The sequence below is a fragment of the Rhineura floridana genome, chromosome 2 (assembly GCF_030035675.1).
Source record: "Rhineura floridana isolate rRhiFlo1 chromosome 2, rRhiFlo1.hap2, whole genome shotgun sequence".
NCBI classification, from domain to species: Eukaryota; Metazoa; Chordata; class Lepidosauria; order Squamata; family Rhineuridae; genus Rhineura; species Rhineura floridana.
The window spans coordinates 99,649,501-99,719,993 of NC_084481.1; the positions used below are offsets into that span (position 1 = coordinate 99,649,501).

Here is a 70,493-nt window from a genome sequence, read left to right on the forward strand (position 1 = left end):
ATGTGAGGTTGCCAACCCCAGTAGTAATCCTGCTCAGACAAGGGCAGTGAAAACAGAGCCCAAGGCTTTAGAAGCAGCGAAAAAGGTTCAGTTTTGCCAGATAAACTGGACAGAAGTAACAGACCTTGATTCAAGTCTGAGAGAGGAAGTGAGTGTACAAGGGGCAACTTATTGGGCATTGCTTGACACTGGTGCCGCTCAGATGTTACTGAGGCCAGATTTAATAAAATCTGAAGAAATATTACCTCAGGAAACAGTGACTATCCAAGGAGTGAGGGGTCAACCAGAGAGTTTGCCTGTGGTCCTAGTGAAAATGGAATGGAGAGGCCGAAAGGGCCAATATAAAGTTGGTATTAATGCCCAGCAACAAGAACCAGTAATACTGGGAAGAGATATTATGGGGGCACAGGGGAAAATATATGTAGTGACCAGACAGCAAATTGGCAGAGAAAAAGAAGCCATATTAAGGGGGGCTGAAACAAACAGGGTGGAATCTGTTAACCAGCCTCAGGTCACCATAGCAACCACTAGCAGGCCTGCTGAAGAAGACAAACTGTATCAAGTGGTCTCTGGGGAAGAAGCAGATCAATTCAGGGAAGAGCTGCATAAAGATATAAGTCTGAAGCAGATAAAGGAACAAGCGCTGACCCAACAGATTCCTTTCACTGACAAACTGAGGAATCAAGTTGTGTGTGAGAATGGGATTTTATATAGACTGTGGATGCCTGCTGAGAGAAAGGATGAATGTGAACCAGTGAAGCAATTGATAGTACCTAGCAAATACAGAACCAGATTGCTAGAGGTAGCCCACGACGTCCCATGTGCAGGACATCTGGGAATAAAAAAGACCAAGAGGAGATTGGCTGCACATTATTATTGGCCAAATATCTCCAAGGATGTAAAACAACATTGTCTATCTTGTGGAATATGCCAAAAGGTGGGAAAGAGTGGAGTAAAGACCAAGGCACCCTTAAAGCCCCTTCCTATAATTGGACAACCCTTTTATAGAGTGGGAATAGATTTGGTGGGCCCTTTTTCCAAACCCACAAGGCATGGCAAGAAATATCTAGTGGTGGTGGTGGATTTTGCCACCAGGTACCCAGACGCAGAAGCACTGAGATCTGTAGAAGCCCCTGTAGTGGCAGAGGCTTTATTAAAAATCTTTATGAGGCTGGGTTTCCCTCATGAAGTGCTGACGGATCAAGGCAGTGTATTCATGGGAGAAGTGATGCAATGTATGTGGAAATGTTGCGGTCTAAAACATCTAAAGACCACTACTTACCATCCCGCCACTAATGGGCTAACTGAGAGATTCAATGGAGTTTTGAAGGGCATGATAAGAAGCTATGTTCAAGATCACCCACAAGACTGGGATGAACGTTTGGGATGCTTCTTATTTGCATACAGAGAAGTCCCTCAGGAGTCAACAGGCTTCTCACCCTTTGAACTAATGTTTACTAGAAAAGTGAGGGGACCTTTGGAACTGCTAAAAAATTCATGGGAAGGAACTCTGGGAGAGTACAAAACTTCTGTAGTAGATTTTGTATTGGAATTCCGCAATAAATTAACATCAATGATGGAAGTAGTGAAAGAGAATTTGAGTCATGCACAGGAGAAGCAAAGTTACTGGTATGACAGAACAGCCAGAGAATGTGTGTATGATGTGGGAGATATGGTTATGGCGTTCATATCCAGGAAACATGACAAATTACAGGCTAACTGGGAAGGACCATATACCATCAGAGAAAGGCTTGACACAGCGACGTATGTAATTACCACAGACCAATTAAACAAAAGCAAAGTGGTTCATGTAAATATGTTGAAGCCTTACCATACCAGGGATGCACAGGTGTTGCAAGTTACCTTATTCCCTGAGGGAAGTGGGCCTGAACTTCCAGATTTGGTACAGGAAAGCAAAGACAAAGGAGGGGTAGATCAAGTGGAATGGTCAGAGGAGGTAGAGGAGGAAGTAAAAGAAGAGATTCTGAGAGTTTTGAAAACCTATAGGAATCTCTTTAGCAACAAACCTGGCCGAACCAGTATAGCCAGACATTCCATTGATACTGGAGATCATGCCCCAATCAGATCTGTTCCGTACCGTGCGAATGGGAAAGTTTTGAATGAGATCAAAAAGGAGGTGGAAGATATGCTGGAATTAGGAGTGATCAGGGAATCCATCAGTCCCTGGGCCTCAAGTATTGTCCTGGTTCCGAAAAAAGATGGAACGACAAGGTTTTGCATTGATTATCGGCTAATCAATAAAATTACTGTCCCAGATGCGTATCCTATGCCTAGGGTAGACACTATGTTAGAGTTATTGGGGGCAGCAACCATTATCTCTACACTAGATCTCTGTAAAGGATTTTGGCAAATGGAACTAGACGAGCAATCCAGAGCCAAAACTGCCTTCAGTACACCAGATGGGTTATATGAGATTGTGACCTTACCCATGGGACTAAGGAACTCACCAAGTTCATTTCAGAGGCTAATCAATACTGTGTTGCGAGGCATGTCAGATTTTGCAGTGGCCTATATCGATGACGTGGCCATTTTTAGCAAGTCGGTGCCTGAGCATGTCCAACACCTGACAACAGTATTGGAGGCCTTAAGAAAAGTAGGCCTCACAATAAAAGCTAAGAAATGCCAGTTTGGACTAAAGGAAGTAATCTATTTAGGACATAAGGTGGGGAGTGGGAAAATCACCCCCTTATGGAGCAAGGTGGAGGCAATACAAGCGTGGCCGATCCCCTTAACCAAAAAACAAGTAAGGGCATTTCTGGGTGTGGCTGGTTTTTATAGGAAGTTTGTGAGAAATTTTGGGGAAATAGCAACCCCCTTGCATGAATTGACCAAGAAGAAGTGTTCTGAGCGGGTGGTATGGACGGATGAATGTCAGAAGGCTTTTGATCTGCTGAAGCAAGCCTTGTGCCAAGGACCCATATTAATAGCACCAGACTATAAGCAACCATTCATCGTGGCTACAGATGCGTCAGACCTCGCGCTGGGAGTCGTCTTGCTGCAGGAGAGAGAAGGCACCAGACATCCAGTGGCGTATCTGAGTCGCAAGCTGACGCCGAGGGAGAAAAACTATTTGTCGGTCCAGAAGGAGTGCCTAGCGGTCGTGTGGGGACTGAACAAGTTGCGCCCATACGTGTGGGGACGAAGATTCACAGTGACTACGGATCATCGGGCCTTGTTATGGTTGCAGACTATGAAAAACCATAACACTATGCTGCAGAGGTGGTCCTGGGCCCTACAGGACTATCAAGTGGACTTCCAGTTCATCAAAGGCAAGGACAATGTACTGGCCGATGGACTTTCCAGGCAAGTGGCTGGGACTGCAGTGACGTGACCAGACAGAGGAACAAAGAAAGACATTTTCCCCATAGAGACTTTTATTTGTTAACGTGACGTATAAATCCTGGAACAGGAATAATACTCTGCAGTTGTTTAAGGGGGGGGAAATGTGATGTTCCTATATATTAGTGTATATATGGTAAGTGCTGGTTGTTTAGAGTATACATGGTAAGTAGTGAAAGAGGAGGGGGAGTGAATGGGCAATAGAATGCTTGATGATTGGCTGAATGTTTAAAATGGCTGACAGTATAAATGAAAGGATGACAGGTAAATCTGGGGGAATGTGAGGTGGTGAATTGTGGAATCTGGGGGGAGAAGAGAAAGAGTGGATTGCTTGGTGGGGTTTAGAGAGTTGTTTACCAGGAGGGAGGTGGAGTTCGGATTAGTATTGAGTAAAACCATATGCTTATGTGCCTTAAGAAGAAATCTTGTTAATCTTGTTAGCTTTGTTATCTGTAATAAATACTTAATTTGGTTTACCAAAGGCCTGATCCTTGGCTGGGGTTTCACAGACCAGAAGGGAGGGTAAGGTAATGACCAAGGCTGAAGGGGAACTGTAACAAATGGTGGCAGCGGTGAAGAGAATAACAATACCAGTATTCAGAGTCTCTGGGAATACTAGTATTGGGACGTTACTGGTGGTGGCCTAGCAGGGGGATCTGTTGAGATCTGTGCTAGAGCGGGGAGAGAAATCATAAGAGAGAGCGGTCCGGACTGGTGGAGTCCCAGGTGGTGCCTAGAGACAGGCAGTAACCACGAGCAGGTAGGAACCTGACAGGGAGAGCCAGGGAAGGATGCCTCACAGGGACCTTTGGAACTGTTAAAAAATTCATGGGAAGGAACCCTGGGAGAGTACAAAACATCTTTAGTAGATTTTGTATTGGAATTCCGCAATAAATTAACATCAATGATGGAAGTAGTGAAAGAGAATTTGAGTCAAGCACAGGAGAAGCAAAGTTACTGGTATGACAGAACAGCCAGGGAACGTGTGTATGAGGTGGGAGATATGGTTATGGCATTCATACCCAGGAAACATGACAAATTACAGGCTAACTGGGAAGGACCATATACCATCAGAGAAAGGCTTGACACAGTGACGTATGTAATCACCACAGACCAATTAAACAAAAGCAAAGTGGTTCATGTAAATATGTTAAAGCCTTACCATACCAGGGATGCAAAGGTGTTGCAAGTTACCTTATTCCCTGAGGGAAGTGGGCCTGAACTTCCGGATTTGGTACAGGAAAGCAAAGACAAAGGAGGGTAGATCAATTGGAATGGTCAGAGGAGGTGAAGGAGGAAGTAAAAGAAGAGATTCTGAGAGTTTTGAAAAACTATGGGAATCTCTTTAGCAATAAACCTGGCCGAACCAGTATAGCCAGACATTCCATTGATACTGGAGATCATGCCCCAATCAGATCTATGCTGTACCGTGTGAATGGGAACGTTTTGAGTGAGATCAAAAAGGAGGTCGAAGATATGCTGGAACTAGGAGTGATCAGGGAATCTATCAGTCCCTGGGCCTCAAGTATTGTCCTGGTTCCGAAAAAAGATGGAACGACAAGATTTTGCATTGATTATCGGCTAATCAATAAAATTACGGTCCCAGATGCGTATCCTATGCCCAGGGTAGACGCAATGTTAGAGTTATTGGGGGCAGCAACCATTATCTCTACGTTAGACCTCTGTAAAGGATTTTGGCAAATGGAACTAGACGAGCAATCCAGAGCCAAAACTGCCTTCAGTACACCAGATGGGTTATATGAGTTTGTGACCTTACCCATGGGACTAAGGAACTCACCAAGTTCGTTTCAGAGGCTAATCAATACTGTGTTGCGAGGCATGTCAGATTTTGCAGTGGCCTATATCGATGACGTGGCCATTTTTAGCAAGTCGGTGCCTGAGCATGTCCAACACCTGACCACAGTATTAGAGGCATTAAGAAAAGCAGGCCTCACAATAAAAGCTAAGAAATGCCAGTTTGGGCTAAAGGAAGTAATCTATTTAGGACATAAGGTGGGGAGTGGGAAAATCACCCCCTTATGGAGCAAGGTGGAGGCAATACAAGCATGGCCTATCCCCTTAACCAAAAAGCAAGTTAGGGCATTTCTAGGTGTGGCTGGTTTTTATAGGAAGTTTGTGAAAAATTTTGGGGAAATCGCAACCCCCTTGCATGAATTGACCAAGAAAAAGTGTTCTGAGCATGTGGTATGGACGGATGAATGTCAGAAGGCTTTTGATGTGCTGAAGCAAGCCTTGTGCCAAGGACCCATATTAATAGCACCAGACTATGAGCAACCATTCATCGTGGCTACAGATGCGTCAGACCTCGCGCTGGGAGTCGTCTTGCTGCAGGAGAGAGAAGGCACCAGACATCCAGTGGCGTATCTGAGTCGCAAGCTGACGCCGAGGGAGAAAAACTATTCGTCGGTCCAAAAGGAGTGCCTAGTGGTCGTGTGGGGACTGAATAAGTTGCGCCCATACGTGTGGGGACGAAGATTCACGGTAACAACGGATCATCGGGCCTTGTTATGGTTATAGACTATGAAAAACCATAATACTATGCTGCAGAGGTGGTCCTGGGCCCTACAAGACTATCAAGTGGACTTCCAGTTCATCAAAGGCAAGGACAATGTACTGGCCGATGGACTTTCCAGGCAAGTGGCTGGGACTGCAGTGACGTGACCAGACAGAGGAACAAAGAAAGATATTTTCCCCATAGAGACTTTTATTTGTTAACGCGACGTATAAATCCTGGAACAGGAATAATACTCTGCAGTTGTTTAAGGGGGGGGGAATGTGATGTTCCTATATATTAGTGTATATATGGTAAGTGCTGGTTGTTTAGAGTATACATGGTAAGTAGTGAAAGAGGAGGGGGAGTGAATGGGCAATAGAATGCTGGATGATTGGCTGAGTGTTTAGAATGGCTGAGAGTATAAATGGAAGGATGACAGTTGCATCTGGGTGGACGGTGATCGTGAGTGGGTTGTTTTGGTGGGTTTTTGAGAGGAGATTGTGTGGAGAGTTGGTGGATGTGAGGAGAGTGTGGAGTTCGGATTAATACTAAGACCAGTACCTCAGGAATAGATGAAACCATATGCTTAAGTGCCTTTATAAAGAAATCTTGTTATCTCTGTTATTTAATAAATATATTTGGTTTACCAAAGGCCTGATCCTTGGCTGGGGTTTCACAGACCAGAAGGGAGGGTAAGGTAAATACCAAGGCTGAAGGGAAACAAATGGTGGCAGCGGTGAAGGGGAGAATATAACACCACAAGAATTCAGAGCAAACCAGAATTATCTGCATTGATACAAAGGGAATGGGACAGCTTAAGCACTCAGTCACAGAGGTAACCTGATAGAGAGACTCAGGCAGAGTCTCTGGGAATACTGGTTGCAGGACGTGACTGGTGGTGCTGCCTAGCAGGGGGATCTGTTGAGATCTGTGCTACGGGGAGAGAAACCATAAAAAAGGACAGTCCGGACTGGTGGAGTCCCTGGTGGTGCCTAGTGACAGGCAGTAACCACGAGCAGGTAGGAACCTGACAGGGAGAGCCAGGGAATGGCGTCACAAGGACCTCTCCTCTTATTCCATGACTGCTAAGCTTCCTCAGAAGTCTTTGGTGAGATACCTTGTCAAACGCTTTTTGAAAGTCTAAGTACACTATGTCCACTGGATCACCTCTATCTATATGCTTGTTGACACTCTCAAAGAATTCTAATAGGTTACTGAGACAGGACTTTCCCTTGCAGAAGCCATGCTGGCTCTGCTTCAGCAAGGCTTGTTCTTCTATGTGCTTAGTTAATCTAGATTTAATAATACTTTCTACCAGTTTCCCAGGGACAGAAGTTAAGCTAACTGGCCTGTAATTTCCGGGATCCCCCCTGGATCCCTTTTTGAATATTGGCGTTACATTTGCCACTTTCCAGTCCTCAGGCACAGAGGAGGACCTGAGGGACAAGTTACATATTTTAGTTAGCAGATCAGCAATTTCACATTTGAGTTCTTTGATGCCGGTGGATGCCATCCATGCCTGGTGATTTGTCAGTTTTTATATTGTCCATTAAGCTTAGAACTTCCTCTCTCGTTACCACTATTTGTCTCAGTTCCTCAGAATCCCTTCCTGCAAATGTTAGTTCAGGTTCAGGGATCTGCCCTATATCTTCCACTGTGAAGACAGATGCAAAGAATTCATTTAGCTTCTCTGCAATCTCCTTATCGTTCTTTAGTACACCTTTGACTCCCTTATCATCCAAGGGTCCAATCGCCTCCCTAGATGGTCTCCTGCTTTGAATGTATTTATAGAATTTTTTGTTGTTGGTTTTTATGTTCTTAGCAATGTGCTCCTCAAATTCTTTTTTAGCATCCCTTATTGTCTTCTTGCATTTCTTTTGCCAGAGTTTGTGTTCCTTTTTTATTTTCTTCATTCGGACAAGACTTCCATTTTCTGAAGGAAGACTTTTTGCCTCTAAGAGCTTCCTTGACTTTGCTCGTTAACCATGCTGGTATCTTCTTGGCCCTGGCAGTACCTTTTCTGATCTGCGGTATGCACTCCAGTTGAGCTTCTAATATAGTGTTTTTAAACAACTTCCAAGCATTTTCGAGTGATGTGACCCTCTGGACTTTGTTTTTCAGCTTTCTTTTTACCAATCCCCTCATTTTTGTGAAGTTTCCTCTCTTGAAGTCAAAAGTGACCGTGTTGGATTTTCTTGGCAATTGGCCATTTACATGTATTTTAATTTAATAGCACTATGGTCACTGCTCCCAATCGGTTCAACAACACTTACATCTCGCACCAGGTCCCTGTCCCCACTGAGGATTAAGTCCAGGGTTGCCGTCCCTCTGGTCAGTTCCATGACCAACTGGTCTAGGGAATAGTCATTTAGGATATCTAGAAATTTTGCTTCTTTGTCATGACTGGAACACATATGCAGCCAATCTATGTCCGGGTAGTTGAAGTCACCCATTACTACCACATTTCCTAGTTTGGATGCTTCCTCAATTTCATATCTCATTCAAGGTCTCCCTGAGCATTTTGATCAGGGGGACGATAGATCGTTCCCAGAATTAAATCCCTCCTGGGGCATGGTATCACCACCCACAACGATTCTGTGGAGGAGTCTGCCTCTTTGGGGGTTTCCAGCTTGCTGGATTCAATGCCTTCTTTCACGTATAGAGCGACTCCGCCACCAATACGTCCTTCCCTGTCCTTCCGATACAGTTTATATCCAGGGATAACCGTATCCCACTGGTTTCCTCCATTCCACCAGGTCTCCGTTATGCTCACTATATCAATGCTCTCCTCTAAGACCAAGCACTCCAGTTCTCCCATCTTGGTTCGGAGGCTCCTAGCATTGGCGTACAGGCACTTGTAAGCAGTGTCTCTCTTCAAGTGTCTTTGGCACTTGTGGTTTGGCCTGTGGTAATTTTGCCCTTCTGAATTTATATCCTGTGCCCCTGCTCTCACAATACCTACTTCTAGGCCTACCCCTTTCATCATTTCTTTGGTCTTTATCCCAGGGGGGAGGTTTATTCTGAACCGGACCTTCCTCAGCTCCTGTCAGGTTTCCCCCCTCAGTCAGTTTAAAAGCTGCTCTGCCACCTTTTTAATTTTAAGTGCCAGCAGTCTGGTTCCATTCTGGTTCAAGTGGAGCCCGTCCCTTTTGTACAGGCCCGGCTTGTCCCAAAATGTTCCCCAGTGCCTAACAAATCCAAACCCTTCCACCCGACACCACCCGACACCAAGCACCTTCACTGTACTTTTTTTTGACACCTGCTAAAAACATTTTTGTTTAGGCAAGCCTACCCAGGCATGTAGAAGCTACTATGTTTTTATCTGTTGTTAACTGATTGCTGGTTTAATTATTCTGAATGTTTTTAAATGCCTATCTTTAATTGTTTTTGCCAATAATTTTATTGTTTTAATTCATTCCATAAACCGCTTTGAGGGTTTTTAAAAAATAAAGTGGTCATTTCATTCATTCATTCATTGGTGATCACTCGTGGCTGAGTAAGATTGTCTTCCGAGATAAGGTCTTTAACAGTGGGTCCGTAAGTGACTGTGGAGGCCAATTCTGAATCCACATAGCCTCCCACAGTGAGGATATAGGTTTCCAGATGGAAGATGGTTGTGATGAGGATTTGTTTGATGTGTCTTCCACTTAGCTCATTTGTCCCGTTCGCCCTGTATTCGTGCTTCTTCAAAGAGGTATATAAATGTTATAAATAAAATACATAAATCAATTTCAGAGTCACTCTGGCCTGTGTGTCTCTTTCCTTTTAGGAACAAAGGAATCTGCCTTCTACCAAGTCAGGCCATTTGATACCATCTAGCTCAGTACTGATGATATGGACTAGCATTGGCTCTCCAGGATTCCAGACAATAGTCTTTTCCAGAGATAGGATTTTTGACTTCCACTTTTTAAAAGGTATCATTTAACATTGTTCCTTTCAATTCACTGATGGAAACACAGCATACCTAGGGCAGATCACACCATTCATTTAAAGCACATTCAACACACATTTGAAACATATGAATCCCACCATAGAATCATGGGAACTGTAGCGTGTTAAGGGTAGTGGGAACTATAACTGTGAGGAGAAAACTACACTTCCCACAATTCTTTAGGGGAAGTCATGCACTTTAAATGCAAGTTGGATGTGCTTTATCCATTATGTGGATCTGCATTCCTTCATAAACTTTGCCTGCATATAAATCATTCTAATTAATTTTTAAAATTGAAATCAGGTACAAAGTTTCCTGGTTGGCCACGGGCTGCTCACCATCTCTCAGCCTAATCTGCCCCTCAGAGTGAAAACAACAGAGGGGGATCATGACCACCCCAAGGAAGAAGGGCACACTTAAAATGTAGAGGAAATAATCATGTACAACTGTAGTTTGAACTCAGAAACTTATTGGAACATGGTATGAAGAACTATTAATATAAGCATGACTGTGAAAGATGTTTATTATTTACACAACCTGTAAAGATTTATAGTACAATCCTATACATGTTTACTCAGAAGAAAGTCACAATGTAAGCTGTTTTGCAACTTTGTAGTTGTTTTATGGTTATTGGATTTTAAATGGCTTTATTTCTTGTTGTGAGCTGCCTTGGTTTCCAACTCTACCTCACAGGGTTGTTGGAAAGATTCCACATACACACACACTGGAGATGTAAAAATACATACACCCCATATCATGGTTTCCTATCAAAACCGGTTGGTCATTGCAGAACATTTAAATATAAATAAATAAAATGAGTATTAGTTTCCTACAAATTAAAAGCAATGACTCTATCTAATCTTATTTGCTTATGTATCCATATTTTATTGATTCACTGATTTTGATTGGCATTGCTATGGATATATACATGAGTCTCAAGTATTATTCAACAGTTATATTGGTAGTTGTATTCTCAGGTTATAAAGAAATGCACCTCAGTCAAGACACATGCACCCCATATCATGGTTTCCTATCAAAATTGGTTGGTCATTGCAGAACATTTAAATATTGTTGTTGTTATGTGCCTCCAAGTCGACTACGACTTATGGCGACCCTATGAATCAGTGATATCCAAAAGCATCTGTCATGAACCACCCTGCTCAGATCTTGTAAGTTCAGGTCCCTGGCTTCCTTTATGGAATCGATCCATCTCTTGTTTGGCCTTCCGCTTTTTCTACTCCCTTCTGTTTTCCCAGCATTATTACCTTTTCTAATGAATCATGTCTTCTCATAATGTCTCCAAAGTATGACAACCTCACTTTCATCATTTTAGCTTCTAGTGATAGTTCTGCTTTAATTTGTTCTAACACCCAATTATTTGTCTTTTTTGCAGTCCATGGTATCTGCAAAGCTCTTCTCCAACACCACATTTCAAATGAGTTGATTCTTCTCTTATCCACTTTTTTCACTGTCCAACTTCCACATCCATACATAGAAATTGGAAATACCATGGTCTGAATGATCCTGACTTTAGTGTTCAGTGATACATCTTTACATTTGAGGACTTTTTCTAGTTCTCTCCCAGCCCTCCCCAGTCCTAGCCTTCTTCTGATTGCTTGAGTATTGTCTCCATTTTGGTTAATGACTGTGCCAAAGTATTGACAATCCTTGACAAGTTCAATGTCCTCATTGTCAACTGTAAAGTTACATAAATCTTCTGTTGTCATTACTTTAGTCTTCTTGAAGTTCAACTGTAGTCCTGCTTTTGTGCTTTTCTCTTGAACTTTCATCAACATTCGTTTCAAATCATTACTGGTTTCTGCTAGTAGTATGGTGTTGTGTGCATATCTTAAATTATTGATATTTCTCCCTCCAATTTTCACACCTCCTTCATCTTGGTCCAATCCCGCTTTCTGTATGATATGTTCTGCGTACAGATTAAATAAATAGGGTGATAGAATACACCCCTGTCTCACACCCTTTCTGATGGGGAACCAATCAGTTTCTCCATATTCTGTCCTTACAGTAGCCTCTTGTGCAGAGTATAGGTTGCGCATCAGGACAATCAGATGCTGTGGCACCCCCATTTCTTTTAAAACATTCCATAGTATTTCATGATCTACACAGTCAAAGGCTTTGCTGTAATCTATAAAGCACAGGTTGATTTTCTTCTGAAATTCCTTGGTCCATTCCATTATCCAACGTATGTTTGCGATATGATCTCTGGTACCTCTTCCCTTTCTAAATCCAGTGTGGACGTCTGGCATTTCTCACTCCATATATGGTAAGAGCCTTTATTTATTTATTTATTTATTTATTTATTTATTATTTCAATTTCTATACCGCCCATAGCAAGCTCTCTGGGTGGTGAACAACTGATAGAAATATAACATTACATATCAATTATTAAACTCCTAATCCTTAAAACAGCAGTTAAACCAACAAACAAAACATATAACTAACATAAGTAACATTCAATACAAAAAATGAGAATATTAAAATTTTTAAAATTTTTAAATGTTAAGATGTTAAAATGTTAAAATGCCTGGGCAAAGAGGAAGGTTTTCACCTGGTGCCGAAAAGTTAGTAAAGTAGACGCCAGGCGTACCTCATCAGGAAGGGTGTTCCATAGTTTGGGGGCCACCACCGAGAAGGCCCTCTTTCTTGTAGTCACCCTCCGGGCGTCTTTCTGAATAGGCACCCGGAGGAGGGCCTTTGATGTTGAGCGTAGTGCCCGGGTAGGTTCATATCAGGAGAGACGTGTTGGCATGTGTGCGTTGTTGTGTGAAACAGCATACATTACGTTGGAGTTAAGTTGAGCAAGAAACGTCTTCAGAGCATTTAAATCATGTAAGAGTCTTTATTAAGACATTAAGGCTTTTCAGCAGTTTCCCCCCCCCCAGCTCTACAGCACATCTCTCTCCGAAAGCAAAAGTTAAGACAGCCTCTCAGCTCAGAGGCATGATGCAGAAGACACAACTTACAGACTCTGTGAGAACTTTCCCAGTTGCTATCTCATGTTACCATGACAACCGCTGGCCTTGAATGTCTGCTCACTCTCAGGCCAAGAGATAACAGTTACTTCTCCAAACTTGCAGGCTTTATGGAAAACAACTAGAGACAGTAATGCCCATGGGTCACAGCCCAACATACCCCCCTTTTTATCCATTAAGACTGCAAATACTTTCCATTGCATCTATAACTTTTCCATTTCAGCAATACAAAGGTAATACATTTCAATACATTGCATCATACAGATCCATATTACATCTCAGTACATTACAGTACATTTCAGAACATCTCTGTACATTTTTACTAGAACTTTATTCAATCAAACTTTGGCTCATTCCAAGCCTTGTCACCAGTTTGCCAAATTTCTCCTCACACAAAGGCTTGGTCATTATGTCAGCCACCATGTTATTAGTGTCACAAAATGTTAGGTTAACAAACCCCTGCTGCACACAATCCCTTACGTGAAAGTATCTGACACTAATATGTTTTGTTCTTTTGGTATGAGCTTCTGATGTGGCTATCTTGATGCAGGTCTGATTGTCTTCATATACAGTAATTGGAAATTGCATATCAATGCCTATCTCCTGCATGAGCATTGCGAACCATTGTAGCTCATTACAGGCCTGTGATAGAGCCACATACTCTGCTTCTGCACTTGAGGTTGCCACCACATTTTGTTTCTTGCTACTCCAGTCAATGCATGACCCGTGCCACATCACAACTATGCCAGAGGCTGTCTTACTTTTGCCTTTGGAGAGAGATGTGCTGTAGAGCTAGAGGGGGGGGGGAACTGCTGAAAAGCCTTAATGTTTTAATAAAGACTCTTACATGATTTAAATGCTCTGAAGAAGTTTCTTGCTCAACTTAACTCCAACATAATGTATGCTGTTTCACGCAACAACGCACACACGCCAACAAGATGCTCCACCAGGTATTGTGGGCCCATGCCGTGTAAGGCTTTATAGGTCAAAGCCAGCACCTTGAATTGGGCCCGGAAACGTATAGGCAGCCAGTGCAAGCCGGCCAGAATTGGTGTCATATGTTCTGACCGTTTGGTCCCAGTTATTAATCTGGCCGCTGCATTCTGCACCAGCTGCAGTTTCCGAACCGTCTTCAAGGGCAGCCCCACGTAAAGTGCATTGCAGTAGTCCAGTCTTGAGGTTACCAGAGCGTGGACAACTGAAGTAAGATGTTCCCTGTCCAGATATGGGCAGATACGGATATTCTTTGGTATAGAATCTTGAGCAGTAGTTTACTTGCATGGGATAAGGCAATAATTTGATAATTACTGCATTCCCAGGGATCCCCTTTCTTTAGATTTGGGATGTTTATTGAATGCTTCCAGTCTATGGGCCATTGTTTAGTTTTCCATATTTCTTGACAGATTTTTGTCAAAGTTTGGACAGATTCAGTCTCAGTAGCTTATAGCAACTCTATTGGTATGCCATCTATTCCTGGTGATTTGTTTCTTCCAAGTATTTTAAGAGCAGCTTTCACCTCGCATTCTAAAATTTCTGGTTCTTCATCATACGGTTCCTCCGTGAATGAATCTGTCATCCTGGCATCTCTTTTATAGAGTTCTTCAGTGTATTGCTTCCATCTTCCTTTTATTTCATCTTGGTCAGTCAGTGTGTTCCCCTGTTGATTATTCAACATCCCTACTCTTGGTTTAAATTTCCCTTTCATTTCTCTCATCTTTTGGAATAGGGCTCTTGTTCTTCCCTTTTTGTTGTCCTCTTCTATTTCTATACAGTAACTATTGTAATCGTTCTCTTTGTCCCTACGTACTAGTTGCTGTATTGTTGCATTTAGTTTTCTGACTGTGTTTCTATCTCCTTTTGTTTTTGCTTCCCTTCTCTCTTTAACCATTTGATTTTCTTCAGTCATCCATTGAGGTCTTTCTCTCTTTTTAACAAGAGGTATTGTCTTTTTGTATTCTTCCCTGATAAAGTCTCTGACTTCATTCCATAGTTCTTCTGGTTCTCTGTCAACTAAGTTTAAAGCCTCAAACCTGTTCCTTATTTGATCTTTATATGTTTCTGGGATGTTATTTAAATTGTATTTTGGCATTATGATTGCTTTGTTGGTCTTCTTTAGCTTTACTCTGATTTTTGATACGGCCAGTTCATGATCTGTACTGCAGTCTCCTCCTGGTCTTGTTTTCGCAGAAGGTATGGAACTTCTCCATCTTCTGCTACCAATTATATAATCAGTTTGATTCCTGTATTGAACATTTGGTGATGTCCATGTGTACAGTCGTCTTTTCGGTTGTTCAAAAAATGTGTTTGCAAGAAACAAATGATTGGCTTCACAGAATTCAATAAGTCTTTCTCCTGCTTTATTTCTGACTCCTAGGCCCCATTTCCCCATAATTCCTAATTCTTCTCTGTTCTCTAGTTTTGCATTCCAATCCCCCATGATTATCAGCACATCTTGTTTTGGTTTGTGATCAATTTCTTCCTGTATTTCTGCGTAAAATCTCTCCAATTCCTCTTCTTCTGTGTTTGCCATTGGAGCATAGACTTGGGGCTCATCCAAACTCACCTGGATAATCCACATTTTGCCTATTCGTGTTGTGCTTGGATAGTCCCCACTTCTGTTTTTTTTTTCGCTTATTCGCCTGTTTTTTTACTTTTTAATGTCCAGAAAACCGCTGTTTTTTCGGCCACACATCAAACATTCTTTCCGGATTTTCCCAAAGTCCAACCTCTAACTCCGCCCCTATGAGCCAATTGGTCCACAGAATATGACGTGTGCTCCCTTCACCGAAGCACACGCAGGCACTTGGAAGCAAGAGCGGGAAATTTGAATTTAAGTTGCTGTAATGGAGGACGAGCGAGGGAGCTAGCGGAGGGCGAGTGAGCAAGCGGGCGCAAGCCCAGAAATCCCCAGCCAGGCAGTGTGGTAGTTGTAACGGAAGCAACATGCCATCCACAGCCCCCGCGTTTACCCGCGATGGGAGAGGAGGGGGCAGAAAAAAGCCTGCTTTGGAGTTACGACGCTGAACGTTCCCAGTTCCTTATTTGCTTGAAAGTCCAAAACACTAAAAAAGCACTTCAAGCTAACTTAACATGTCTCTGAACCCCAAACTATATGTTGTGGTACCCTGTCTGTTATATCACTGTGATCAGGCGACTCTCCCCTTCAAGAATAGCAATACATTTATGCAATCGAAATCATCAGGCTTCTGATATTACCGTAAATACATAATGATGTCATAAAATCACAACAAATAAGTAGCTGGGGGTGCCCACCCCAAAATCTGTTCTGGGCCAGGACTGCACTGGCATCTCAGTGGACACCCTCCCCTTTCCTGGGGTATATGATTTGTCCTGCCCCAGAGCAGATTTTGGGGTGGGCACCCCCAGTTACTTATTTTTCCTGTATGTCTTTTTCTGCTTAGATTTTGTATAGATGCCTTGTTCTGGTCCAGAAGCTCTGGACCAGGCGGGATGCAGTGGCATCTCATAGAGCACCCCCTCCCCTTTCCTGGGCTGTATCATTTGTCCTGGCCCAGAGCAGATTTTGGGGTGGGCACCCTGAGTTCTGTTTTTTTCCTGTAATTTTTTCTCGGCTTTGGTTTTGCATGAATGCCCTCCTCTGTGCCCTGTGCCCACCAGAACCGCTGGGCCAGGTGGGATGCAGTGGCATCTCATAGAGGACACCTTCCCTTTCCTGGGCTGTATCATTTGTCCGGGCCCAGAGCAGATTTTGGGGTGGGCACCCCCAGTTGGTTTTTTTTCCCTGTATGTTTTCATCTTCTTTGTTTTTCCATAGGTGCCCTCATCCATGCCCTCTGCGCAATGGCAGCTCTGGGCAAGGTGGGACGCAGTGGCATCTCATGGAGGACACCCTCCCATATCCTGGGCTGAATGATTTCTCCTGCCCCAGAGCAGATTTTGGGGTGGGCACCCCCAGTTACTTATTTTTCCTGTATGTCTTTTTCTGCTTAGATTTTGTATAGATGCCTTGTTCTGTGCCCTGCGCCCAGCAGAAGCTCTGGACCAGGCGGGATGCAGTGGCATCTCATAGAGCACCCCCTCCCCTTTCCTGGGCTGTATCATTTGTCCTGGCCCAGAGCAGATTTTGGGGTGGGCACCCTGAGTTCTGTTTTTTTCCTGTAATTTTTTCTCGGCTTTGGTTTTGCATGAATGCCCTCCTCTGTGCCCTGTGCCCACCAGAACCGCTGGGCCAGGTGGGATGCAGTGGCATCTCATAGAGGACACCTTCCCTTTCCTGGGCTGTATCATTTGTCCGGGCCCAGAGCAGATTTTGGGGTGGGCACCCCCAGTTGGTTTTTTTTCCCTGTATGTTTTCATCTTCTTTGTTTTTCCATAGGTGCCCTCATCCGTGCCCTGTGCGCAATGGCAGCTCTGGGCAAGGTGGGACGCAGTGGCATCTCATGGAGGACACCCTCCCATATCCTGGGCTGAATGATTTCTCCTGCCCCAGAGCAGATTTTGGGGTGGGCACCCCAGTTGCTTATTTTTTCCTTTAAGTTTTTCTCTGTTTTGGTTTTGTATAGATACCCTCCTCTGTGCCCTGTACCCAGCAGAAGCTCTGGGCCAGGCAGGATGCAGTGGCATCTCATAGAGGACATCCTCCCCTTTCATGGGGTGTATGATTTGTCCTGGCCCAGAGCAGATTTGGGGGTGAGCACCCCCAGTTACTTATCTTTCCTGTCTTTCTCTGATTTGGTTTTGCATAAATGCCCTCCTCCGTGCCCTGCACCCAGCAGAAATTCCAGGCCAGGTGGAATGCAGTGGCATCTTGTAGAGGACACCCTGCCCTTTCCTGAGGTATATGATTTGTCCTGGCCCAGAGCATATTTTTGGGTGGACACCCCCAGTTCCTTATGTTTTCCTGCACATTTTTCTCTGGTTTGGTTTGGCATAGATGCCCTCCGACATGCCTGGTGCCCAGCAGAAGCTCTGGGCCAGGCAGAATGCACTGGCATCTCCAAGAGGACACCCTCCCCTTTCCTGGGGTGTATGATTTGTCCTGCCCCAGAGAAGATTTTGTTGTTCAGAGACATGTGTGAAGAGGCTAAGAATGGAATAATGATAGGAAAATGTCTTAGCCACTGGGAAGAGTCTTCAACCATGCTTCCCCTTTCTTGCTGATTGGATCTCATTGTAGTGCAAGGCAGCCAGGCAGCCACTGAGAAGACTCTTCTCAGTGGAAAACACACTCCACTTTAAGGACAATTGCCTCTCAGGGATGTCTGTTGTTCTGATCGCCATGTGAGAGAAGGCATTAATAACGAATATAACCTGAAAGTGTAGAGGGATAAGCCCCCCTCCCAGCCTTAGTTGTTGTGGGCGATCCCTACTGTATATTAAAGTATTGTATTGTTGCAACAATGATGAAAGACAACAGTAATAATGTGATTTCTTTTGGTTTTCCCGGATCCACCAGAGACCACACACCCACTATCAGCAAACTGATGAAAAGTACCTGCAACCTCTGCGTGGCCTGGCTGCTAACTCTCACAATGGGAGTGAGTGCCAAGCTACTTTACAAAGGGCTGCAGAACCAAATGCATTGCCCGCTGTTCAGGGAACATAAATAATCCCAGAAAGAACCTTCCCTAGTTGCCCAGACATTCAAACGGTATGGTGAGAAAGGCGGCTCCTTCTGCCAGGGTTGCACCAGCCCCTTTTCTGAGGGTGGCAGCGTGGGACCTCCTCTCACTCACTGTTACAAAAGGCCCAAAGTGTAAAGCAGGGCAGTGCGCAGGCAAAAGAGTCACCAGATAGAGCTCTTAGCAGAGATGTTTTTCAAAAGTAGCTTCATTGCCCAGAAAAAAATTCTCATTCCCGGGAGCCTACAAGTGTCTTTGCTTATAGTCATATATAACTTTCCCCCCTCAATTTGCCCCTAAGGGTGCCCAAGTGGAAAGGTTTGTTTATTTATTAATTTATGGACATACTTCTTTTATTTATTTATTATTTTATTTATAGCACGCCCTTCCCCCAGCAGGACCCCCTGGATGGCAAACAAAAGCACCAAAACATTTTAAAACATTATAAAAACAGACTTTAAAATACATCAAAACATCTTTAAAAGCATTTCTTAAAAAACCTTTGAAATGGAAATGGACTACCTTCAAGTCGATTCCAACTTATGGCAACCCTGTGAATAGGGTTTTCATGGTAAGTGTTACTCAGAGGTGGTTTACCGTTGCCTTCCTCAAAATAAAGGTTTAAGATCTTTTAGAAAAAGGTTTAAGGAAGATTTTTAAAAGGAAAGGTTTAACAACATATTAAAAAGCAATTCCAACACAGAAGTAGACTGGGATAAGGTCTCCACTTAAAAGGATGGTTGAAAGAGGAAGCTGCCTTGGCTGTTGCCCCTTATGATTCCATCCACCCCATATCAGCAGGCTGCTTACAAAGGCAACACCTGGCGCCTCCGCTTCATGCAATTGCATCTCTGCATGACAGACAGCTCCGGACGGCTGTAAGCTGCATGTGAAGAAAGCACACAGATGGTATCATTCTTTATTTGGCCACCGGTCCTAGGAATGCTGGCATTAACAATTCATATGAAAAGGGGAATGTGCTAGCGACTGAGAAGAGTCTTCTCTGTGGCTATCTTACCGCCTTTCACTCTAATTGACTTCAATCAGCAGGAAAGGACAAGAAATCATGTCAGAGGTTCATCTCAATGGCTAACATACTCTCATGCAGATTGGCTCGTAGAACGATGGAGACACACGGACCCTGCTCCCAAAAAGTTAGCTGTCTAGGACCCCCTGAGACTCTGGGCAACTACACCCCTGGCTTGGTCCTCTGGGGCCTGCACCCTTGCCCACCCAGGAGCACTGTCTCAGCTTGTCATCCACCATGAACCTGCATGCAAAAGGAGGAGTAGGACGAGGTGGCGGCAGCGGCTGTGGCTGCCCACATCCTGGGTGGAGATATGCTTCTGGTCAACTCCCAAAGTGGGAGAGGGGCAAAGCACCTGGGTGGACAACACAGATCAGCCCCTTTCCAGAAAAGAAGCCTCTTTGCCCCTGGCTGAGCAAAGCTGGCAGCTGGGGAAAGGGCACATTTCCAAAACATGGCAACAGTGACACAACCCCGCTGAAGGCGCCGAAGCAGAGCCTGCTGCATGTAGCTGACTGGTGTCCAAGTATTCGTTTCTGTCCCGCATGTTCTATGCAGCACACTCGTTCATAGTGGCAAGGCTCTGATGGAAAAGGTCATTATTTTCTCTCATTAGCAACATGAACTGCTCATGTTCAGTTGCTGCCGCTCTCTCTCTCCTACAAGTGGCCTCTTTTTCTGCTTCCAGTATTGACGCAAGCAGTGTTTCCATACGTGTTCCTTTGGGCTTTTTTCATCTCAGTGCTGCTAAGCAAACTGCTGGTGGCAGGGTCGCTGTCGGGGTGGGCACTCCTGGGTCTGTGAACTGTAGAACGTGACATGTTAGTGGTGTTCTGCAAAACGATGGGAAACATTCTTCCACGCCATAACTCAGAGGGTCCATAATTTGTCTTACACTGCAGGAGTAACTCTCACTCAGTTCAAATACTCCCCCGTAGACAACATATCAACATTTCCACGTTCATCTTCTGCATCCTCATGTTCAAGTCCTGATACATCTGGTTCCAAACCTTCTGAAGACGTGGCGAGACAAGAATGAAAATACAGTGAAACCTGACACACAGTGTTTGCAACGATTTCAGATAAAGAACATACAGCAACAGTGGTCTGGGTGGTTCAACTATCAGTCCCTCTTAGCGGTCAGCTCTGGGAGTTGTAGTTTGGCAATAAGAATAGTGGGTATACTAACAACTTGGAGCACCTTGGCACACGGTAATGACTGTTGTTAGCATACCAGTGTTGGTGAAACTGTGCGCCAAGTGCCAGAGTTGGATGGGGTCAGGGTGGTGTCCACTACACATTGTCTTGCCAAGCAATGATTCAAATGTCTTGATTCTTTGTTAAAACGTTTTTTAAAACTCTGGGCAGCAGTAGCACTTGTACATTAAAAACCATAAGGCAAAAAAAAGTGCAATGAGAAATTATTCAGAAACACCAGTTCTTGCAGGCATTGTTTGGAAGAGACAGAGCTTGGAGAATGTCAGTTGGTGAACCACAAGTCCCATCAGCCCCAGCCAGCACAGGCACTGGACTGGGATGATGGGAGTTGTAGTTCAAAAAATCACTTTTCAAAGCTGTGGGAACAGAGTGGTGTTGCACCTGAGTATGCCATGTGCACCTAATTTTTCCATTGCTTTCACAGCACAAAGCTGTGGGAACAGAGTGGTGTTTCTGTAACAGGCACAGGTGAGAAGACAGCATAGTTGTATACCAAGGACCTCTGCGTCAATTACAATGCAAACCATTTAAGGAACCAAAACAAAGTAGAGATACATAAAGGAGACCAAATGTCCAAGTCACCTCCATGGATGAAATGGCATTTCCTTATTTCTTGCCATAAATTTGAAAACCGGGAGCCATTTTGGTATAATGCTTAAGGTGTAGGACCAGGGATCCATAACCACCTAGCCATGAAGGTCACTGGTCCGCCTTTGCCCACTCAATGCCACTCATCCTTAGAGGAACTCAATGGGAAACCACTGGTATTTTCCTCAATGGGATAAAATGAAGCCTACCTGCTTGCTCTGCACACAAATCTTCATCTCTATGCACATCTCCAGCCTCTTCATTGCAAACGGTTTCTCTCCCTGTAAGACCAAAGTAATATCAAGTTCTATACCCATGCATGTTATTTCAAAAAATTTCAAACTAATATAGGTTGGTGCATGCATAATAAAGTAGTTAGGTTACCATATCATTTGAAATACTTGAGGCAGTACTATGTCACTGTTTAACTAATGACCTGCATTGAATGATGAAATTCAGTGCCACACCACCAAGGAGAAATCATGTGGAGAGACAGGCTTCAGACAAAGTCACAAAGAAGCTGCAAGCGGCAGCCCAAACCAAGAGAACACTGGAATGTGTGGACTTGTTTTCCCTTGGTAATGCCAAATCCACATGTTTCTGCACTGTTTTGTTTGGCAGTTATCATTCCCCCCATCTGAGCCTTCTTTGAAGTTTTGCAGACTTTTGGCATTCAGAGCTAGGAGGAATGCTCACAAGCGGCCCTGCCCAGGTGCCAGTTGGGCTCTGGCTGCCCTTGAGGGGCAGACTGCTGTGCTTTCTGGAGCAGCGGGTGCAGCACCCAGCCAAGGAGTTACCCAGCACAGAGGGTGCCGCCAGGGCTAGCCTATAAGAGTGGAATTTACTCCCGAGTCAACATACCTGGGATCAGGCTACAGCCTGAAACGGAGAATGGATAAATCCATGCCTAACCTAGCCTGAGGCTTTTAAATTCATGGTAGAGGCAATCCTGATTATAATATCCAGAGACGCTTTATGTTCCTCTGGGGAGGGCAGCTATGAGAGAACTAGGAAAGGTCCTCAAATGCAAAGATGTATCACTGGACACCAGTCCCGATCTCTATGCATGGATGTGCAAGTTGGAAAGTGAAAAAAGCAGGTAACAGAAAAATCAACTCATTTGAAATATGGTGCTGGAGGAGAGCTTTGCGCATACCATGGACTGCGAAAAAGACAAATAATTGGGTGTTAGAACAAATTAAACCAGAACTGTCGCTAGAAGCTAAAATGATGAAACTGAGGTTATCATACTTTGGACACATAATGAGAAGACACGATTAAGTAGAAAAGACCATAATGCTGGGAAAAACAGAAGGGAGTAGAAAAAGAGGAAGGCCAAACAAGAGATGGCTCTTTTTTTCAGCCCAAGGGTTGCATTTCCTTGTGGGCAACCTACCAGGGCCCACATACCAATGATGGTGGCATAAGTGGGCGGAGCAACAGATATGATTTGTACCTGTGTACAGGATGCAGGCAAGCAAGAGGCATTATCCTTTGCAACTTTTTTCTTGTTTTTGATACAATGTATCTGCTCACTCCGAAACAATTTCCCCCTAAATGTGAAATTAGCAAGCAGCAGATAGCAAGCAGCAGCAGCAGCAGCTCTGCGAAATGGACATCAAGGGATCGGATTATTATGCTTTGCAACTATTTTGCTTTGGATATAATGTATCTGCTCACCTTGAAACAATTTCCACTTAAGTGTGAAATTAACAAGCCCTGGCAGCAGGCATTAGCAGCAGCTCTGCAGAGAGCAAAAGACACTCCTCCTTTCATCCTTAAGAGGGGCAAAATAAAAGGGAAGAAGGGGGGGAGAGAGAAAAGGAGGGGAAACCTAACTGCTCTTAAAAGCCAGGTAGAGCGTGGAGTCCAGGGCCAGGTCTGTGCCGATCTCCTTCGCCCTGGAAGATTGCGAGTGCTCTGAGCCGAGGGCAAGTGTGAAGCAGGCAGGGTGCCCTTCCTTCCCCTTCCCTGCTAACCACCCCTACATTTAAGGCCACCAAGATCAGAGGCTGCAATGTGTCTTGCAGTTACTACTGCAAAACCAAGCAGATTCTTGCAAGTTGGGGATTTGGGGAAAGTTCCCAGGCAGCCTCGAGCTCACGAGCCATCTCCATTTCACACATGAGCAGCAGTAGGGGTATGCATCGTTCACTGGCCAGAGAAGGAGCAGGTGCAGGGAGCTTACTTCCCTCTCCTGTTTGTGGGCAGGGGGAATGGGACCTCAGTTTGCTTCTGCTTGTTTTGTCCCTTCCTCCCAAAAGTTAAGCAAGTAGCCCAGAGAGGAGAGGAGAGTGACGTTCCAGGCAGAGGGAGGAGCACCCAAGAGGCAGCATGAAGCAAAGGGCAAGGCATGAGGAGGCTTTCTTGTGGTAACTGCCGCTTGCTGCTGGGGCAGTGCAGTGAACCGATCAGCTGTGAGGCGGCTGGCACCCCCCCCACCTTTTGTTGCGGCTACTGCCCCTGGCTTCCATCTGCCTGGGCAGCGCAGCGACCCGTGCTGAGGCTGATGACCACCTGGCCGGCGGTCCACCGTGACCTGCCACCCCTCGCTAGCTTGCCCTCCCCATGGCCGCTTGCTCGCCCTCTCCCCACTCATTCGCCCCCTTCCGCTCGCTGGCTCACTCACCCTTCTTATGGCCGGGAGGGTGGGGTGGAAGGGATTTCTTCACCTCCATCCTGCCCTCCGGCAGCTTAAAGGGGTAGCCCCTGGTTACCAAGCACCCGGCGCTGCGGTAGCAACTACTTACCAGGGCTTTGTTACACACGCACTTTGCCTCAGGCCGAGAAGCAGGAAAAGCTAAGGGGAGTTTATCCAGCCACTCTAGTACCTCCTTGTGTGCAAATGCAGAAATGCACATTTCCACACCTGGGAAGTACAACGTAACATCCCATGGCTCTGATTGGTTCAGTTTCCCGGTCTTTTCCAAGCACATTTCCACACATGCGCAAAAGTGGAAATACGTGATTGGCTGAAAATGAAGGAAGGGGAATGGGAAAACCCCAATGACCGCCCACAGAACGCCTCCTGCTCTAAAGTCCGCGGTATTGCATCCGAGCCCCTAACATCGCAGCGGATGATTCACACTTTAAAAAAGATAATCGCATTTTCCGTGGTTGTGCCAAAGCAGATTTAACCACGCAAAAACACGCTTTTGTGTGGGACGTCATCACGACGACCGAAAAATAATGAGAACACAAAGCGGTCATGTCACACATTATACAGTCGTCTGGATGATCCCTTGGATGATGGTTATGTTGATAGGTTTCCCATTTAATCTCATTGATATCACTCGCTCAGACCTTGCATTGTAGCTCCTGATTGCTCTCGCTACATCACTTCTTGTAGGAGAATTCTTTCTCCATTGGGATCTTTTGCTGGGGGTCCTTAAAGAAAAATATTTGAGGACACAGGCTTGAAGCAAAAAGGTAGGCCTTTATTCTTTACAAGCACATGCAGGGCCATATGCAGGGTCAGCCCCTCAGAAACATCCAGGGGAGACTGCACTGAGGCACTGAGTGCAAGCTCTTTTATAGGATACAATTACAACATGTGACAATGATTTCACCAATCTTATGAGTTCTTACCCACATAACATTGTTCCAAACCAATCAGAAAGCATTAGCTAACTCCAGTGGTGATTTCCAAGATTCTGTCCATATCATAAATGTTACCATTGTCCTACTGTCTCTTCAAGACTAATGAATTTTGGTTCCAGTCGAAACAGTTACTACTGTGAATGTTTTCAAGCATACCCAGTACATTCCATATGCCACTGTTGTATTGTTTCTGATCAGTCAGGCTGACCAGGTACACTGGAGAAATTTGGACAAGTTTCCTTGAGTTAAGTTTGGGAATTTAACTCAGGGTATTTGTGAATGTATGAGCACCCCCAGTTCTATTCCTTTGCCGTAGGGGTTCTTATGTCCTTATACTTTCTCAGAAATCCCATTTCCTTACTTATAAAATACATAGCTCATGAAAGAGGATTTTATTTAAACCCCTGAGCTACCTTGTAAAACCACACAGACTAAGGGAAAAAAGGCTGGATGACTCTGGCTAACTGGTATCTTTTTCAGTCTCAGAAATATAGAGGCAGGCAAGCAGGCCACCCCAGATGTACCTTTTTCTCAATGAAAACACACTTATAAAGTTGTAAATTTACTACACCGAATTGTTTTAAAATCTCATTATTACTTTACATTAAAACATTTTGATTATGCTATAACACTTTTCTCCTTTAGATGGCGTTCAAGAATCAAACATTGGCAATCACGGCTTCTTCCCACAATCTGAATGCTCCTTGACTCTGAACAATAAGTAATCAATCTCAGCCTTGTCAAGTATTGGGCGATTTGGCAAGAAAACAGGATTGCTGTGACCTGTTGCCATTGCAACAGGTTTTTACTGTTAGCCTGAATAAAATGCTAAGATTCTGTTTTCTCTATAAGCATGAACTCAGGGCCCAGCTAGGCCTGCAATTCAATACTTAATTCTTTATGATTATAAAACATATATCCCTTTTTAATAGTTATGATCATACATGTATGGATATATGAAATTCCCCATTATTCTATTAAAGCAACCCCATTTCTTCTTAATTTCTCATTTCCTGCATAAAATATTTTGTAGTTGCCTGATTGAAAATGTCCCATTCCCGTCCATTTTAGTTCACACTCACACAAAGTATGGTAAGGTTGATGCATTCCATTTCTTGCTTGACAATTTCTAACTTTCCCTGGTTCCTGCTTCTCACATTCCATGTTCCTATTGTGTGCGTCATACAACTCCGGACTCTCCTTTCGCATCTTTGCGCATCAGCCTCTGGCTTCCTTTCGGCTTTGACCCAGCTGCATTATTAGTCACAGCGCTACTTGTACTTGTCCTTTGTTGTTCCCCAGTAGCTCGGTGAGTGCCTTCTGACCTGGGGTCTCATCTTCCAGCACTATCTCGTGTTGCATTTTGGATACTCTGTTCATAGGGTTTTCATGGTAAGAGACACTCAGAGGTGGTTTACCATTGCCTTCCTCTGAGTTTGGATGCATCTTAGTCTGGTGGTTCAGCTTTGACCATTCTGCCTTGGGTGCCCCTGCTGGGAGTCTAGCCTCTTGGTCTAGACTCCTGACAGCATTGCTCTTAGCTTCTTCAACACTCTCAAACCCCCTCACCAGTGCCTGCAGGAAGAAGAGACCATTGCCCAAGGGAAGGAGACGCGGCTGCTGCTGCTGCTGCTGTTGCTGCTGCTGTTGCTGCTGCTGCTGCTGCTGCTGTTGCTGCTGCTGCTGCTGTGCTGCTGCTGTGCTGCTGCTGCTGTGCTGCTGTGCTGCTGCTGCTGCTGCTGCTGCTGCTGCTGCTGCTGTGGGACCACCACCTCCACCACCCTTCCCTGAGGGACTTCTGCCTGGCAGGACGAGGCCCCAGGTACCCAGCCAGCCAGGACTGATTCTCACCACCTGTCCCTCTTTGGAGGAATACATAAGCCGGCTGGCTGAGGTGGCCTGGGAGGCCCAGTGCCTGCAGGAAGAAGAGACCATCGCCCAAGGGAAGGAGAGGCTGCTGCTGCTGCTGCTGTGGGACCACCACCTCCACCACCCTTCCCTGAGGGACTTCTGCCTGGCAGGACGAGGCCCCAGGTACCCAGCCAGCCAGGACTGATTCTCACCACCTGTCCCTCTTTGGAGGGATACATAAGCTGGCTGGCTGAGGTGGCCTGGGAGGCCCAGTGCCTGCAGGAAGAAGAGACCATCGCCCAAGGAAAGGAGAGGCTGCTGCTGCTGCTGCTGCTGCTGCTGCTGCTGCTGCTGCTGCTGCTGCTGCTGCTGCTGCTGCTCCTGCTGCTGTGGGACCACCACCTACACCACCCTTCCCTGAGGGACTTCTGCCTGGCAGGACGAGGCCCCAGGTACCCAGCCAGCCAGGACTGATTCTCACCACCTGTCCCTCTTTGAAGGGATACATAAGCTGGCTGGCTGAGGTGGCCTGGGAGGCCCAGTGCCTGCAGGAAGAAGAGACCATCGCCCAAGGGAAGTAGAGGCTGCTGCTGCTGCTGTGGGACCACCACCTCCACCACCCTTCCCTGAGGGACTTCTGCCTGGCAGGACGAGGCCCCAGGTACCCAGCCAGCCAGGACTGATTCTCACCACCTGTCCCTCTTTGGAGGGATACATAAGCTGGCTGGCTGAGGTGGCCTGGGAGGCCCAGTGCCTGCAGGAAGAAGAGACCATCGCCCAAGGAAAGGAGAGGCTGCTGCTGCTGCTGCTGCTGCTGCTGCTGCTGCTGCTGCTGCTGCTGCTGCTGCTGCTGCTGCTGCTGCTGCTGCTGTGGGACCACCACCTCCACCACCCTTCCCTGAGGGACTTCTGCCTGGCAGGACGAGGCCCCAGGTACCCAGCCAGCCAGGACTGATTCTCACCACCTGTCCCTCTTTGGAGGGATACATAAGCTGGCTGGCTGAGGTGGCCTGCGAGGCCCAGTGCCTGCAGGAAGAAGAGACCATCGCCCAAGGGAAGGAGAGGCTGCTGCTGCTGCTGCTGCTGCTGCTGCTGCTGCTGCTGCTGCTGCTGCTGCTGCTGCTGCTGCTGCTGCTGCTGCTGCTGCTGCTGCTGCTGCTGCTGTGGGACCACCACCTCCACCACCCTTCCCTGAGGGACTTCTGCCTGGCAGGACGAGGCCCCAGGTACCCAGCCAGCCAGGACTGATTCTCACCACCTGTCCCTCTTTGGAGGGATACATAAGCTGGCTGGCTGAGGTGGCCTGGGAGGCCCAGTGCCTGCAGGAAGAAGAGACCATCGCCCAAGGGAAGGAGAGGCTGCTGCTGCTGCTGCTGCTGCTGTGGGACCACCACCTCCACCACCCTTCCCTGAGGGACTTCTGCCTGGCAGGACGAGGCCCCAGGTACCCAGCCAGCCAGGACTGATTCTCACCACCTGTCCCTCTTTGGAGGGATACATAAGCTGGCTGGCTGAGGTGGCCTGGGAGGCCCAGTGCCTGCAGGAAGAAGAGACCATCGCCCAAGGGAAGGAGAGGCTGCTGCTGCTGCTGCTGCTGCTGCTGCTGCTGCTGCTGCTGCTGCTGCTGCTGCTGCTGCTGCTGCTGCTGCTGCTGCTGCTGCTGCTGCTGCTGCTGCTGCTGCTGCTGCTGCTGCTGCTGCTGCTGCTGCTGCTGCTGCTGCTGCTGCTGCTGCTGCTGTGGGACCACCACCTCCACCACACTTCCCTGAGGGACTTCTGCCTGGCAGGACGAGGCCCCAGGTACCCAGCCAGCCAGGACTGATTCTCACCACCTGTCCCTCTTTGGAGGGATACATAAGCTGGCTGGCTGAGGTGGCCTGCGAGGCCCAGTGCCTGCAGGAAGAAGAGACCATCGCCCAAGGGAAGGAGAGGCTGCTGCTGCTGCTGCTGTGGGACCACCACCTCCACCACCCTTCCCTGAGGGACTTCTGCCTGGCAGGACGAGGCCCCAGGTACCCAGCCAGCCAGGACTGATTCTCACCACCTGTCCCTCTTTGGAGGGATACATAAGCTGGCTGGCTGAGGTGGCCTGGGAGGCCCAGTGCCTGCAGGAAGAAGAGACCATCGCCCAAGGGAAGGAGAGGCTGCTGCTGCTGCTGCTGCTGCTGCTGCTGCTGCTGCTGCTGCTGCTGCTGCTGCTGCTGCTGCTGCTGCTGCTGCTGTGGGACCACCACCTCCACCACCCTTCCCTGAGGGACTTCTGCCTGGCAGGACGAGGCCCCAGGTACCCAGCCAGCCAGGACTGATTCTCACCACCTGTCCCTCTTTGGAGGGATACATAAGCTGGCTGGCTGAGGTGGCCTGCGAGGCCCAGTGCCTGCAGGAAGAAGAGACCATCGCCCAAGGGAAGGAGAGGCTGCTGCTGCTGCTGCTGCTGCTGCTGCTGCTGCTGCTGCTGCTGCTGCTGCTGCTGCTGCTGCTGCTGCTGCTGCTGCTGCTGTGGGACCACCACCTCCACCACCCTTCCCTGAGGGACTTCTGCCTGGCAGGACGAGGCCCCAGGTACCCAGCCAGCCAGGACTGATTCTCACCACCTGTCCCTCTTTGGAGGGATACATAAGCTGGCTGGCTGAGATGGCCTCGGAGGCCCAGTGCCTGCAGGAAGAAGAGACCATCGCCCAAGGGAAGGAGAGGCTGCTGCTGCTGCTGCTGTGGGACCACCACCTCCACCACCCTTCCCTGAGGGAGTTCTGCCTGGCAGGATGAGGCCCCAGGTACCCAGCCAGCCAGGACTGATTCTCACCACCTGTCCCTCTTTGGAGGGATACATAAGCTGGCTGGCTGAGGTGGCCTGCGAGGCCCAGTGCCTGCAGGAAGAAGAGACCATCGCCCAAGGGAAGGAGAGGCGGCGGCGGCGGCGGCGGCGGCGGCGGCGGCGGCGGCGGCGGCGGCGGCGGCTGCGGCTGCTGCTGCTGCTGCTGCTGCTGCTGCTGCTGCTGCTGCTGCTGCTGCTGCTGCTGCTGCTGCTGCTGCTGCTGCTGCTGCTGCTGCTGCTGCTGCTGCTGCTGCTGCTGCTGCTGCTGCTGCTGCGGGACCACCACCTCCACCACCCTTCCCTGAGGGACTTCTGCCTGGCAGGACGAGGCCCCAGGTACCCAGCCAGCCAGGACTGATTCTCAACACCTGTCCCTCTTTGGAGGGATACATAAGCTGGCTGGCTGAGGTGGCCTGCGAGGCCCAGTGCCTGCAGGAAGAAGAGACCATCGCCCAAGGGAAGGAGAGGCTGCTGCTGCTGCTGCTGCTGCTGCTGCTGCTGCTGCTGCTGCTGCTGCTGCTGCTGCTGCTGCTGCTGCTGCTGCTGCTGCTGCTGCTGCTGCTGCTGCTGCTGCTGCTGCTGCTGCTGCTGCTGTGGGACCACCACCTCCACCACCCTTCCCTGAGGGACTTCTGCCTGGCAGGACGAGGCCCCAGGTACCCAGCCAGCCAGGACTGATTCTCACCACCTGTCCCTCTTTGGAGGGATACATAAGCCGGCTGGCTGAGGTGGCCTGCGAGGCCCAGTGCCTGCAGGAAGAAGTGACCATCGCCCAAGGGAAGGAGAGGCTGCTGCTGCTGCTGCTGCTGCTGCTGCTGCTGCTGCTGCTGCTGCTGCTGCTGTGGGACCACCACCTCCACCACCCTTCCCTGAGGGACTTCTGCCTGGCAGGACGAGGCCCCAGGTACCCAGCCAGCCAGGACTGATTCTCACCACCTGTCCCTCTTTGGAGGGATACATAAGCTGGCTGGCTGAGGTGGCCTGGGAGGCCCAGTGCCTGCAGGAAGAAGAGACCATCGCCCAAGGGAAGGAGAGGCTGCTGCTGCTGCTGCTGCTGTGGGACCACCACCTCCACCACCCTTCCCTGAGGGACTTCTGCCTGGCAGGACGAGGCCCCAGGTACCCAGCCAGCCAGGACTGATTCTCACCACCTGTCCCTCTTTGGAGGGATACATAAGCCGGCTGGCTGAGGTGGCCTGGGAGGCCCAGTGCCTGCAGGAAGAAGAGACCATCGCCCAAGGGAAGGAGAGGCTGCTGCTGCTGCTGCTTCTGTGGGACCACCACCTCCACCACCCTTCCCTGAGGGACTTCTGCCTGGCAGGACGAGGCCCCAGGTACCCAGCCAGCCAGGACTGATTCTCACCACCTGTCCCTCTTTGGAGGGATACATAAGCTGGCTGGCTGAGGTGGCCTGGGAGGCCCAGTGCCTGCAGGAAGAAGAGACCATCGCCCAAGGGAAGGAGAGGCTGCTGCTGCTGCTGCTGCTGTGGGACCACCACCTCCACCACCCTTCCCTGAGGGACTTCTGCCTGGCAGGACGAGGCCCCAGGTACCCAGCCAGCCAGGACTGATTCTCACCACCTGTCCCTCTTTGGAGGGATACATAAGCTGGCTGGCTGAGGTGGCCTGGGAGGCCCAGTGCCTGCAGGAAGAAGAGACCATCGCCCAAGGGAAGTAGAGGCTGCTGCTGCTGCTGTGGGACCACCACCTCCACCACCCTTCCCTGAGGGACTTCTGCCTGGCAGGACGAGGCCCCAGGTACCCAGCCAGCCAGGACTGATTCTCACCACCTGTCCCTCTTTGGAGGGATACATAAGCTGGCTGGCTGAGGTGGCCTGGGAGGCCCAGTGCCTGCAGGAAGAAGAGACCATCGCCCAAGGAAAGGAGAGGCTGCTGCTGCTGCTGCTGCTGCTGCTGCTGCTGCTGCTGCTGCTGCTGCTGCTGCTGCTGCTGCTGCTGTGGGACCACCACCTCCACCACCCTTCCCTGAGGGACTTCTGCCTGGCAGGACGAGGCCCCAGGTACCCAGCCAGCCAGGACTGATTCTCACCACCTGTCCCTCTTTGGAGGGATACATAAGCTGGCTGGCTGAGGTGGCCTGCGAGGCCCAGTGCCTGCAGGAAGAAGAGACCATCGCCCAAGGGAAGGAGAGGCTGCTGCTGCTGCTGCTGTGGGACCACCACCTCCACCACCCTTCCCTGAGGGACTTCTGCCTGGCAGGACGAGGCCCCAGGTACCCAGCCAGCCAGGACTGATTCTCACCACCTGTCCCTCTTTGGAGGGATACATAAGCTGGCTGGCTGAGGTGGCCTGGGAGGCCCAGTGCCTGCAGGAAGAAGAGACCATCGCCCAAGGGAAGGAGAGGCGGCTGCTGCTGCTGCTGCTGCTGCTGCTGCTGCTGCTGCTGCTGCTGCTGCTGCTGCTGCTGCTGCTGCTGCTGCTGCTGCTGCTGCTGCTGCTGCTGCTGCTGCTGCTGCTGTGGGACCACCACCTCCACCACCCTTCCCTGAGGGACTTCTGCCTGGCAGGACGAGGCCCCAGGTACCCAGCCAGCCAGGACTGATTCTCACCACCTGTCCCTCTTTGGAGGGATACATAAGCTGGCTGGCTGAGGTGGCCTGCGAGGCCCAGTGCCTGCAGGAAGAAGAGACCATCGCCCAAGGGAAGAAGAGGCTGCTGCTGCTGCTGCTGCTGCTGCTGCTGCTGCTGCTGCTGCTGCTGCTGCTGCTGCTGCTGCTGCTGCTGCTGCTGCTGCTGCTGCTGCTGCTGCTGCTGCTGTGGGACCACCACCTCCACCACCCTTCCCTGAGGGACTTCTGCCTGGCAGGACGAGGCCCCAGGTACCCAGCCAGCCAGGACTGATTCTCACCACCTGTCCATCTTTGGAGGGATACATAAGCTGGCTGGCTGAGATGGCCTGGGAGGCCCAGTGCCTGCAGGAAGAAGAGACCATCGCCCAAGGGAAGGAGAGGCTGCTGCTGCTGCTGCTGTGGGACCACCACCTCCACCACCCTTCCCTGAGGGAGTTCTGCCTGGCAGGATGAGGCCCCAGGTACCCAGCCAGCCAGGACTGATTCTCACCACCTGTCCCTCTTTGGAGGGATACATAAGCTGGCTGGCTGAGGTGGCCTGCGAGGCCCAGTGCCTGCAGGAAGAAGAGACCATCGCCCAAGGGAAGGAGAGGCTGCTGCTGCTGCTGCTGCTGCTGCTGCTGCTGCTGCTGCTGCTGCTGCTGCTGCTGCTGCTGCTGCTGCTGCTGCTGCTGCTGCTGCTGCTGCTGCTGCTGCTGCTGCTGCTGCTGCTGCTGCTGCTGCTGCTGCTGCTGCTGCTGCTGCTGCTGCTGCTGCTGCTGTGGGACCACCACCTCCACCACCCTTCCCTGAGGGACTTCTGCCTGGCAGGACGAAGCCCCAGGTACCCAGCCAGCCAGGACTGATTCTCACCACCTGTCCCTCTTTGGAGGGATACATAAGCTGGCTGGCTGAGGTGGCCTGCGAGGCCCAGTGCCTGCAGGAAGAAGAGACCATCGCCCAAGGGAAGGAGAGGCTGCTGCTGCTGCTGCTGCTGCTGCTGCTGCTGCTGCTGCTGCTGCTGCTGCTGCTGCTGCTGCTGCTGCTGCTGCTGCTGCTGCTGCTGCTGCTGCTGCTGCTGCTGCTGCTGCTTCTGCTGCTGCTGCTGCTGCTGTGGGACCACCATCTCCACCACCCTTCCCTGAGGGACTTCTGCCTGGCAGGACGAGGCCCCAGGTACCCAGCCAGCCAGGACTGATTCTCACCACCTGTCCCTCTTTGGAGGGATACATAAGCTGGCTGGCTGAGGTGGCCTGGGAGGCCCAGTGCCTGCAGGAAGAAGAGACCATCGCCCAAGGAAAGGAGAGGCGGCTGCTGCTGCTGCTGCTGCTGCTGCTGCTGCTGCTGCTGCTGCTGCTGCTGCTGCTGCTGCTGCTGCTGCTGCTGCTGCTGCTGCTGTGGGACCACCACCTCCACCACCCTTCCCTGAGGGACTTCTGCCTGGCAGGACGAGGCCCCAGGTACCCAGCCAGCCAGGACTGATTCTCACCACCTGTCCCTCTTTGGAGGGATACATAAGCTGGCTGGTTGAGGTGGCCTGCGAGGCCCAGTGCCTGCAGGAAGAAGAGACCATCGCCCAAGGGAAGGAGAGGCTGCTGCTGCTGCTGCTGCTGCTGCTGCTGCTGCTGCTGCTGCTGCTGCTGCTGCTGCTGCTGCTGCTGCTGCTGCTGCTGCTGCTGCTGCTGCTGCTGCTGCTGCTGCTGTGGGACCACCACCTCCACCACCCTTCCCTGAGGGACTTCTGCCTGGCAGGACGAGGCCCCAGGTACCCAGCCAGCCAGGACTGATTCTCACCACCTGTCCCTCTTTGGAGGGATACATAAGCTGGCTGGCTGAGGTGGCCTGGGAGGCCCAGTGCCTGCAGGAAGAAGAGACCATCGCCCAAGGGAAGGAGAGGCTGCTGCTGCTGCTGCTGTGGGACCACCATCTCCACCACCCTTCCCTGAGGGACTTCTGCCTGGCAGGACGAGGCCCCAGGTACCCAGCCAGCCAGGACTGATTCTCACCACCTGTCCCTCTTTGGAGGGATACATAAGCTGGCTGGCTGAGGTGGCCTGGGAGGCCCAGTGCCTGCAGGAAGAAGAGACCATCGCCCAACGAAAGGAGAGGCTGCTGCTGCTGCTGCTGCTGCTGCTGCTGCTGCTGCTGCTGCTGCTGCTGCTGCTGCTGCTGCTGCTGCTGCTGCTGCTGCTGCTGCTGCTGCTGTGGGACCACCACCTCCACCACCCTTCCCTGAGGGACTTCTGCCTGGCAGGACGAGGCCCCAGGTACCCAGCCAGCCAGGACTGATTCTCACCACCTGTCCCTCTTTGGAGGGATACATAAGCTGGCTGGCTGAGGTGGCCTGCGAGGCCCAGTGCCTGCAGGAAGAAGAGAACATCGCCCAAGGGAAGGAGAGGCTGCTGCTGCTGCTGCTGCTGCTGCTGCTGTGGGACCACCACCTCCACCACCCTTCCCTGAGGGACTTCTGCCTGGCAGGACGAGGCCCCAGGTACCCAGCCAGCCAGGACTGATTCTCACCACCTGTCCCTCTTTGGAGGGATACATAAGCCGGCTGGCTGAGGTGGCCTGGGAGTCCCAGTGCCTGCAGGAAGAAGAGACCATCGCCCAAGGGAAGGAGAGGCTGCTGCTGCTGCTGCTGCTGTGGGACCACCACCTCCACCACCCTTCCCTGAGGGACTTCTGCCTGGCAGGACGAGGCCCCAGGTACCCAGCCAGCCAGGACTGATTCTCACCACCTGTCCCTCTTTGGAGGGATACATAAGCTGGCTGGCTGAGGTGGCCTGGGAGGCCCAGTGCCTGCAGGAAGAAGAGACCATCGCCCAAGGGAAGGAGAGGCTGCTGCTGCTGCTGCTGCTGCTATGGGACCACCACCTCCACCACCCTTCCCTGAGGGACTTCTGCCTGGCAGGACGAGGCCCCAGGTACCCAGCCAGCCAGGACTGATTCTCACCACCTGTCCCTCTTTGGAGGGATACATAAGCTGGCTGGCTGAGGTGGCCTGCGAGGCCCAGTGCCTGCAGGAACAAGAGACCATCGCCCAAGGGAAGGAGAGGCTGCTGCTGCTGCTGCTGCTGCTGCTGCTGCTGCTGCTGCTGCTGCTGCTGCTGCTGCTGCTGCTGCTGCTGCTGCTGCTGCTGCTGCTGCTGCTGCTGCTGCTGCTGCTGCTGCTGCTGCTGTGTGGGACCACCACCTCCACCACCCTTCCCTGAGGGACTTCTGCCTGGCAGGACGAGGCCCCAGGTACCCAGCCAGCCAGGACTGATTCTCACCACCTGTCCATCTTTGGAGGGATACATAAGCTGGCTGGCTGAGATGGCCTGGGAGGCCCAGTGCCTGCAGGAAGAAGAGACCATCGCCCAAGGGAAGGAGAGGCTGCTGCTGCTGCTGCTGTGGGACCACCACCTCCACCACCCTTCCCTGAGGGAGTTCTGCCTGGCAGGATGAGGCCCCAGGTACCCAGCCAGCCAGGACTGATTCTCACCACCTGTCCCTCTTTGGAGGGATACATAAGCTGGCTGGCTGAGGTGGCCTGCGAGGCCCAGTGCCTGCAGGAAGAAGAGACCATCGCCCAAGGGAAGGAGAGGCTGCTGCTGCTGCTGCTGCTGCTGCTGCTGCTGCTGCTGCTGCTGCTGCTGCTGCTGCTGCTGCTGCTGCTGCTGCTGCTGCTGCTGCTGCTGCTGCTGCTGCTGCTGCTGCTGCTGCTGCTGCTGCTGCTGCTGCTGCTGCTGCTGCTGCTGCTGCTGCTGCTGCTGCTGTGGGACCACCACCTCCACCACCCTTCCCTGAGGGACTTCTGCCTGGCAGGACGAAGCCCCAGGTACCCAGCCAGCCAGGACTGATTCTCACCACCTGTCCCTCTTTGGAGGGATACATAAGCTGGCTGGCTGAGGTGGCCTGCGAGGCCCAGTGCCTGCAGGAAGAAGAGACCATCGCCCAAGGGAAGGAGAGGCTGCTGCTGCTGCTGCTGCTGCTGCTGCTGCTGCTGCTGCTGCTGCTGCTGCTGCTGCTGCTGCTGCTGCTGCTGCTGCTGCTGCTGCTGCTGCTGCTGCTGCTGCTTCTGCTGCTGCTGCTGCTGCTGTGGGACCACCATCTCCACCACCCTTCCCTGAGGGACTTCTGCCTGGCAGGACGAGGCCCCAGGTACCCAGCCAGCCAGGACTGATTCTCACCACCTGTCCCTCTTTGGAGGGATACATAAGCTGGCTGGCTGAGGTGGCCTGGGAGGCCCAGTGCCTGCAGGAAGAAGAGACCATCGCCCAAGGAAAGGAGAGGCGGCTGCTGCTGCTGCTGCTGCTGCTGCTGCTGCTGCTGCTGCTGCTGCTGCTGCTGCTGCTGCTGCTGCTGCTGCTGCTGCTGCTGTGGGACCACCACCTCCACCACCCTTCCCTGAGGGACTTCTGCCTGGCAGGACGAGGCCCCAGGTACCCAGCCAGCCAGGACTGATTCTCACCACCTGTCCCTCTTTGGAGGGATACATAAGCTGGCTGGTTGAGGTGGCCTGCGAGGCCCAGTGCCTGCAGGAAGAAGAGACCATCGCCCAAGGGAAGGAGAGGCTGCTGCTGCTGCTGCTGCTGCTGCTGCTGCTGCTGCTGCTGCTGCTGCTGCTGCTGCTGCTGCTGCTGCTGCTGCTGCTGCTGCTGCTGCTGCTGCTGCTGCTGCTGTGGGACCACCACCTCCACCACCCTTCCCTGAGGGACTTCTGCCTGGCAGGACGAGGCCCCAGGTACCCAGCCAGCCAGGACTGATTCTCACCACCTGTCCCTCTTTGGAGGGATACATAAGCTGGCTGGCTGAGGTGGCCTGGGAGGCCCAGTGCCTGCAGGAAGAAGAGACCATCGCCCAAGGGAAGGAGAGGCTGCTGCTGCTGCTGCTGTGGGACCACCATCTCCACCACCCTTCCCTGAGGGACTTCTGCCTGGCAGGACGAGGCCCCAGGTACCCAGCCAGCCAGGACTGATTCTCACCACCTGTCCCTCTTTGGAGGGATACATAAGCTGGCTGGCTGAGGTGGCCTGGGAGGCCCAGTGCCTGCAGGAAGAAGAGACCATCGCCCAACGAAAGGAGAGGCTGCTGCTGCTGCTGCTGCTGCTGCTGCTGCTGCTGCTGCTGCTGCTGCTGCTGCTGCTGCTGCTGCTGCTGCTGCTGCTGCTGCTGCTGCTGCTGCTGCTGCTGCTGCTGCTGCTGCTGCTGCTGTGGGACCACCACCTCCACCACCCTTCCCTGAGGGACTTCTGCCTGGCAGGACGAGGCCCCAGGTACCCAGCCAGCCAGGACTGATTCTCACCACCTGTCCCTCTTTGGAGGGATACATAAGCTGGCTGGCTGAGGTGGCCTGCGAGGCCCAGTGCCTGCAGGAAGAAGAGAACATCGCCCAAGGGAAGGAGAGGCTGCTGCTGCTGCTGCTGCTGCTGCTGCTGTGGGACCACCACCTCCACCACCCTTCCCTGAGGGACTTCTGCCTGGCAGGACGAGGCCCCAGGTACCCAGCCAGCCAGGACTGATTCTCACCACCTGTCCCTCTTTGGAGGGATACATAAGCCGGCTGGCTGAGGTGGCCTGGGAGTCCCAGTGCCTGCAGGAAGAAGAGACCATCGCCCAAGGGAAGGAGAGGCTGCTGCTGCTGCTGCTGCTGTGGGACCACCACCTCCACCACCCTTCCCTGAGGGACTTCTGCCTGGCAGGACGAGGCCCCAGGTACCCAGCCAGCCAGGACTGATTCTCACCACCTGTCCCTCTTTGGAGGGATACATAAGCTGGCTGGCTGAGGTGGCCTGGGAGGCCCAGTGCCTGCAGGAAGAAGAGACCATCGCCCAAGGGAAGGAGAGGCTGCTGCTGCTGCTGCTGCTGCTATGGGACCACCACCTCCACCACCCTTCCCTGAGGGACTTCTGCCTGGCAGGACGAGGCCCCAGGTACCCAGCCAGCCAGGACTGATTCTCACCACCTGTCCCTCTTTGGAGGGATACATAAGCTGGCTGGCTGAGGTGGCCTGCGAGGCCCAGTGCCTGCAGGAACAAGAGACCATCGCCCAAGGGAAGGAGAGGCTGCTGCTGCTGCTGCTGCTGCTGCTGCTGCTGCTGCTGCTGCTGCTGCTGCTGCTGCTGCTGCTGCTGCTGCTGCTGCTGCTGCTGCTGCTGCTGCTGCTGCTGCTGCTGCTGCTGCTGCTGCTGCTGCTGTGGGACCACCACCTCCACCACCCTTCCCTGAGGGACTTCTGCCTGGCAGGACGAGGCCCCAGGTACCCAGCCAGCCAGGACTGATTCTCACCACCTGTCCCTCTTTGGAGGGATACATAAGCTGGCTGGCTGAGGTGGCCTGCGAGGCCCAGTGCCTGCAGGAAGAAGAGACCATCGCCCAAGGGAAGGAGAGGCTGCTGCTGCTGCTGCTGCTGCTGCTGCTGCTGCTGCTGCTGCTGCTGCTGCTGCTGCTGCTGCTGCTGCTGCTGCTGCTGCTGTGGGACCACCACCTCCACCACCCTTCCCTGAGGGACTTCTGCCTGGCAGGACGAGGCCCCAGGTACCCAGCCAGCCAGGACTGATTCTCACCACCTGTCCCTCTTTGGAGGGATACATCAGCTGGCTGGCTGAGGTGGCCTGGGAGGCCCAGTGCCTGAAGGAAGAAGAGACCATCGCCCAAGGGAAGGAGAGGCTGCTGCTGCTGCTGCTGTGGGACCACCACCTCCACCACCCTTCCCTGAGGGACTTCTGCCTGGCAGGATGAGGCCCCAGGTACCCAGCCAGCCAGGACTGATTCTCACCACCTGTCCCTCTTTGGAGGGATACATAAGCTGGCTGGCTGAGGTGGCCTGCGAGGCCCAGTGCCTGCAGGAAGAAGAGACCATCGCCCAAGGGAAGGAGAGGCTGCTGCTGCTGCTGCTGCTGCTGCTGCTGCTGCTGCTGCTGCTGCTGCTGCTGCTGCTGCTGCTGCTGCTGCTGCTGCTGCTGCTGCTGCTGCTGCTGCTGCTGCTGCTGCTGCTGCTGCTGCTGCTGCTGTGGGACCACCACCTCCACCACCCTTCCCTGAGGGACTTCTGCCTGGCAGGACGAGGCCCCAGGTACCCAGCCAGCCTGGACTGATTCTCACCACCTCTCCCTCTTTGGAGGGATACATAAGCCGGCTGGCTGAGGTGGCCTGCGAGGCCCAGTGCCTGCAGGAAGAAGTGACCATCGCCCAAGGGAAGGAGAGGCTGCTGCTGCTGCTGCTGCTGCTGCTGCTGCTGCTGCTGCTGCTGCTGCTGCTGCTGCTGCTGCTGCTGCTGCTGCTGCTGCTGCTGCTGCTGCTGCTGCTGCTGCTGCTGCTGCTGCTGCTGTGGGACCACCACCTCCACCACCCTTCCCTGAGGGACTTCTGCCTGGCAGGACGAGGCCCCAGGTACCCAGCCAGCCAGGACTGATTCTCACCACCTGTCCCTCTTTGGAGGGATACATAAGCTGGCTGGCTGAGGTGGCCTGGGAGGCCCAGTGCCTGCAGGAAGAAGAGACCATCGCCCAAGGGAAGGAGAGGCTGCTGCTGCTGCTGCTGCTGTGGGACCACCACCTCCACCACCCTTCCCTGAGGGACTTCTGCCTGGCAGGACGAGGCCCCAGGTACCCAGCCAGCCAGGACTGATTCTCACCACCTGTCCCTCTTTGGAGGGATACATAAGCCGGCTGGCTGAGGTGGCCTGGGAGGCCCAGTGCCTGCAGGAAGAAGAGACCATCGCCCAAGGGAAGGAGAGGCTGCTGCTGCTGCTGCTGCTGCTTCTGTGGGACCACCACCTCCACCACCCTTCCCTGAGGGACTTCTGCCTGGCAGGACGAGGCCCCAGGTACCCAGCCAGCCAGGACTGATTCTCACCACCTGTCCCTCTTTGGAGGGATACATAAGCTGGCTGGCTGAGGTGGCCTGGGAGGCCCAGTGCCTGCAGGAAGAAGAGACCATCGCCCAAGGGAAGGAGAGGCTGCTGCTGCTGCTGCTGCTGTGGGACCACCACCTCCACCACCCTTCCCTGAGGGACTTCTGCCTGGCAGGACGAGGCCCCAGGTACCCAGCCAGCCAGGACTGATTCTCACCACCTGTCCCTCTTTGGAGGGATACATAATCTGGCTGGCTGAGGTGGCCTGCGAGGCCCAGTGCCTGCAGGAAGAAGAGACCATCGCCCAAGGGAAGGAGAGGCTGCTGCTGCTGCTGCTGCTGCTGCTGCTGCTGCTGCTGCTGCTGCTGCTGCTGCTGCTGCTGCTGCTGCTGCTGCTGCTGCTGCTGCTGCTGCTGCTGCTGCTGCTGCTGTGGGACCACCACCTCCACCACCCTTCCCTGAGGGACTTCTGCCTGGCAGGACGAGGCCCCAGGTACCCAGCCAGCCAGGACTGATTCTCACCACCTGTCCCTCTTTGGAGGGATACATAAGCTGGCTGGCTGAGGTGGCCTGGGAGGCCCAGTGCCTGCAGGAAGAAGAGACCATCGCCCAAGGAAAGGAGAGGCTGCTGCTGCTGCTGCTGCTGCTGCTGCTGCTGCTGCTGCTGCTGCTGCTGCTGTGCTGCTGCTGCTGTGGGACCACCACCTCCACCACCCTTCCCTGAGGGACTTCTGCCTGGCAGGATGAGGCCCCAGGTACCCAGCCAGCCAGGACTGATTCTCACCACCTGTCCCTCTTTGGAGGGATACATAAGCTGGCTGGCTGAGGTGGCCTGCGAGGCCCAGTGCCTGCAGGAAGAAGAGACAATCGCCCAAGGGAAGGAGAGGCTGCTGCTGCTGCTGCTGCTGCTGCTGCTGCTGCTGCTGCTGCTGCTGCTGCTGCTGCTGCTGCTGCTGCTGCTGCTGCTGCTGCTGCTGCTGCTGCTGTGGGACCACCACCTCCACCACCCTTCCCTGAGGGACTTCTGCCTGGCAGGACGAGGCCCCAGGTACCCAGCCAGCCAGGACTGATTCTCACCACCTGTCCCTCTTTGGAGGGATACATAAGCTGGCTGGCTGAGGTGGCCTGGGAGGCCCAGTGCCTGCAGGAAGAAGAGACCATCGCCCAAGGGAAGGAGAGGCTGCTGCTGCTGCTGTGGGACCACCACCTCCACCACCCTTGCCTGAGGGACTTCTGCCTGGCAGGACGAGGCCCCAGGTACCCAGCCAGCCAGGACTGATTCTCACCACCTGTCCCTCTTTGGAGGGATACATAAGCTGGCTGGCTGAGGTGGCCTGGGAGGCCCAGTGCCTGCAGGAAGAAGAGACCATCGCCCAAGGAAAGGAGAGGCTGCTGCTGCTGCTGCTGCTGCTGCTGCTGCTGCTGCTGCTGCTGCTGCTGCTGCTGCTGCTGCTGCTGCTGCTGCTGCTGCTGCTGCTGCTGCTGCTGCTGCTGCTGCTGCTGCTGCTGCTGTGGGACCACCACCTCCACCACCCTTCCCTGAGAGACTTCTGCCTGGCAGGACGAGGCCCCAGGTACCCAGCCAGCCAGGACTGATTCTCACCACCTGTCCCTCTTTGGAGGGATACATAAGCTGGCTGGTTGAGGTGGCCTGCGAGGCCCAGTGCCTGCAGGAAGAAGAGACCATCGCCCAAGGGAAGGAGAGGCTGCTGCTGCTGCTGCTGCTGCTGCTGCTGCTGCTGCTGCTGCTGCTGCTGCTGCTGCTGCTGCTGCTGCTGCTGCTGCTGCTGCTGCTGTGGGACCACCACCTCCACCACCCTTCCCTGAGGGACTTCTGCCTGGCAGGACGAGGCCCCAGGTACCCAGCCAGCCAGGACTGATTCTCACCACCTGTCCCTCTTTGGAGGGATACATAAGCTGGCTGGCTGAGGTGGCCTGGGAGGCCCAGTGCCTGCAGGAAGAAGAGACCATCGCCCAAGGGAAGGAGAGGCTGCTGCTGCTGCTGCTGTGGGACCACCATCTCCACCACCCTTCCCTGAGGGACTTCTGCCTGGCAGGACGAGGCCCCAGGTACCCAGCCAGCCAGGACTGATTCTCACCACCTGTCCCTCTTTGGAGGGATACATAAGCTGGCTGGCTGAGGTGGCCTGGGAGGCCCAGTGCCTGCAGGAAGAAGAGACCATCGCCCAACGAAAGGAGAGGCTGCTGCTGCTGCTGCTGCTGCTGCTGCTGCTGCTGCTGCTGCTGCTGCTGCTGCTGCTGCTGCTGCTGCTGCTGCTGCTGCTGCTGCTGCTGCTGCTGCTGTGGGACCACCACCTCCACCACCCTTCCCTGAGGGACTTCTGCCTGGCAGGACGAGGCCCCAGGTACCCAGCCAGCCAGGACTGATTCTCACCACCTGTCCCTCTTTGGAGGGATACATAAGCTGGCTGGCTGAGGTGGCCTGCGAGGCCCAGTGCCTGCAGGAAGAAGAGACCATCGCCCAAGGGAAGGAGAGGCTGCTGCTGCTGCTGCTGCTGCTGCTGCTGCTGCTGTGGGACCACCACCTCCACCACCCTTCCCTGAGGGACTTCTGCCTGGCAGGACGAGGCCCCAGGTACCCAGCCAGCCAGGACTGATTCTCACCACCTGTCCCTCTTTGGAGGGATACATAAGCCGGCTGGCTGAGGTGGCCTGGGAGTCCCAGTGCCTGCAGGAAGAAGAGACCATCGCCCAAGGGAAGGAGAGGCTGCTGCTGCTGCTGCTGCTGTGGGACCACCACCTCCACCACCCTTCCCTGAGGGACTTCTGCCTGGCAGGACGAGGCCCCAGGTACCCAGCCAGCCAGGACTGATTCTCACCACCTGTCCCTCTTTGGAGGGATACATAAGCTGGCTGGCTGAGGTGGCCTGGGAGGCCCAGTGCCTGCAGGAAGAAGAGACCATCGCCCAAGGGAAGGAGAGGCTGCTGCTGCTGCTGCTGCTGCTGTGGGACCACCACCTCCACCACCCTTCCCTGAGGGACTTCTGCCTGGCAGGACGAGGCCCCAGGTACCCAGCCAGCCAGGACTGATTCTCACCACCTGTCCCTCTTTGGAGGGATACATAAGCTGGCTGGCTGAGGTGGCCTGCGAGGCCCAGTGCCTGCAGGAAGAAGAGACCATCGCCCAAGGGAAGGAGAGGCTGCTGCTGCTGCTGCTGCTGCTGCTGCTGCTGCTGCTGTGGGACCACCACCTCCACCACCCTTCCCTGAGGGACTTCTGCCTGGCAGGACGAGGCCCCAGGTACCCAGCCAGCCAGGACTGATTCTCACCACCTGTCCCTCTTTGGAGGGATACATAAGCTGGCTGGCTGAGGTGGCCTGGGAGGCCCAGTGCCTGCAGGAAGAAGAGACCATCGCCCAAGGAAAGGAGAGGCTGCTGCTGCTGCTGCTGCTGCTGCTGCTGCTGCTGCTGCTGCTGCTGCTGCTGCTGCTGCTGCTGCTGCTGCTGTGGGACCACCACCTCCACCACCCTTCCCTGAGGGACTTCTGCCTGGCAGGATGAGGCCCCAGGTACCCAGCCAGCCAGGACTGATTCTCACCACCTGTCCCTCTTTGGAGGGATACATAAGCTGGCTGGCTGAGGTGGCCTGCGAGGCCCAGTGCCTGCAGGAAGAAGAGACCATCGCCCAAGGGAAGGAGAGGCGGCGGCTGCTGCTGCTGCTGCTGCTGCTGCTGCTGCTGCTGCTGCTGCTGCTGCTGCTGCTGCTGCTGCTGCTGCTGCTGCTGCTGCTGCTGCTGCTGCTGCTGCTGCTGCTGCTGCTGCTGCTGCTGCTGCTGCTGCTGCTGCTGCTGCTGCTGCTGCTGTGGGACCACCACCTCCACCACCCTTCCCTGAGGGACTTCTGCCTGGCAGGACGAGGCCCCAGGTACCCAGCCAGCCAGGACTGATTCTCACCACCTGTCCCTCTTTGGAGGGATACATAAGCTGGCTGGCTGAGGTGGCCTGGGAGGCCCAGTGCCTGCAGGAAGAAGAGACCATCGCCCAAGGGAAGGAGAGGCTGCTGCTGCTGCTGTGGGACCACCACCTCCACCACCCTTCCCTGAGGGACTTCTGCCTGGCAGGACGAGGCCCCAGGTACCCAGCCAGCCAGGACTGATTCTCACCACCTGTCCCTCTTTGGAGGGATACATAAGCTGGCTGGCTGAGGTGGCCTGGGAGGCCCAGTGCCTGCAGGAAGAAGAGACCATCGCCCAAGGAAAGGAGAGGCTGCTGCTGCTGCTGCTGCTGCTGCTGCTGCTGCTGCTGCTGCTGCTGCTGCTGCTGCTGCTGCTGCTGCTGCTGCTGCTGCTGCTGTGGGACCACCACCTCCACCACCCTTCCCTGAGGGACTTCTGCCTGGCAGGACGAGGCCCCAGGTACCCAGCCAGCCAGGACTGATTCTCACCACCTGTCCCTCTTTGGAGGGATACATAAGCTGGCTGGCTGAGGTGGCCTGGGAGGCCCAGTGCCTGCAGGAAGAAGAGACCATCGCCCAAGGGAAGGAGAGGCTGCTGCTGCTGCTGTGGGACCACCACCTCCACCACCCTTCCCTGAGGGACTTCTGCCTGGCAGGACGAGGCCCCAGGTACCCAGCCAGCCAGGACTGATTCTCACCACCTGTCCCTCTTTGGAGGGATACATAAGCTGGCTGGCTGAGGTGGCCTGGGAGGCCCAGTGCCTGCAGGAAGAAGAGACCATCGCCCAAGGGAAGGAGAGGCTGCTGCTGCTGCTGCTGCTGTGGGACCACCACCTCCACCACCCTTCCCTGAGGGACTTCTGCCTGGCAGGACGAGGCCCCAGGTACCCAGCCAGCCAGGACTGATTCTCACCACCTGTCCCTCTTTGGAGGGATACATAAGCCGGCTGGCTGAGGTGGCCTGGGAGGCCCAGTGCCTGCAGGAAGAAGAGACCATCGCCCAAGGGAAGGAGAGGCTGCTGCTGCTGCTGCTGCTGCTTCTGTGGGACCACCACCTCCACCACCCTTCCCTGAGGGACTTCTGCCTGGCAGGACGAGGCCCCAGGTACCCAGCCAGCCATGACTGATTCTCACCACCTGTCCCTCTTTGGAGGGATACATAAGCTGGCTGGCTGAGGTGGCCTGCGAGGCCCAGTGCCTGCAGGAAGAAGAGACCATCGCCCAAGGGAAGGAGAGGCTGCTGCTGCTGCTGCTGCTGCTGCTGCTGCTGCTGTGGGACCACCACCTCCACCACCCTTCCCTGAGGGACTTCTGCCTGGCAGGACGAGGCCCCAGGTACCCAGCCAGCCAGGACTGATTCTCACCACCTGTCCCTCTTTGGAGGGATACATAAGCCGGCTGGCTGAGGTGGCCTGGGAGTCCCAGTGCCTGCAGGAAGAAGAGACCATCGCCCAAGGGAAGGAGAGGCTGCTGCTGCTGCTGCTGCTGTGGGACCACCACCTCCACCACCCTTCCCTGAGGGACTTCTGCCTGGCAGGACGAGGCCCCAGGTACCCAGCCAGCCAGGACTGATTCTCACCACCTGTCCCTCTTTGGAGGGATACATAAGCTGGCTGGCTGAGGTGGCCTGGGAGGCCCAGTGCCTGCAGGAAGAAGAGACCATCGCCCAAGGGAAGGAGAGGCTGCTGCTGCTGCTGCTGCTGCTGTGGGACCACCACCTCCACCACCCTTCCCTGAGGGACTTCTGCCTGGCAGGACGAGGCCCCAGGTACCCAGCCAGCCAGGACTGATTCTCACCACCTGTCCCTCTTTGGAGGGATACATAAGCTGGCTGGCTGAGGTGGCCTGGGAGGCCCAGTGCCTGCAGGAAGAAGAGACCATCGCCCAAGGGAAGGAGAGGCTGCTGCTGCTGCTGCTGCTGCTGCTGCTGCTGCTGTGGGACCACCACCTCCACCACCCTTCCCTGAGGGACTTCTGCCTGGCAGGACGAGGCCCCAGGTACCCAGCCAGCCAGGACTGATTCTCACCACCTGTCCCTCTTTGGAGGGATACATAAGCTGGCTGGCTGAGGTGGCCTGCGAGGCCCAGTGCCTGCAGGAAGAAGAGACCATCGCCCAAGGGAAGGAGAGGCTGCTGCTGCTGCTGCTGCTGCTGCTGCTGCTGCTGTGGGACCACCACCTCCACCACCCTTCCCTGAGGGACTTCTGCCTGGCAGGACGAGGCCCCAGGTACCCAGCCAGCCAGGACTGATTCTCACCACCTGTCCCTCTTTGGAGGGATACATAAGCCGGCTGGCTGAGGTGGCCTGGGAGTCCCAGTGCCTGCAGGAAGAAGAGACCATCGCCCAAGGGAAGGAGAGGCTGCTGCTGCTGCTGCTGCTGTGGGACCACCACCTCCACCACCCTTCCCTGAGGGACTTCTGCCTGGCAGGACGAGGCCCCAGGTACCCAGCCAGCCAGGACTGATTCTCACCACCTGTCCCTCTTTGGAGGGATACATAAGCTGGCTGGCTGAGGTGGCCTGGGAGGCCCAGTGCCTGCAGGAAGAAGAGACCATCGCCCAAGGGAAGGAGAGGCTGCTGCTGCTGCTGCTGCTGCTGTGGGACCACCACCTCCACCACCCTTCCCTGAGGGACTTCTGCCTGGCAGGACGAGGCCCCAGGTACCCAGCCAGCCAGGACTGATTCTCACCACCTGTCCCTCTTTGGAGGGATACATAAGCTGGCTGGCTGAGGTGGCCTGCGAGGCCCAGTGCCTGCAGGAAGAAGAGACCATCGCCCAAGGGAAGGAGAGGCTGCTGCTGCTGCTGCTGCTGCTGCTGCTGCTGCTGTGGGACCACCACCTCCACCACCCTTCCCTGAGGGACTTCTGCCTGGCAGGACGAGGCCCCAGGTACCCAGCCAGCCAGGACTGATTCTCACCACCTGTCCCTCTTTGGAGGGATACATAAGCTGGCTGGCTGAGGTGGCCTGGGAGGCCCAGTGCCTGCAGGAAGAAGAGACCATCGCCCAAGGAAAGGAGAGGCTGCTGCTGCTGCTGCTGCTGCTGCTGCTGCTGCTGCTGCTGCTGCTGCTGCTGCTGCTGCTGCTGCTGCTGCTGCTGCTGCTGCTGCTGCTGCTGCTGTGGGACCACCACCTCCACCACCCTTCCCTGAGGGACTTCTGCCTGGCAGGATGAGGCCCCAGGTACCCAGCCAGCCAGGACTGATTCTCACCACCTGTCCCTCTTTGGAGGGATACATAAGCTGGCTGGCTGAGGTGGCCTGCGAGGCCCAGTGCCTGCAGGAAGAAGAGACCATCGCCCAAGGGAAGGAGAGGCGGCGGCTGCTGCTGCTGCTGCTGCTGCTGCTGCTGCTGCTGCTGCTGCTGCTGCTGCTGCTGCTGCTGCTGCTGCTGCTGCTGCTGCTGCTGCTGCTGCTGCTGCTGCTGCTGCTGCTGCTGCTGTGGGACCACCACCTCCACCACCCTTCCCTGAGGGACTTCTGCCTGGCAGGACGAGGCCCCAGGTACCCAGCCAGCCAGGACTGATTCTCACCACCTGTCCCTCTTTGGAGGGATACATAAGCTGGCTGGCTGAGGTGGCCTGGGAGGCCCAGTGCCTGCAGGAAGAAGAGACCATCGCCCAAGGGAAGGAGAGGCTGCTGCTGCTGCTGTGGGACCACCACCTCCACCACCCTTCCCTGAGGGACTTCTGCCTGGCAGGACGAGGCCCCAGGTACCCAGCCAGCCAGGACTGATTCTCACCACCTGTCCCTCTTTGGAGGGATACATAAGCTGGCTGGCTGAGGTGGCCTGGGAGGCCCAGTGCCTGCAGGAAGAAGAGACCATCGCCCAAGGAAAGGAGAGGCTGCTGCTGCTGCTGCTGCTGCTGCTGCTGCTGCTGCTGCTGCTGCTGCTGCTGCTGCTGCTGCTGCTGCTGCTGCTGCTGCTGCTGCTGCTGCTGCTGCTGCTGCTGCTGCTGCTGCTGCTGCTGCTGCTGTGGGACCACCACCTCCACCACCCTTCCCTGAGGGACTTCTGCCTGGCAGGACGAGGCCCCAGGTACCCAGCCAGCCAGGACTGATTCTCACCACCTGTCCCTCTTTGGAGGGATACATAAGCTGGCTGGCTGAGGTGGCCTGGGAGGCCCAGTGCCTGCAGGAAGAAGAGACCATCGCCCAAGGGAAGGAGAGGCTGCTGCTGCTGCTGTGGGACCACCACCTCCACCACCCTTCCCTGAGGGACTTCTGCCTGGCAGGACGAGGCCCCAGGTACCCAGCCAGCCAGGACTGATTCTCACCACCTGTCCCTCTTTGGAGGGATACATAAGCTGGCTGGCTGAGGTGGCCTGGGAGGCCCAGTGCCTGCAGGAAGAAGAGACCATCGCCCAAGGAAAGGAGAGGCTGCTGCTGCTGCTGCTGCTGCTGCTGCTGCTGCTGCTGCTGCTGCTGCTGCTGCTGCTGCTGCTGCTGCTGCTGCTGCTGCTGCTGCTGCTGCTGCTGCTGCTGCTGTGGGACCACCACCTCCACCACCCTTCCCTGAGGGACTTCTGCCTGGCAGGACGAGGCCCCAGGTACCCAGCCAGCCAGGACTGATTCTCACCACCTGTCCCTCTTTGGAGGGATACATAAGCCGGCTGGCTGAGGTGGCCTGCGAGGCCCAGTGCCTGCAGGAAGAAGTGACCATCGCCCAAGGGAAGGAGAGGCTGCTGCTGCTGCTGCTGCTGCTGCTGCTGCTGCTGCTGCTGCTGCTGCTGCTGCTGCTGCTGCTGCTGCTGCTGCTGCTGCTGCTGCTGCTGCTGTGGGACCACCACCTCCACCACCCTTCCCTGAGGGACTTCTGCCTGGCAGGACGAGGCCCCAGGTACCCAGCCAGCCAGGACTGATTCTCACCACCTGTCCCTCTTTGGAGGGATACATAAGCTGGCTGGCTGAGGTGGCCTGGGAGGCCCAGTGCCTGCAGGAAGAAGAGACCATCGCCCAAGGGAAGGAGAGGCTGCTGCTGCTGCTGCTGCTGTGGGACCACCACCTCCACCACCCTTCCCTGAGGGACTTCTGCCTGGCAGGACGAGGCCCCAGGTACCCAGCCAGCCAGGACTGATTCTCACCACCTGTCCCTCTTTGGAGGGATACATAAGCCGGCTGGCTGAGGTGGCCTGGGAGGCCCAGTGCCTGCAGGAAGAAGAGACCATCGCCCAAGGGAAGGAGAGGCTGCTGCTGCTGCTGCTGCTGCTTCTGTGGGACCACCACCTCCACCACCCTTCCCTGAGGGACTTCTGCCTGGCAGGACGAGGCCCCAGGTACCCAGCCAGCCAGGACTGATTCTCACCACCTGTCCCTCTTTGGAGGGATACATAAGCTGGCTGGCTGAGGTGGCCTGGGAGGCCCAGTGCCTGCAGGAAGAAGAGACCATCGCCCAAGGGAAGGAGAGGCTGCTGCTGCTGCTGCTGCTGTGGGACCACCACCTCCACCACCCTTCCCTGAGGGACTTCTGCCTGGCAGGACGAGGCCCCAGGTACCCAGCCAGCCAGGACTGATTCTCACCACCTGTCCCTCTTTGGAGGGATACATAATCTGGCTGGCTGAGGTGGCCTGCGAGGCCCAGTGCCTGCAGGAAGAAGAGACCATCGCCCAAGGGAAGGAGAGGCTGCTGCTGCTGCTGCTGCTGCTGCTGCTGCTGCTGCTGCTGCTGCTGCTGCTGCTGCTGCTGCTGCTGCTGCTGCTGCTGCTGCTGCTGCTGCTGCTGCTGCTGCTGCTGCTGCTGCTGCTGCTGTGGGACCACCACCTCCACCACCCTTCCCTGAGGGACTTCTGCCTGGCAGGACGAGGCCCCAGGTACCCAGCCAGCCATGACTGATTCTCACCACCTGTCCCTCTTTGGAGGGATACATAAGCTGGCTGGCTGAGGTGGCCTGGGAGGCCCAGTGCCTGCAGGAAGAAGAGACCATCGCCCAAGGAAAGGAGAGGCTGCTGCTGCTGCTGCTGCTGCTGCTGCTACTGCTGCTGCTGCTGCTGCTGCTGCTGCTGCTGCTGTGCTGCTGCTGCTGTGGGACCACCACCTCCACCACCCTTCCCTGAGGGACTTCTGCCTGGCAGGATGAGGCCCCAGGTACCCAGCCAGCCAGGACTGATTCTCACCACCTGTCCCTCTTTGGAGGGATACATAAGCTGGCTGGCTGAGGTGGCCTGCGAGGCCCAGTGCCTGCAGGAAGAAGAGACAATCGCCCAAGGGAAGGAGAGGCTGCTGCTGCTGCTGCTGCTGCTGCTGCTGCTGCTGCTGCTGCTGCTGCTGCTGCTGCTGCTGCTGCTGCTGCTGCTGCTGCTGCTGCTGCTGCTGCTGCTGCTGCTGCTGCTGCTGCTGCTGCTGCTGCTGCTGCTGCTGCTGCTGTGGGACCACCACCTCCACCACCCTTCCCTGAGGGACTTCTGCCTGGCAGGACGAGGCCCCAGGTACCCAGCCAGCCAGGACTGATTCTCACCACCTGTCCCTCTTTGGAGGGATACATAAGCTGGCTGGCTGAGGTGGCCTGGGAGGCCCAGTGCCTGCAGGAAGAAGAGACCATCGCCCAAGGGAAGGAGAGGCTGCTGCTGCGGGACCACCACCTCCACCACCCTTGCCTGAGGGACTTCTGCCTGGCAGGACGAGGCCCCAGGTACCCAGCCAGCCAGGACTGATTCTCACCACCTGTCCCTCTTTGGAGGGATACATAAGCTGGCTGGCTGAGGTGGCCTGGGAGGCCCAGTGCCTGCAGGAAGAAGAGACCATCGCCCAAGGAAAGGAGAGGCTGCTGCTGCTGCTGCTGCTGCTGCTGCTGCTGCTGCTGCTGCTGCTGCTGCTGCTGCTGCTGCTGCTGCTGCTGCTGCTGCTGCTGCTGCTGCTGCTGCTGCTGCTGCTGCTGCTGCTGCTGCTGCTGCTGCTGCTGCTGCTGCTGCTGCTGTGGGACCACCACCTCCACCACCCTTCCCTGAGGGACTTCTGCCTGGCAGGACGAGGCCCCAGGTACCCAGCCAGCCAGGACTGATTCTCACCACCTGTCCCTCTTTGGAGGGATACATAAGCTGGCTGGTTGAGGTGGCCTGCGAGGCCCAGTGCCTGCAGGAAGAAGAGACCATCGCCCAAGGGAAGGAGAGGCTGCTGCTGCTGCTGCTGCTGCTGCTGCTGCTGCTGCTGCTGCTGCTGCTGCTGCTGCTGCTGCTGCTGCTGCTGCTGCTGCTGCTGCTGCTGCTGTGGGACCACCACCTCCACCACCCTTCCCTGAGGGACTTCTGCCTGGCAGGACGAGGCCCCAGGTACCCAGCCAGCCAGGACTGATTCTCACCACCTGTCCCTCTTTGGAGGGATACATAAGCTGGCTGGCTGAGGTGGCCTGGGAGGCCCAGTGCCTGCAGGAAGAAGAGACCATCGCCCAAGGGAAGGAGAGGCTGCTGCTGCTGCTGCTGTGGGACCACCATCTCCACCACCCTTCCCTGAGGGACTTCTGCCTGGCAGGACGAGGCCCCAGGTACCCAGCCAGCCAGGACTGATTCTCACCACCTGTCCCTCTTTGGAGGGATACATAAGCTGGCTGGCTGAGGTGGCCTGGGAGGCCCAGTGCCTGCAGGAAGAAGAGACCATCGCCCAACGAAAGGAGAGGCTGCTGCTGCTGCTGCTGCTGCTGCTGCTGCTGCTGCTGCTGCTGCTGCTGCTGCTGCTGCTGCTGCTGCTGCTGCTGCTGCTGCTGCTGCTGCTGCTGCTGCTGCTGCTGCTGCTGCTGCTGCTGCTGCTGCTGCTGCTGCTGCTGCTGCTGCTGCTGCTGCTGCTGCTGCTGCTGCTGCTGCTGCTGCTGCTGTGGGACCACCACCTCCACCACCCTTCCCTGAGGGACTTCTGCCTGGCAGGACGAGGCCCCAGGTACCCAGCCAGCCATGACTGATTCTCACCACCTGTCCCTCTTTGGAGGGATACATAAGCTGGCTGGCTGAGGTGGCCTGCGAGGCCCAGTGCCTGCAGGAAGAAGAGACCATCGCCCAAGGGAAGGAGAGGCTGCTGCTGCTGCTGCTGCTGCTGCTGCTGCTGCTGCTGCTGTGGGACCACCACCTCCACCACCCTTCCCTGAGGGACTTCTGCCTGGCAGGACGAGGCCCCAGGTACCCAGCCAGCCAGGACTGATTCTCACCACCTGTCCCTCTTTGGAGGGATACATAAGCCGGCTGGCTGAGGTGGCCTGGGAGTCCCAGTGCCTGCAGGAAGAAGAGACCATCGCCCAAGGGAAGGAGAGGCTGCTGCTGCTGCTGCTGCTGTGGGACCACCACCTCCACCACCCTTCCCTGAGGGACTTCTGCCTGGCAGGACGAGGCCCCAGGTACCCAGCCAGCCAGGACTGATTCTCACCACCTGTCCCTCTTTGGAGGGATACATAAGCTGGCTGGCTGAGGTGGCCTGGGAGGCCCAGTGCCTGCAGGAAGAAGAGACCATCGCCCAAGGGAAGGAGAGGCTGCTGCTGCTGCTGCTGCTGCTGTGGGACCACCACCTCCACCACCCTTCCCTGAGGGACTTCTGCCTGGCAGGACGAGGCCCCAGGTACCCAGCCAGCCAGGACTGATTCTCACCACCTGTCCCTCTTTGGAGGGATACATAAGCTGGCTGGCTGAGGTGGCCTGCGAGGCCCAGTGCCTGCAGGAAGAAGAGACCATCGCCCAAGGGAAGGAGAGGCTGCTGCTGCTGCTGCTGCTGCTGCTGCTGCTGCTGTGGGACCACCACCTCCACCACCCTTCCCTGAGGGACTTCTGCCTGGCAGGACGAGGCCCCAGGTACCCAGCCAGCCAGGACTGATTCTCACCACCTGTCCCTCTTTGGAGGGATACATAAGCTGGCTGGCTGAGGTGGCCTGGGAGGCCCAGTGCCTGCAGGAAGAAGAGACCATCGCCCAAGGAAAGGAGAGGCTGCTGCTGCTGCTGCTGCTGCTGCTGCTGCTGCTGCTGCTGCTGCTGCTGCTGCTGCTGCTGCTGCTGCTGCTGCTGCTGCTGCTGCTGCTGCTGCTGCTGCTGCTGCTGCTGCTGTGGGACCACCACCTCCACCACCCTTCCCTGAGGGACTTCTGCCTGGCAGGACGAGGCCCCAGGTACCCAGCCAGCCAGGACTGATTCTCACCACCTGTCCCTCTTTGGAGGGATACATAAGCTGGCTGGCTGAGGTGGCCTGGGAGGCCCAGTGCCTGCAGGAAGAAGAGACCATCGCCCAAGGGAAGGAGAGGCGGCTGCTGCTGCTGCTGCTGCTGCTGCTGCTGCTGCTGCTGCTGCTGCTGCTGCTGCTGCTGCTGCTGCTGCTGCTGTGGGACCACCACCTCCACCACCCTTCCCTGAGGGACTTCTGCCTGGCAGGACGAGGCCCCAGGTACCCAGCCAGCCAGGACTGATTCTCACCACCTGTCCCTCTTTGGAGGGATACATAAGCTGGCTGGCTGAGGTGGCCTGGGAGGCCCAGTGCCTGCAGGAAGAAGAGACCATCGCCCAAGGGAAGGAGAGGCTGCTGCTGCTGCTGTGGGACCACCACCTCCACCACCCTTCCCTGAGGGACTTCTGCCTGGCAGGACGAGGCCCCAGGTACCCAGCCAGCCAGGACTGATTCTCACCACCTGTCCCTCTTTGGAGGGATACATAAGCTGGCTGGCTGAGGTGGCCTGGGAGGCCCAGTGCCTGCAGGAAGAAGAGACCATCGCCCAAGGAAAGGAGAGGCTGCTGCTGCTGCTGCTGCTGCTGCTGCTGCTGCTGCTGCTGCTGCTGCTGCTGCTGCTGCTGCTGCTGCTGCTGCTGCTGCTGCTGCTGCTGCTGCTGCTGCTGCTGCTGCTGCTGCTGCTGCTGTGGGACCACCACCTCCACCACCCTTCCCTGAGGGACTTCTGCCTGGCAGGACGAGGCCCCAGGTACCCAGCCAGCCAGGACTGATTCTCACCACCTGTCCCTCTTTGGAGGGATACATAAGCTGGCTGGCTGAGGTGGCCTGGGAGGCCCAGTGCCTGCAGGAAGAAGAGACCATCGCCCAAGGGAAGGAGAGGCTGCTGCTGCTGCTGTGGGACCACCACCTCCACCACCCTTCCCTGAGGGACTTCTGCCTGGCAGGACGAGGCCCCAGGTACCCAGCCAGCCAGGACTGATTCTCACCACCTGTCCCTCTTTGGAGGGATACATAAGCTGGCTGGCTGAGGTGGCCTGGGAGGCCCAGTGCCTGCAGGAAGAAGAGACCATCGCCCAAGGAAAGGAGAGGCTGCTGCTGCTGCTGCTGCTGCTGCTGCTGCTGCTGCTGCTGCTGCTGCTGCTGCTGCTGCTGCTGCTGCTGCTGCTGCTGCTGCTGCTGCTGCTGCTGCTGCTGCTGCTGCTGTGGGACCACCACCTCCACCACCCTTCCCTGAGGGACTTCTGCCTGGCAGGACGAGGCCCCAGGTACCCAGCCAGCCAGGACTGATTCTCACCACCTGTCCCTCTTTGGAGGGATACATAAGCTGGCTGGCTGAGGTGGCCTGGGAGGCCCAGTGCCTGCAGGAAGAAGAGACCATCGCCCAAGGGAAGGAGAGGCTGCTGCTGCTGCTGCTGTGGGACCACCATCTCCACCACCCTTCCCTGAGGGACTTCTGCCTGGCAGGACGAGGCCCCAGGTACCCAGCCAGCCAGGACTGATTCTCACCACCTGTCCCTCTTTGGAGGGATACATAAGCTGGCTGGCTGAGGTGGCCTGCGAGGCCCAGTGCCTGCAGGAAGAAGAGACCATCGCCCAAGGGAAGGAGAGGCTGCTGCTGCTGCTGCTGCTGCTGCTGCTGCTGCTGCTGCTGCTGCTGTGGGACCACCACCTCCACCACCCTTCCCTGAGGGACTTCTGCCTGGCAGGACGAGGCCCCAGGTACCCAGCCAGCCAGGACTGATTCTCACCACCTGTCCCTCTTTGGAGGGATACATAAGCTGGCTGGCTGAGGTGGCCTGGGAGGCCCAGTGCCTGCAGGAAGAAGAGACCATCGCCCAAGGGAAGGAGAGGCTGCTGCTGCTGCTGCTGTGGGACCACCACCTCCACCACCCTTCCCTGAGGGACTTCTGCCTGGCAGGATGAGGCCCCAGTTACCCAGCCAGCCAGGACTGATTCTCACCACCTGTCCCTCTTTGGAGGGATACATAAGCTGGCTGGCTAAGGTGGCCTGCGAGGCCCAGTGCCTGCAGGAAGAAGAGACCATCGCCCAAGGGAAGGAGAGGCTGCTGCTGCTGCTGCTGTGGGACCACCACCTCCACCACCCTTCCCTGAGGGACTTCTGCCTGGCAGGATGAGGCCCCAGGTACCCAGCCAGCCAGGACTGATTCTCACCACCTGTCCCTCTTTGGAGGGATACATAAGCTGGCTGGCTGAGGTGGCCTGCGAGGCCCAGTGCCTGCAGGAAGAAGAGACCATCGCCCAAGGGAAGGAGAGGCGGCTGCTGCTGCTGCTGCTGCTGCTGCTGCTGCTGCTGCTGCTGCTGCTGCTGCTGCTGCTGCTGCTGCTGCTGCTGCTGCTGCTGCTGCTGCTGCTGCTGCTGCTGCTGCTGCTGCTGCTGCTGCTGCTGCTGCTGCTGCTGCTGCTGCTGCTGATGCTGCTGCTGCTGCTGCTGCTGCTTCTGTGGGACCACCACCTCCACCACCCTTCCCTGAGGGACTTCTGCCTGGCAGGACGAGGCCCCAGGTACCCAGCCAGCCAGGACTGATTCTCACCACCTGTCCCTCTTTGGAGGGATACATAAGCTGGCTGGCTGAGGTGGCCTGGGAGGCCCAGTGCCTGCAGGAAGAAGAGACCATCGCCCAAGGGAAGGAGAGGCTGCTGCTGCTGCTGCTGTGGGACCACCATCTCCACCACCCTTCCCTGAGGGACTTCTGCCTGGCAGGACGAGGCCCCAGGTACCCAGCCAGCCAGGACTGATTCTCACCACCTGTCCCTCTTTGGAGGGATACATAAGCTGGCTGGCTGAGGTGGCCTGGGAGGCCCAGTGCCTGCAGGAAGAAGAGACCATCGCCCAAGGAAAGGAGAGGCTGCTGCTGCTGCTGCTGCTGCTGCTGCTGCTGCTGCTGCTGCTGCTGCTGCTGCTGCTGCTGCTGCTGCTGCTGCTGCTGCTGCTGCTGCTGCTGCTGCTGCTGCTGCTGCTGCTGCTGCTGCTGCTGCTGCTGCTGCTGCTGCTGCTGCTGCTGCTGCTGCTGCTGCTGCTGCTGCTGCTGCTGCTGCTGCTGCTGCTGCTGCTGCTGTGGGACCACCACCTCCACCACCATTCCCTGAGGGACTTCTGCCTGGCAGGACGAGGCCCCAGGTACCCAGCCAGCCAGGACTGATTCTCACCACCTGTCCCTCTTTGGAGGGATACATAAGCTGGCTGGCTGAGGTGGCCTGCGAGGCCCAGTGCCTGCAGGAAGAAGAGACCATCGCCCAAGGGAAGGAGAGGCTGCTGCTGCTGCTGCTGCTGCTGCTGCTGCTGCTGCTGCTGCTGTGGGACCACCACCTCCACCACCCTTCCCTGAGGGACTTCTGCCTGGCAGGACGAGGCCCCAGGTACCCAGCCAGCCAGGACTGATTCTCACCACCTGTCCCTCTTTGGAGGGATATATAAGCTGGCTGGCTGAGGTGGCCTGGGAGGCCCAGTGCCTGCAGGAAGAAGAGACCATCGCCCAAGGGAAGGAGAGGCTGCTGCTGCTGCTGCTGTGGGACCACCACCTCCACCACCCTTCCCTGAGGGACTTCTGCCTGGCAGGATGAGGCCCCAGTTACCCAGCCAGCCAGGACTGATTCTCACCACCTGTCCCTCTTTGGAGGGATACATAAGCTGGCTGGCTAAGGTGGCCTGCGAGGCCCAGTGCCTGCAGGAAGAAGAGACCATCGCCCAAGGGAAGGAGAGGCTGCTGCTGCTGCTGCTGTGGGACCACCACCTCCACCACCCTTCCCTGAGGGACTTCTGCCTGGCAGGATGAGGCCCCAGGTACCCAGCCAGCCAGGACTGATTCTCACCACCTGTCCCTCTTTGGAGGGATACATAAGCTGGCTGGCTGAGGTGGCCTGCGAGGCCCAGTGCCTGCAGGAAGAAGAGACCATCGCCCAAGGGAAGGAGAGCTGCTGCTGCTGCTGCTGCTGCTGCTGCTGCTGCTGCTGCTGCTGCTGCTGCTGCTGCTGCTGCTGCTGCTGCTGCTGCTGCTGCTGCTGCTGCTGCTGCTGCTGCTGCTGCTGCTGCTGCTGCTGCTGCTGCTGCTGCTGCTGCTGCTGCTGCTGCTGCTGCTGCTGCTTCTGTGGGACCACCACCTCCACCACCCTTCCCTGAGGGACTTCTGCCTGGCAGGACGAGGCCCCAGGTACCCAGCCAGCCAGGACTGATTCTCACCACCTGTCCCTCTTTGGAGGGATACATAAGCTGGCTGGCTGAGGTGGCCTGGGAGGCCCAGTGCCTGCAGGAAGAAGAGACCATCGCCCAAGGGAAGGAGAGGCTGCTGCTGCTGCTGCTGCTGTGGGACCACCACCTCCACCACCCTTCCCTGAGGGACTTCTGCCTGGCAGGACGAGGCCCCAGGTACCCAGCCAGCCAGGACTGATTCTCACCACCTGTCCCTCTTTGGAGGGATACATAAGCTGGCTGGCTGAGGTGGCCTGGGAGGCCCAGTGCCTGCAGGAAGAAGAGACCATCGCCCAAGGGAAGGAGAGGCTGCTGCTGCTGCTGCTGCTGCTGCTGCTGCTGCTGCTGCTGCTGCTGCTGCTGCTGTGGGACCACCACCTCCACCACCCTTCCCTGAGGGACTTCTGCCTGGCAGGACGAGGCCCCAGGTACCCAGCCAGCCAGGACTGATTCTCACCACCTGTCCCTCTTTGGAGGGATACATAAGCTGGCTGGCTGAGGTGGCCTGGGAGGCCCAGTGCCTGCAGGAAGAAGAGACCATCGCCCAAGGAAAGGAGAGGCTGCTGCTGCTGCTGCTGCTGCTGCTGCTGCTGCTGCTGCTGTGGGACCACCACCTCCACCACCCTTCCCTGAGGGACTTCTGCCTGGCAGGACGAGGCCCCAGGTACCCAGCCAGCCAGGACTGATTCTCACCACCTGTCCCTCTTTGGAGGGATACATAAGCCGGCTGGCTGAGGTGGCCTGGGAGGCCCAGTGCCTGCAGGAAGAAGAGACCATCGCCCAAGGAAAGGAGAGGCTGCTGCTGCTGCTGCTGCTGCTGCTGCTGTGGGACCACCACCTCCACCACCCTTCCCTGAGGGACTTCTGCCTGGCAGGACGAGGCCCCAGGTACCCAGCCAGCCAGGACTGATTCTCACCACCTGTCCCTCTTTGGAGGGATACATAAGCTGGCTGGCTGAGGTGGCCTGGGAGGCCCAGTGCCTGCAGGAAGAAGAGACCATCGCCCAAGGGAAGGAGAGGCTGCTGCTGCTGCTGCTGTGGGACCACCACCTCCACCACCCTTCCCTGAGGGACTTCTGCCTGGCAGGATGAGGCCCCAGGTACCCAGCCAGCCAGGACTGATTCTCACCACCTGTCCCTCTTTGGAGGGATACATAAGCTGGCTGGCTGAGGTGGCCTGCGAGGCCCAGTGCCTGCAGGAAGAAGAGACCATCGCCCAAGGGAAGGAGAGGCTGCTGCTGCTGCTGCTGCTGCTGCTGCTGCTGCTGCTGCTGCTGCTGCTGCTGCTGCTGCTGCTGCTGCTGCTGCTGCTGCTGCTGCTGTGGACCACCACCTCCACCACCCTTCCCTGAGGGACTTCTGCCTGGCAGGACGAGGCCCCAGGTACCCAGCCAGCCAGGACTGATTCTCACCACCTGTCCCTCTTTGGAGGGATACATAAGCCGGCTGGCTGAGGTGGCCTGGGAGGCCCAGTGCCTGCAGGAAGAAGAGACCATCGCCCAAGGAAAGGAGAGGCTGCTGCTGCTGCTGCTGCTGCTGCTGTGGGACCACCACCTCCACCACCCTTCCCTGAGGGACTTCTGCCTGGCAGGACGAGGCCCCAGGTACCCAGCCAGCCAGGACTGATTCTCACCACCTGTCCCTCTTTGGAGGGATACATAAGCTGGCTGGCTGAGGTGGCCTGGGAGGCCCAGTGCCTGCAGGAAGAAGAGACCATCGCCCAAGGAAAGGAGAGGCTGCTGCTGCTGCTGCTGCTGCTGCTGCTGCTGTGGGACCACCACCTCCACCACCCTTCCCTGTGGGACTTCTGCCTGGCAGGACCAGGCCCCAGGTACCCAGCCAGCCAGGACTGATTCTCACCACCTGTCCCTCTTTGGAGGGATACATAAGCTGGCTGGCTGAGGTGGCCTGGGAGGCCCAGTGCCTGCAGGAAGAAGAGACCATCGCCCAAGGGAAGGAGAGGCTGCTGCTGCTGCTGCTGCTGCTGCTGCTGCTGCTGCTGCTGCTGCTGCTGCTGCTGCTGCTGCTGCTGCTGCTGCTGCTGCTGCTGCTGCTGCTGCTGCTGCTGCTGCTGCTGCTGCTGCTGTGGGACCACCACCTCCACCACCCTTCCCTGAGGGACTTCTGCCTGGCAGGACGAGGCCCCAGGTACCCAGCCAGCCAGGACTGATTCTCACCACCTGTCCCTCTTTGGAGGGATACATAAGCTGGCTGGCTGAGGTGGCCTGGGAGGCCCAGTGCCTGCAGGAAGAAGAGACCATCGCCCAAGGAAAGGAGAGGCTGCTGCTGCTGCTGCTGCTGCTGCTGCTGCTGCTGTGGGACCACCACCTCCACCACCCTTCCCTGAGGGACTTCTGCCTGGCAGGACGAGGCCCCAGGTACCCAGCCAGCCAGGACTGATTCTCACCACCTGTCCCTCTTTGGAGGGATACATAAGCCGGCTGGCTGAGGTGGCCTGGGAGGCCCAGTGCCTGCAGGAAGAAGAGACCATCGCCCAAGGAAAGGAGAGGCTGCTGCTGCTGCTGCTGCTGCTGCTGCTGTGGGACCACCACCTCCACCACCCTTCCCTGAGGGACTTCTGCCTGGCAGGACGAGGCCCCAGGTACCCAGCCAGCCAGGACTGATTCTCACCACCTGTCCCTCTTTGGAGGGATACATAAGCTGGCTGGCTGAGGTGGCCTGCGAGGCCCAGTGCCTGCAGGAAGAAGAGACCATCGCCCAAGGGAAGGAGAGGCTGCTGCTGCTGCTGCTGTGGGACCACCACCTCCACCACCCTTCCCTGAGGGACTTCTGCCTGGCAGGATGAGGCCCCAGGTACCCAGCCAGCCAGGACTGATTCTCACCACCTGTCCCTCTTTGGAGGGATACATAAGCTGGCTGGCTGAGGTGGCCTGCGAGGCCCAGTGCCTGCAGGAAGAAGAGACCATCGCCCAAGGGAAGGAGAGGCTGCTGCTGCTGCTGCTGCTGCTGCTGCTGCTGCTGCTGCTGCTGCTGCTGCTGCTGCTGCTGCTGTGGGACCACCACCTCCACCACCCTTCCCTGAGGGACTTCTGCCTGGCAGGACGAGGCCCCAGGTACCCAGCCAGCCAGGACTGATTCTCACCACCTGTCCCTCTTTGGAGGGATACATAAGCCGGCTGGCTGAGGTGGCCTGGGAGGCCCAGTGCCTGCAGGAAGAAGAGACCATCGCCCAAGGAAAGGAGAGGCTGCTGCTGCTGCTGCGGGACCACCACCTCCACCACCCTTCCCTGAGGGACTTCTGCCTGGCAGGACGAGGCCCCAGGTACCCAGCCAGCCAGGACTGATTCTCACCACCTGTCCCTCTTTGGAGGGATACATAAGCTGGCTGGCTGAGGTGGCCTGGGAGGCCCAGTGCCTGCAGGAAGAAGAGACCATCGCCCAAGGGAAGGAGAGGCTGCTGCTGCTGCTGCTGCTGCTGCTGCTGCTGCTGCTGCTGTGGGACCACCACCTCCACCACCCTTCCCTGAGGGACTTCTGCCTGGCAGGACGAGGCCCCAGGTACCCAGCCAGCCAGGACTGATTCTCACCACCTGTCCCTCTTTGGAGGGATACATAAGCCGGCTGGCTGAGGTGGCCTGGGAGGCCCAGTGCCTGCAGGAAGAAGAGACCATCGCCCAAGGAAAGGAGAGGCTGCTGCTGCTGCTGCTGCTGCTGCTGCTGTGGGACCACCACCTCCACCACCCTTCCCTGAGGGACTTCTGCCTGGCAGGACGAGGCCCCAGGTACCCAGCCAGCCAGGACTGATTCTCACCACCTGTCCCTCTTTGGAGGGATACATAAGCTGGCTGGCTGAGGTGGCCTGGGAGGCCCAGTGCCTGCAGGAAGAAGAGACCATCGCCCAAGGGAAGGAGAGGCTGCTGCTGCTGCTGCTGTGGGACCACCACCTCCACCACCCTTCCCTGAGGGACTTCTGCCTGGCAGGATGAGGCCCCAGGTACCCAGCCAGCCAGGACTGATTCTCACCACCTGTCCCTCTTTGGAGGGATACATAAGCTGGCTGGCTGAGGTGGCCTGCGAGGCCCAGTGCCTGCAGGAAGAAGAGACCATCGCCCAAGGGAAGGAGAGGCTGCTGCTGCTGCTGCTGCTGCTGCTGCTGCTGTGGGACCACCACCTCCACCACCCTTCCCTGAGGGACTTCTGCCTGGCAGGACGAGGCCCCAGGTACCCAGCCAGCCAGGACTGATTCTCACCACCTGTCCCTCTTTGGAGGGATACATAAGCCGGCTGGCTGAGGTGGCCTGGGAGGCCCAGTGCCTGCAGGAAGAAGAGACCATCGCCCAAGGAAAGGAGAGGCTGCTGCTGCTGCTGCTGCTGCTGCTGCTGCTGTGGGACCACCACCTCCACCACCCTTCCCTGAGGGACTTCTGCCTGGCAGGACGAGGCCCCAGGTACCCAGCCAGCCAGGACTGATTCTCACCACCTGTCCCTCTTTGGAGGGATACATAAGCTGGCTGGCTGAGGTGGCCTGGGAGGCCCAGTGCCTGCAGGAAGAAGAGACCATCGCCCAAGGGAAGGAGAGGCTGCTGCTGCTGCTGCTGCTGCTGCTGCTGCTGCTGCTGCTGTGGGACCACCACCTCCACCACCCTTCCCTGAGGGACTTCTGCCTGGCAGGACGAGGCCCCAGGTACCCAGCCAGCCAGGACTGATTCTCACCACCTGTCCCTCTTTGGAGGGATACATAAGCCGGCTGGCTGAGGTGGCCTGGGAGGCCCAGTGCCTGCAGGAAGAAGAGACCATCGCCCAAGGAAAGGAGAGGCTGCTGCTGCTGCTGCTGCTGCTGCTGCTGTGGGACCACCACCTCCACCACCCTTCCCTGAGGGACTTCTGCCTGGCAGGACGAGGCCCCAGGTACCCAGCCAGCCAGGACTGATTCTCACCACCTGTCCCTCTTTGGAGGGATACATAAGCTGGCTGGCTGAGGTGGCCTGGGAGGCCCAGTGCCTGCAGGAAGAAGAGACCATCGCCCAAGGGAAGGAGAGGCTGCTGCTGCTGCTGCTGTGGGACCACCACCTCCACCACCCTTCCCTGAGGGACTTCTGCCTGGCAGGATGAGGCCCCAGGTACCCAGCCAGCCAGGACTGATTCTCACCACCTGTCCCTCTTTGGAGGGATACATAAGCTGGCTGGCTGAGGTGGCCTGCGAGGCCCAGTGCCTGCAGGAAGAAGAGACCATCGCCCAAGGGAAGGAGAGGCGGCTGCTGCTGCTGCTGCTGCTGCTGCTGCTGCTGCTGCTGCTGCTGCTGCTGCTGCTGCTGTGGGACCACCACCTCCACCACCCTTCCCTGAGGGACTTCTGCCTGGCAGGACGAGGCCCCAGGTACCCAGCCAGCCAGGACTGATTCTCACCACCTGTCCCTCTTTGGAGGGATACATAAGCCGGCTGGCTGAGGTGGCCTGGGAGGCCCAGTGCCTGCAGGAAGAAGAGACCATCGCCCAAGGAAAGGAGAGGCTGCTGCTGCTGCTGCTGCTGCTGCTGTGGGACCACCACCTCCACCACCCTTCCCTGAGGGACTTCTGCCTGGCAGGACGAGGCCCCAGGTACCCAGCCAGCCAGGACTGATTCTCACCACCTGTCCCTCTTTGGAGGGATACATAAGCTGGCTGGCTGAGGTGGCCTGGGAGGCCCAGTGCCTGCAGGAAGAAGAGACCATCGCCCAAGGAAAGGAGAGGCTGCTGCTGCTGCTGCTGCTGCTGCTGCTGCTGTGGGACCACCACCTCCACCACCCTTCCCTGTGGGACTTCTGCCTGGCAGGACCAGGCCCCAGGTACCCAGCCAGCCAGGACTGATTCTCACCACCTGTCCCTCTTTGGAGGGATACATAAGCTGGCTGGCTGAGGTGGCCTGGGAGGCCCAGTGCCTGCAGGAAGAAGAGACCATCGCCCAAGGGAAGGAGAGGCTGCTGCTGCTGCTGCTGCTGCTGCTGCTGCTGCTGCTGCTGCTGCTGCTGCTGCTGCTGCTGCTGCTGCTGCTGCTGCTGCTGCTGCTGCTGCTGCTGCTGCTGCTGCTGCTGCTGCTGCTGCTGTGGGACCACCACCTCCACCACCCTTCCCTGAGGGACTTCTGCCTGGCAGGACGAGGCCCCAGGTACCCAGCCAGCCAGGACTGATTCTCACCACCTGTCCCTCTTTGGAGGGATACATAAGCTGGCTGGCTGAGGTGGCCTGGGAGGCCCAGTGCCTGCAGGAAGAAGAGACCATCGCCCAAGGAAAGGAGAGGCTGCTGCTGCTGCTGCTGCTGCTGCTGCTGCTGCTGTGGGACCACCACCTCCACCACCCTTCCCTGAGGGACTTCTGCCTGGCAGGACGAGGCCCCAGGTACCCAGCCAGCCAGGACTGATTCTCACCACCTGTCCCTCTTTGGAGGGATACATAAGCCGGCTGGCTGAGGTGGCCTGGGAGGCCCAGTGCCTGCAGGAAGAAGAGACCATCGCCCAAGGAAAGGAGAGGCTGCTGCTGCTGCTGCTGCTGCTGCTGCTGCTGTGGGACCACCACCTCCACCACCCTTCCCTGAGGGACTTCTGCCTGGCAGGACGAGGCCCCAGGTACCCAGCCAGCCAGGACTGATTCTCACCACCTGTCCCTCTTTGGAGGGATACATAAGCTGGCTGGCTGAGGTGGCCTGGGAGGCCCAGTGCCTGCAGGAAGAAGAGACCATCGCCCAAGGGAAGGAGAGGCTGCTGCTGCTGCTGCTGTGGGACCACCACCTCCACCACCCTTCCCTGAGGGACTTCTGCCTGGCAGGATGAGGCCCCAGGTACCCAGCCAGCCAGGACTGATTCTCACCACCTGTCCCTCTTTGGAGGGATACATAAGCTGGCTGGCTGAGGTGGCCTGCGAGGCCCAGTGCCTGCAGGAAGAAGAGACCATCGCCCAAGGGAAGGAGAGGCTGCTGCTGCTGCTGCTGCTGCTGCTGCTGCTGCTGCTGCTGTGGGACCACCACCTCCACCACCCTTCCCTGAGGGACTTCTGCCTGGCAGGACGAGGCCCCAGGTACCCAGCCAGCCAGGACTGATTCTCACCACCTGTCCCTCTTTGGAGGGATACATAAGCCGGCTGGCTGAGGTGGCCTGGGAGGCCCAGTGCCTGCAGGAAGAAGAGACCATCGCCCAAGGAAAGGAGAGGCTGCTGCTGCTGCTGCTGCTGCTGCTGCTGCTGTGGGACCACCACCTCCACCACCCTTCCCTGAGGGACTTCTGCCTGGCAGGACGAGGCCCCAGGTACCCAGCCAGCCAGGACTGATTCTCACCACCTGTCCCTCTTTGGAGGGATACATAAGCTGGCTGGCTGAGGTGGCCTGGGAGGCCCAGTGCCTGCAGGAAGAAGAGACCATCGCCCAAGGAAAGGAGAGGCTGCTGCTGCTGCTGCTGCTGCTGCTGCTGCTGTGGGACCACCACCTCCACCACCCTTCCCTGTGGGACTTCTGCCTGGCAGGACCAGGCCCCAGGTACCCAGCCAGCCAGGACTGATTCTCACCACCTGTCCCTCTTTGGAGGGATACATAAGCTGGCTGGCTGAGGTGGCCTGGGAGGCCCAGTGCCTGCAGGAAGAAGAGACCATCGCCCAAGGGAAGGAGAGGCTGCTGCTGCTGCTGCTGCTGCTGCTGCTGCTGCTGCTGCTGCTGCTGCTGCTGCTGCTGCTGCTGCTGCTGCTGCTGCTGCTGCTGCTGCTGCTGCTGCTGCTGCTGCTGCTGCTGCTGCTGCTGCTGCTGCTGCTGCTGCTGCTGCTGCTGCTGCTGCTGCTGCTGCTGCTGCTGCTGCTGCTGCTGCTGCTGCTGCTGCTGTGTGGACCACCACCTCCACCACCCTTCCCTGAGGGACTTCTGCCTGGCAGGACGAGGCCCCAGGTACCCAGCCAGCCAGGACTGATTCTCACCACCTGTCCCTCTTTGGAGGGATACATAAGCTGGCTGGCTGAGGTGGCCTGGGAGGCCCAGTGCCTGCAGGAAGAAGAGACCATCGCCCAAGGAAAGGAGAGGCTGCTGCTGCTGCTGCTGCTGCTGCTGCTGCTGCTGTGGGACCACCACCTCCACCACCCTTCCCTGTGGGACTTCTGCCTGGCAGGACCAGGCCCCAGGTACCCAGCCAGCCAGGACTGATTCTCACCACCTGTCCCTCTTTGGAGGGATACATAAGCCGGCTGGCTGAGGTGGCCTGGGAGGCCCAGTGCCTGCAGGAGGAAGAGACCATCGCCCAAGGAAAGGAGAGGCTGCTGCTGCTGCTGCTGCTGCTGCTGCTGCTGTGGGACCACCACCTCCACCACCCTTCCCTGAGGGACTTCTGCCTGGCAGGACGAGGCCCCAGGTACCCAGCCAGCCAGGACTGATTCTCACCACCTGTCCCTCTTTGGAGGGATACATAAGCCGGCTGGCTGAGGTGGCCTGGGAGGCCCAGTGCCTGCAGGAGGAAGAGACCATCGCCCAAGGAAAGGAGAGGCTGCTGCTGCTGCTGCTGCTGCTGCTGCTGCTGCTGTGGGACCACCACCTCCACCACCCTTCCCTGAGGGACTTCTGCCTGGCAGGACGAGGCCCCAGGTACCCAGCCAGCCAGGACTGATTCTCACCACCTGTCCCTCTTTGGAGGGATACATAAGCCGGCTGGCTGAGGTGGCCTGGGAGGCCCAGTGCCTGCAGGAGGAAGAGACCATCGCCCAAGGAAAGGAGAGGCTGCTGCTGCTGCTGCTGCTGCTGCTGCTGCTGCTGCTGCTGCTGCTGCTGCTGCTGCTGCTGCTGCTGCTGCTGCTGCTGCTGCTGCTGCTGCTGCTGCTGCTGCTGCTGCTGCTGCTGCTGCTGCTGCTGCTGCTGCTGTGGGACCACCACCTCCACCACCCTTCCCTGAGGGACTTCTGCCTGGCAGGACCAGGCCCCAGGTACCCAGCCAGCCAGGACTGATTCTCACCACCTGTCCCTCTTTGGAGGGATACATAAGCCGGCTGGCTGAGATGGCCTGGGAGGCCCAGTGCCTGCAGGAGGAAGAGACCATCGCCCAAGGGAAGGAGAGGCTGCTGCTGCTGCTGCTGTGGGACCACCACCTCCACCACCCTTCCCTGAGGGACTTCTGCCTGGCAGGACCAGGCCCCAGGTACCCAGCCAGCCAGGACTGATTCTCACCACCTGTCCCTCTTTGGAGGGATACATAAGCCGGCTGGCTGAGGTGGCCTGGGAGGCCCAGTGCCTGCAGGAGGAAGAGACCATCGCCCAAGGAAAGGAGAGGCTGCTGCTGCTGTGCTGCGGTGCTACTGCTTTCTTTTTTGCTTTCTTTTTTATTATTTGTATTGTGTGGTTGTGTCAGTCGTGTGTGAGTGTGTGTGTCTGTATAATTTGTGGGTGTCTGTATGAGTGGATGTTATTTGTTGTTTTATGTTGTTGTGTTGTATGAGTGAGGACTGTGTTGTGTGTATGTTAGTGTGTGTGTATGAAATTCTTGTGTTTTTAATATGTGCCTGGGAGAGAGGATTTTATGTGTAGCGGGGGGACTTTCGGGGGCCCCGATTAACATAGTGACGGGTAATGGGAGGTATGGCGCTAGGAGGAGAACAGGCCAGGTAAGGGGAACTCGTCCCAGACAAGTCGTGTCTGTGCCTTGTTCCGGTTCTCCTCATATCCACAGGATTTCGGGTTGTCCTATCAGCCAGCTCTCGAATCTCCAAGTGCTGCTTTTAAATGCCAGGTCGGTATATAATAAAACCTCCCTAGTCCATGATGTAATTGTGGAGGGGGGCGCCGACCTGGCATGCATAACCGAGACCTGGGTGGGGGAGCAGGGAGGAGTTGCCCTTTCCCAGCTTTGCCCACCCGGGTATATGGTCCAGCACTGTGGTAGATCCGAGGGCCGGGAAGGGGGGGTCGCTGTGGTCTATAAGAGTTCTTTTCTCCTCACCAGGCACCCTGTCCAGGCGGTGACTGGCCTGGAGTGTCTCCACCTTGTGTTGGGCCAGCGAGACAGATTGGGAATTCTGTTGGTGTACCGCCCACCTTGCTGCCCAACAGCTTCCCTAGCTGAGCTGACCGAGATAGTCTCGGAGGTGTTGTTGGGATCCCCTAGACTTTTGGTACTGGGGGATTTCAATATCCACGCTGAGGCTGTCTTATCAGAGGCAGCTCAGGACTTCATTGCCGCCATGACAACAATGGGGCTGTCTCAATTTTCTACTGGACCAACGCATGTGTCGGGACATACTCTTGATTTGATCTTCGCCACTGGACATGGAGATGGTGACCTGCAGGTGGGGTGTTTTTCATCTACCCCATTGTCATGGACAGATCACCGCCTGCTGAGATTTAGACTTACGGCGTCCCTTTCCCTCTGCAAAGGTGGGGGACCTATTAAGTTGGTCCGCTCCTGGAGACTAATGGATCCTTTGGGTTTTCAGACGGCTCTGGGAGATTTTCCGGCTGATAAGACTAGTGCTCCTGTCGAGGCCCTGGTCGAACTGTGGAATACGGAAATGACCCGGGCTATTGACACGATCGCTCCTGCACGCCCCCTTCGATGTAGAGCTCATACAGCTCCGTGGTATACCCCAGAGCTGAGAGTGATGAAACAAGAGAGGAGGAGGCTTGAGTGTAGGTGGAGGCGAACTCCTGACGGATGCAATTATGCTTTGGTAAGTGCCTCCACTAAGTTGTACATAGAAGCGGTAAGGGCAGCAAAAAAGTGTTATTTTGCTGCCACTATTAGATCATCTTTATGCCGCCCAGCGGAGCTTTTTAAGGTAGTACGTGGGCTTTTACACTCTGGCCCTCAGGATACTACAGAGTCATCTGAAGCCCGCTGCAACGAGTTTGCGGGGCACTTCCAAAATAAAATCGCATGCATCCGTAGGGACCTCGACTCTAATATTAGGACAGTTGAATCCATTGAGGTACCTAGATCACGGTCTTGTCCTCAGTTGTTGGATGAGTTTCAGTCGGTGCAGCTTGAGGAAGTTGACAAGATGCTTCGACTGGTGCGTGCAACCACGTCGGTACTTGACCCTTGCCCTTCTTGGCTAGTTAAAGCTAGCCGGGCTGGAACTGCCGGCTGGGCCAAGGAAGTGATCAATGCCTCCTTGAGTGAGGGAGTTGTCCCTCGTTGTCTCAAGGAGGCTGTAGTGAGACCTCTCTTGAAGAGGTCGTCCTTGGACCCAGATAATTTGAACAACTATCGACCGGTAGCGAATGTTCCATTTCTGGGCAAGGTCTTGGAACAGGTGGTTGCCAGCCAGCTCCAGGCGCTCTTGGATGAAACCGATTATCTAGATCCATTTCAATCCGGTTTTAGGCCCGGTTTTGGCACAGAAACAGCCTTGGTCGCCCTGTACGATGACCTTTGTCGGGAGAGGGACAGGGGGAGTGTAACTCTGTTGCTTCTCCTTGATCTCTCAGCTGCTTTTGATACCATCGACCATGGTATCCTTCTGGAGAGACTCGCGGAGTTGGGGGTACTGCTTGGCAGTGGTTCCGCTCCTACTTGGCGGATCGTCTCCAGAAGGTAGTGCTTGGGGAACATTGCTCGATACCCTGGACTCTCCATTGTGGAGTCCCTCAGGGATCGGTTCTGTCCCCCATGCTTTTCAACATCTACATGAAGCCTCTGGGTGCGGTCATCCGGAGTTTTGGAGTGCGTTGCCATCAGTATGCTGATGACACGCAACTCTATTACTCCTTTTCATCTGCTTCAGGTGAGGCTGTTGATGTGCTGAACCGTTGCCTGGCCGCGATAATGGACTGGATGGGAGCTAATAAACTGAAACTCAATCCAGACAAGACTGAGACGCTGTTGGTGAGTGCCTTTTCCGCTCAGATGGAGGATGTTTATCCTGTTGTGGATGGGGTTACACTCCCCCTGAAAGAACAGGTTCGTAGTTTGGGGGTTCTTTTTGACCCTTCCTTGTCACTCAAGGCTCAGGTAGCCTCGGTGGCTTGGAATGTGTTTTACCATCTTCGTTTGGTAGCCCAACTACGCCCCTATCTTGGCGGTGATGACCTCGCCTCAGTTGTTCATGCTCTAGTGACCTCTAGATTGGATTACTGTAATGCACTCTATGTGGGGCTGCCCTTGAAGACGGTTCAGAAGCTGCAGCTAGTGCAAAACGCAGCAGCCAGACTACTGACGAGGACCAAGCGGTCCTCACATATTACACCTCTTCTGGCCCGTTTGCACTGGTTGCCGATTTGTTTCCGGGCCAGATTCAAGGTGCTGGTATTGACCTATAAAGCCTTACACGGTGTGGGCCCGCAATATCTGATGGACCTACCCGTACACTTCGTTCGACATCTAAGGCCCTCCTCTGAGTACCGTCTCACCGAGAGGCTCGGAGGGTAATGACAAGATCTAGGGCCTTTTCGGTGGTGGCCCACGAATTGTGGAACAGTCTCCCCGAGGAGGTACGCCTGGCGCCTACGCTGCTATCCTTTCGGCGCCAGGCTAAAACCTTCCTATTCTCCCAGGCATTTTAATATATTGCTATGTATTTTACTGTTTTAATGTTTTAGCTATGCTAATATCATTTAGTGTTATTATGAATTTGTATTTTTATCTGTGATTTTGTTCATTTATTGTATTATTGTATGTTGTACACCGCCCAGGGAGCCATTGGCTATGGGCGGTTTATAAATGAAATTAAACAAATAAATAAATAAATAAATAATCCTAGAGGGGACATTTAAATATAAATAAATAAAATGGATATTAGTTTCCTACAAACTAAAAGCAGTGACTCAGTCTAATCCTATTTGCTTCTGTATCCATATTTTATTGATTTTGATTGCCATTGCTATACATATATACATATACTAGTAATATTCAACAATTATATTTACATTGGTAGTTGTATTCTCAGGTTATAAAGAAATACACCCAGGTCTAAACCAGGAACCATGAAATTTTGTAAAGACAGCATTTCATAATTCATATTTTGTAGGATTTAGCATAGTTTCATGCAAGTTAAGAACACTTAATATAAGCCCTGGATATTTTGCAACCATTCTGTATTGTTTGAATTACAAAGTGTGAAATCAGCTCCAATGTCTGCATGCAAAATAAACCTAGCTGATTGACCAAGGCCAGAGATAAGCAAGGCCTGTGTTACGATGAAGATGAAGGAGGTGTGAAAGTTAGAGGGAGAAATATCAATAATTAAAGATATTCAGACAATACCATATTATTTGTAGAAACCAGTAAAGATTGAAACGAATGCTGATGAAAGTTAAAGAGGAAAGCACAAAAGCAGGACTACAGCTGATGTCGAGAAGACTAAAGTAATAACAGAAGATTTTGGTAAATTTAAAGTTGACAACGAGGATATTGAACTTGTCAAGGATTATCAATACC

The 70,493-nt window shown here is 55.5% G+C and overlaps 1 protein-coding gene across 1 annotated transcript; it reads right to left on the bottom strand.

Annotated features, from left to right (window-relative positions):
• Positions 1-29,975: 29,975 nt before the first annotated feature.
• On the bottom strand, positions 29,976-39,308 carry LOC133377967 (antifreeze protein Maxi-like; the record flags this gene model as incomplete). The annotated part of the gene is made up of 6 exons (XM_061612753.1): positions 29,976-30,100; positions 31,391-31,457; positions 31,799-31,927; positions 38,114-38,247; positions 38,929-39,060; positions 39,161-39,308. Coding segments are annotated over 6 exons (735 nt in total), but the record flags the coding sequence as incomplete, so codon positions are not given.
• Positions 39,309-70,493: the final 31,185 nt, after the last annotated feature.